Raw genomic sequence first — 72,089 nt, 5'->3', positions numbered from 1 at the left:
GTAGTACTTACACATATTAAAATTGTGCTTATCTGTTTATTGGATAGATCATTTTAGATATGTATTTTTGGTTAACATTTTATTTAATATTTGGATGTTTACCCTTTTATACCTTTTATAAAAATATGTTATGATTTAGTAGTATGTGTGTAATATTTGATTGTGCCATGATTTCAAGTCTGATAAGGTTAGCATGAACATGTTTGTATTTCTTAAAAGAATACATAATTTTGTAAACTTGATGTATGTATTTCTAATATTTGCAGACTGAAACCTTTTTGTTGGTCTAGCCTAAACTGTTTTGTAAATTGTTTGAAATTGTTCTCAAATTTTAATTTTAGTTACTTGAATTCCTATGCAGTGTGCTTATGTTTTTTTTTTTTTTGAGTATTTATATTGTGCTGGTAATGGACTAAACCGTATAGCGACACAGCTGGAAATTAGAGGTTGAACCCAGCACACTGTAGCTGGAAACAAATTCGATAGCAGAGGTTCTCATCAACCCATAAATTACCTAAACAGGAATCTTTTTAGTGCCCTACGGAATAGTTGAAGAGTCTCCAAGGCCGTGATCTCTCTAGGAATACTATTCCACAGTTTTGGGCCAAAGACAGCAAATCTTCTATCACCCCTTTAGATGAAGGCAGAAGAGGGGGTACTCAGTAGCAGCTGGTCTTTTGATCGTAAACCCCTTGACGGATGGTAGCGATTCATCTTATCCCTCAAATAGACTGGTGTATGGACTGGACTTATGCATATGAATATGAAGTTGTGGACAATGTGAATGTGGCAAGTGTATCTTTCTTAAATGTAATAAATATGTTACGTATTAAACGTAGACATGACATGTAATATATATGATAGCCTTCATGTCTCCCCTTATGACCATCCCTTACCTCCAATATCAATAAGAGCACTTCAAAATTAGTCTGATTGAAAGAGCCACATTTAAAATTGCAAAAATCTCTAGTGCACAATTTCCAGGTACAAGAAATTTGCAAAAGTAACCAATTAACTGTTCTATGATTCAACTGGTAAGAATATGAATACCATTACATGCTTGTTCATGACTGCTCGTGGTATCATACCGAATTGATGCAGAGATTTAGGAAGTATGTAAAAGTATAGAATGACGTATAAATTACCCTTGAAGTATATGCATACTTTGGGTGTAAAATGTTATAATGTAACCATGCAAAATTGTGTTTGCTGTTGTCATTTTTAATAAAATAATGAGTGTTTCAAGTAAATTCCTTCTTTTATGGTAATGTGTTCATTATTCTGTTCAAACCATAACAAATGCTGTCTTTTATAGGTTATGAAGTGCCCAGTATTTGTGGACTTTCCATTTTGACAAATAATAGTTTCAGTTGTGCAATGTATTCCACAAATAGACACTTGAGAATGGGTATAATTAGTCATACTTTTACATCATGTGCTATGTGTCTTAGTAATATAAGCAAAAGATAGTCTAAATGATCTGTAACGTGTATACTTTGTTTAATTGGTGCACAGGTATCTTATGTAACACTGTTTGAAATAGGTATGTAAATGGGATTGTCAGACCTATGGGAATATGTACAACTAGAACATGCCCAGTATTACTACTTTGGAGTTGAGAAACATGTTAAGAGATGTAGTAGTTTATTATATACATAATTCACACCAATTCTTTAGTAAACGTGTATTGCTGCTGCAATTAATAAGAGAAATATTGACAACAATATTTCATAAGGATCGTGTTGCTCATTGTAGGTGAAATATATTTGATGCAATGTTGTATCTACTTGTCTAAATATTAAAGTAAAACTATGCACTTTAGCTGGGTTTTTGGACTATATTTAATTACTGATTGTTCAGATAAAATGATGAAATAAAATTATGGTGCCTTTCATTTTGAATTTGTCGTATTAAAGGAACCATCTTTAATATGATATGTATTTTGAGTTTGGGGTGACTTCTACAATTCCTATTTGTTTAAGTATTTTGTCATATTCAACATCTTAACTATGTGTCATACATTTAAGGGGTAATTCATAGAATTCAGCGCACAAGTGGCGCATGCGGCTGGCGCACAGTGTGCACGTGCGGCAGTCTGTGCGAGCCGCATGCGCCACAATCCATCTCCGCGCACAGCGTATTCATGGATTTTAACATCCAAAACCAGCCGTGGCGCAGAGTGGCGCAGCGACCCAGCAGCAGCGGCAGTTACGCCCCCAACCGTTCCCCATGCACCATGAACAGCGCACAAATCCCGTACATGGCGCACAGGCCAGTGGACCAGCATACAGCCCTCCAACCATGAAAAAGTCAGTAAAAATCCCAGCGCACCCCTCCGAATACACGTACCGCGCTGCGTGGGAAGTTTTACATGCGATTGGCCCTGTGCAAGTAGGGTACGTGTATTTTGGGGGTGCGCAGGAAGATTCACATGCGATTGGCCCTGTGCGAGTGGGGTAGGTGTATTTCGGAGGTGCGCGGGAACTTTCACACACGATTGGCCCTGTGCGAGCGGGGTACGTGTATTTTGGGGGTGCGTGGGAACTTTCACACGCGATTGGCCCTCTGTGAGTGGGGTACGTGTTTTCACACAGGATTGGCCCTGTGCGAGCGGGGTACGTGTATTTCTGTGGTGCATGGGAAGTTTCACACGCGATTGGCCCTGTGCGAGTGGGGTACGTGTATTTCGGTGGTGTGTGGGAAGTTTCACACGCGATTGGCCCTGTGCGAGCGGGGTACGTGTATTTCGGGGGTGCGCGGGAACTCTCACACATGATTGGCCCTCTGCGAGCGGGGGACGTGTATTTCTGGGGTGCGCAGGAAGTTTCACACGCGATTGGCCCTGTGCGATCGGGGTACGTGTATTTTGGGGGTGCGCGGGAAGTTTCACACGCGATTGGCCCTGTGCGAGCGAGGTACGTGTATTTCCGGGGTGCGCGGGAAGTTTCACACGTGATTGGCCCTGTGTGAGCGGGGTACGTGTATTTCTGGGGTGCGTGGGAAGTTTCACACGCGATTGGCCCTCTGCGAGCGGGGTACGTGTATTTCGGGGGTGCGCGGGAAGTTTCAAACGCGATTGGCCCTGTACGAGCGGGGTACGTGTATTTAGGGGGTGCCCCAACGAATTGGCAGTGTGTGTCCTCCCACGTGTGCCCTCTCCCCCCTCCCCAGGGCCTGCAGTCAGATCCCCAACACAGGGGTACACACTGCACCCCTGGCCATGTCCCACAGGCAGCCCATCCACCCTGCTGAAGCCCCCCAGCCAGCCCACATGTCACCATGCACAAGTGAGCACTGACTTATGTCCCCCAGCACCCCCATCCACCCAGCATTGAGGGGCACCTGCCAGCAGGCCCCAACTCATGTCCCCCAGCACCCTCATCCACCCAGCATTGAGGGGCACCTGCCAGCAGGCCCCGACTCATGTCCCCCAGCACCCCCATCCACCCAGCATTGAGGGGCACCTGCCAGCAGTCCCCGACTCATGTCCCCCAGCACCCCATCCACCCAGCATTGAGGGGCACCTGCCAGTAGGCCCCGACCCATGTCCCCCTGCAACACGAAAGGAAGCTGCACAATCATGGCCCTCATGTGCACTGCACCACAATTCCACAGCACGACACCCCACTCTTGACATGCAATGATTTCACCAATCCACCATACACCGACATGCCTATGTCACGACACAAATCAAAAGCCAACCATGTACATCAACACATGTCGGTCACACACACACTGTTTGCCATAGATTGTGCAAAACCACAATTTGACATGCATGAACCCAATGAGCGAATCCCACACATGGAATTAAAATATCAAAATGTATTATTGACAAAATCAATGTAATGAAATGAAAGTCAAAAAAATAATACAAAAATGAAATGAAATGCATGTCCAAAAATATGAAAAATGAAATGTAGATGCAATCCAAATAAATCCAGAAGAAAAATGGTCCAAACTCATTGTCCACCAAAACAAATCCAAAGGAAATGTAAAAATGAAAATCCATTGCCCCATGGTGAAATTCAAAGAAAATGCACACATAAATCCAAAGTCCAACTATGTACAATCAATTTTGAAAGAGTCCATGAGCTCAACGAAAGAAATGAAACCTATCTAAAAAACTATACGCTCCGCATCTATACGCCGGCCAAACCGCAGCCACACGGAAGACACACCCATTCCAGGGTCCTCCTGCCCTTTGGCCGATGCCTGCCCTTCTAGTGTCGATGACCCCGAGCCATCATTGCTCCCACCTAGAGCCTGCTGCTGCTGCTGCTGTCCATGTGCCCTGTCCGATGATCAAAAATCAAAAATGGTCTGCCACTCAAAGATTGCGCCACACATAGGTTTTTTCAAAAAACACAAAAAGCCCTTTATTCCTTGTTTACACGTGTTTCGGCTGCTCAAGAGCCTTTCTCAAAACAAATAGGGCATTAACAAAAGACAAGTCATATTCTGTGTACAATATTGTTTGGTACGAGTATCACGCTATTTTCTTGTATGTGCTTTTTGTGGAGAGAGAGCGGGTGATTCTTGTACTTCTTGTCGGTTCACATGTGATTACTTCACAACGTTTCCTGTTCGTACTCCCTGTTTCCTCAGACTGCGTTCTTTTCTTCTTTTGGCGGGGGTGTTTCCAACGCGCACACGCACATCTTTTTCACGTTCTTTTTCAAGGCAGACGGTGAGTCGTGCACGTATTTTCCAACTGTGGTTGCCCCCGTGTGTTGCGTCCCCCTTCAGAGGTCATTGTAGGCTGCGTGTAACACGTGTACACTTATTTTTGTGTTTCTGGGTACAACAGCATAGTGCGGGTTCATTTTTCCATGCACGTGGTCTACCAGGGGTTGCATGCATGTGTACCTTTGTTTTTGGGGTGCCTGTGCATTGCGTGACCCGTCATCTTCCCCCAGGGGTCACAGACAGCCTTGCTAGAGCACTTGGGTACAAATTCCATCAAGTACCCTACTCCTTTCACCCCAATTGCCCAGGACAATTGTTTACTGCAACTCCCATACGCACAACATCAGTGCCATGGTTGGGAGGCGACCAAGCAGTAAGGGAGGCAAAGGTGGCCGATCTCAAAGAGGTGGGTGCAGTAGGGGACATGGCCAGGATTTGCAGGGTGCCCCTAGAGCCCCATGTGTGGAGGACCTATCGGGCCACCTATGCCCCCCCCATTGGTTGTGGGAAACATAGCTGACAACATCCCAGCTCAGCCCTTGTTGGACCGGCCCATTTTGTCAACTGAACTGGCACAGATGACTCTCAGGCTGACTTCCAGGTCACCAAGTCTAAGCCACGTGTGGCGGTGAAAGTTGCTGTCACCAGGCCACGTGGATCTGGGGTAGCAATGTTATCTGCTTCCCCAAGTAGCCAGGGTAGGGAGGCTGCAGGGGCAGCTGCAGCTCAATCCACCCCAGCTGCGAGTCTCCCAGCCGGGACAGTGTCGGTCCAGGTCCATCACACCCACGTTGGCCCTGCCAACATCACCCTGCAGCCAATGCCTGCACCAAGACCTTTGGTCTTTGTGCCTTTACAGGCTTCAAGTACCCAGTACACCTCCGCTTCTGCCCCTACAGTCCAGAGCAGCATAAGCCACTCAAGATCTGCACCACCTTCCAAGAAGAAGAAGAAGGGTGCTCTAGCTCTACAGGCAGAGACCACAGACACGGCTACACACTCCTGAACGTCAAGGAAGCCTAGCTTTAATGACGCAGAACTTGATGCACTTGTGGCCTATGTGTTGGCACATATCCGCGAAATGGTGGTGACTGCAGGGTGCAAGACTACGCCTGGTCAACGTAGGGCCCACTGGCAGACCATCACAGACCACATTAGTGGCCTTGGATTTGTGAGGCGCACAGCTGATGATTGCTACAAGCGGTGGAATGACCTGAAACACAGAGCAAAGGACAAGCTGGCTTCATATCATGCCTCTACTCTGGTGACTGGCGGTGGGTCTCCACCAGAGGACGACCAACTCACTGAACATGTGTCTGTTGCAGGAACCTTCGTCACAGAGGAACAGATCCAAGGTGTGGGAGACCTAACAGATTACGAAGCATTGTCTGGTGAGTGCCCATGCATGTGTGTGTAATCCATGTGTATGTTGCTTTGGTGACGTGTTCTGATTGAGTGCCAGGCGAGGGTGTGTAGTCCTGAGTGGCATGGGTCACCCATGTGCTTCCTCCAAATCATTCACCACCCTTGGATTTGGGTATGATAGTATCCCTTCTGACCACAGTAGCCACTTAGTACCACATTACTGCAGTTGCCCTTGAACTGTCATCTTGCAACAACATTGTTCAGAATTGTCAGTGTTCATTCAGCCTGATTGTTTCAATCCTCCCATTTTTGCAATGCATTTTCCAGCCCTAATGCCACATATGTGACATGCTTCTGTCATATATTACACCCCACAATGGCCAACATTTATTACCTTGTTATGGGAATGATTTGATGACCATTCAGGCTGTTTGAGTAAGGGCCTGCTCACATTACTTTTTGTGGCCTGTTTGAATGTGGAACATGATTGTCGTTTCCTGTCATGTTGAAGTGACCAACCATTGAAGTATCCATCTGCCTGCCATCACTGTATAATTGTACACTGGATGTGTTGCAGTATGTGGCACATGCGTATTTTGTCACACTATTTGGAATTTTTCATCTCATCATGTCCATCTCATATGGATGGGTGACAGTACTCATTCACTAACATATGGTTGTACTTGTCAAATGTACCATGCCTATGCTACATGCCATCTGTGTGCTGGCATGTGTCATGTATGTGGATTGGCCATGCCACTCACAGGCTAATGTGTGATGCCAGTGCTATCCAGCATGCAGTACATGTGTTGCTTTTCCATCTTGGAGTCCTCAGTGTCTGCTTTTTGCCTCCCCTTCCAACTCATTGACAGTGCATGCATGCCAGGGTAATAGTCATGTGGGACATGTGTAATTCATGTACCGGATCTATGGCTTGTCAGGCCTATGTGTGTGCTATGGTGCTCATGCCTGTTTCCATTTGTTGTCTTTCATGTTTTTGCAGGTGATGACGCACTTGATGCTGTTGAGGTGGAGGAGATGGTGCAGACCCAGGAGGAATCACAGCCACAACCGGGCAGCAGTGGAGGATGTGGGGTGGTGGTGGGTGAAAACCCAATCCTCCTGCAGACCATACTGTCCACGGGTGTCTCTGGGTGCACCTCCCCAGACCTCTATGATTCAGGTGTTGAATCGGAGAGTGAGACATATGTGGCGTTGCAGGTGAGTGTTACTGGGAGGGATGCTGTTCTGACCAACTCACCTGCACCAGGGGGAGACCCCTCTATGGGGATGTCAGTGTTGGTAACTCCGCCTTTGGCGGTTACGGATGCAGGGTCACACTCAACAACATCTGTTCCTGTTCCTGGGCCAGCAGATCAGAGGGGGAATGCAGTCCTGCAGCCTCAGGCAGTGCCAGCACAGCAAGGTGCAGATCGCCTTGCCCCAAACAGGTGTGGTGCCCACCGACGCGGTGGCCGTACGCCACCAGGCAATACTGTATGGGAAAACTCCATGTACAGTATAGCAGCACAACAGGGAGTATCGGTGGAAATGATGGCTCAGTCAATGGAGAGGGTGGCCACTTCCATTCTCCCCCCTGAAAGGCAGATGGAGCAACAAAAGCAGGCAACAGACTCCATTTGCCAATCACACAGGGAAGACATGTTGGCATCCAACATGGACCAACGGGCGGCACTGGAGACTCTGCGCAAAGCCATATCTATAGAGTCACAGGGCCACAGGGAAGCCTTAAGGTTAGAATTCCATTTCCTCAGGGAGACTCTTGGTGAACTTGAGGCTTCCTGAAATTTTAGGTCACAACAGCAGCTGGAGCAGCTCACACATTCACTCTCAGCAGAGCTCCAGACAACACGTGCGGAGATCCGGGCATCAAGCGAGGCTATGCGGGTCGAAATGCAGGCTACCCGTGAGGTGCTGCATGGGGATCTCCGCACCATCATCCTCCAGAACAAAACCTTCCACGCCCGCATGCTTGCTGCCATGGAGGACCATACCAGGGCTTTACGTGGGCTGCCTCCCATTGCACAGCCACTTCCTGATGTAGCAGCAGAGGGTGAAGAGAGCGACAGCAGTTCTCCCACAATAGCGAAGCCGTGCAGACCATGAGCCCATGGAGGTATCTTTTTTTTCCGCAAGATCCACGCCCCCCCCGGTCCACACAAGGCCATTTTCTTTTTTTTTTTTTTTTTTTCCTACCGTGTGTTGCCTTGTGTGGCTCCCGTGGGCATCCACTGTGTATTCCAGCTGGGCACATGCAGGCTTGTCCTGTCTTTGGGTTAGATGCTTGGGTTCCTGACACACACACCTCTCCTGCTTCCCCTTTCCATGGGCTTGCAAAGGGTGTGACCAAGTGACAGTAACGTACACAGTGACATTGGGCTCCCATGAGCTGTGTGGGCAGTCTGTAGTCAAAACTGTGTGGACATCCCTAGTGGGGATTGTTGTTGGATTGAACACTTCATGGTGTATTGATATGTACTTGTGCATCCATGACTTTCTCCTTATTCACATGTACCTTCTTCATGTCTTCACAAGGCCGTCTCCTTTGCAGATGCAGTTCATGTTGTATGCAGTACACTGACACATTTGCCTGACAGCAACAATCTGTAGTTGGAAGGGGTCAATGTGCTGCCTTAGTCAGGTTGTGAGACTTGCACTACTTAGATTTTGTACTGTCGTATTTTGACACTGTTTCATCCTGTGTTGCTGTTCTGTGTTGCTGGTAAGTATTTGTTCATGTGTGCTGTTTCTTATTGATTACTGGGAGCATATTGTCTGTGGCCTGTTTACATTTGGAACAATGCACTTTGTGATACTGCTGTCATGTGTTGTGCATTAATTTTGTTGCTTTCACATTGTATGACATGCCATGGTGTGTTTGGTAGCTGAGATGGCAAGGGGTTGGGTGACATGGCAATATTTTCATGTAATATTTTTCAAGGGGGTAGTCATTCATGCAGCATGAATGTGTTTTTTTTTCACACAGCATTGGTTGTCTTTAAGTAGGTAGGGATGCACACAATGTAACCCTTGCAGGTGACCAATCTCAGGCTGGTATGGTTGTGACAGTTGACTGTCCCTTATGTCATCATCATTCATTGTCAGCTGGTATGTGCCAGGGCTGTGTGCACTCCACAGGGGTAGGATTTTAGGTGAAGTAATTAGCCACCAGCTGGGTACGGGCTGCCACGCCACATGCCCTTTTAGCTCCCATGCGCAGCGCCGTGCATGTGGTTGGGGATGTGGGGGCACCACCATGTCCACCGGCAGGCCCCAGCGGGTTGCCACATTGTGCAGGACACATGCTGCCACTATGATCCTGCACACTACTGGGTACGTGTATAGCAGCTGCCCAGCAGGCGGTCAAGGGAGCGAAAGCGTGACTTGAGCACTCCGAATGTGCACTCCACTATGCCCTGGGTTGCAATGTGGAGTCCCCGCTTTGCCGCTTCACTCTGCTTCTGTCTGCTCTGCTCCTGCTATTTGGACACACAAAACTTTTGTGGACGTGACTACAACTACCAGCAGGCTTTGCGCTGGTCCCTGTTGGAGGCGGGCCTATATAAGGTTGGAGCCGCGTGCACCGCGCGTGCGCACCCGAGCAAGTCCCCCTGGAGTCCCCGCTTTGCCGCTTCACTCTGCTTCAGTCTGCTCTGCTCCTGCTATTTGGACACACAAAACTTTTGTGGACTTGACTACAACTACCAGCAGGTGAAACCAACTCTCAAGAAAGCTCTCTTTACCTTACATATAAGGTGAACTATAGTAACTATAGTTTGTTTATATTTATCTAGGCTTTGCACTGGTCCCTTTTGGAGGCGGGCCTATATAAGGTTGGAGCCGTGGCGTCTGGGGCTCCATGGGACTTTTAAATCTGCTCTCAAGCGGCAGAGCGTTTTTATTGCATAGTCTGTTTTGCCCACTAAACTTGTGGCCCATAGTGTTATTTTTAAAACATGTCTACTAAAAGAAACAAAATTTATCGTCTTACAACTGGTATGCCCACGAACACACGGCTACGAATTATGTCAGAAACGCAGTCTATGCTGATCCCGACGGCGGACAAAAGACTTCCATCAAGTCCTGCAGTAAATACCTGCTCAACGCCTGTTCAACACTCTGCTCGATCCAAATGCAAAACAAAGGATAAAACGAAAAGGCCGCCGATGGACAATGTTGACATTCGGAAATATGGTTTTGGGGCGCAGAGCGGCACGAGCATTCCAGCTCTCCTTACTAATCAGACGGTAGCAGCTGCTCTTGTTAGTGATATTATTGATATTGTGCCGGCTAACTCTGAAATAGGCAGTAGGGGTGAGCCGGTGCTTATATCAGATGACAACCTAAACTTAAAAGAGAATCTGGAAACTTCTAAATCGCCTGCCTCCATGTCAGACAGTATGCTTTTGAAAAATGCTTTGTCTGGCGTTGTGCAGCCTGGAGCTGCTGCGGCTGTAGAAAAAACAAGTGAAATAACAAATGTTCTAGAGACTAAAAAATCGTATTGCTCGGCCAGAGCAGAAGGCTCCAAACTATCACAATCCCCAGATATGTTCCATCGTCCTGATTGCGACATATCGACTTTGGAGGTATCATATATACCACCAACTCCACGAAGAGCGAATAATATTTTTACGAGCCTTGAAAGATCTTCTGGCAATCCCAAATCTCAAAATTTGACTTTGGAAGTCATGAATATAGCATTAATGGCCCTTGCGAAGCTCTTTGAATCAGTGGACAGCACCTTAAAGTGCCTTACTGCAAATGTTAAAACTCTTGAAAATAATCAAATTAAATTGTCACCAGAGGTGTCCTTTTTACATGATGACATTAATGCAAAAATAAATAATGTTACTCATTTACAACAAAAATTAGCCGAGTCTCTGGCCCAGAAGCCGAGTTGTACATTAAAAGAAAGTGTGACTAAGACCTGCACAAGCACTCAAACCATCGAAGATCCAGACTGTCAAATTGTAGAAATCATTATGGACTCTCAAATTTGTCTTGAATCACATAGGTCCAGTGTCTCACACATTTCCAAGACAGCGGTTCCCTTTGTGGCAGGTATCATAGTAGAAAAAATTGCACCCCAAGAGCCCGTTATATTGTCCCCTATTGAACGTTCTTTAGTACAAACAGAAAATTAAAAAAAATTGGAGTGTGCTCAAACACATAAATCGATCTACCCTGTTTTTGACAAAAAAGCTACCAATGAAGTGAGTGAGAATGCTTCAAAAAAGAAGGGCTCCAAACAAACGGCTGTAAAAAAAACTAAAAATATGAAAACTGTAAAAGTGACAGCCTCTCCATCTATTAAACAATTTGTCAATAATATTACAAGGGCAAATTCTAGATCTGCAACAGCAGCGAGCCTCATAACTAAAAAATATGTTGCTCTAGTAAAATCTAAGAAGTTAAAAGACATCACCAGCACTCAATAAGTGGGAATGATTATGGATCATCCTCCATTGAATGATTTGATCAAACTGGCTGAGGGACAACAGACCTCAGTCAAAAATAAAGATCATAGTGCACTATCCTCTGTCCCGCTCATTAACTCTAGCGATGAAAGCCTGTCTTTTAGAACTCCAAATAAACACGCTTGTGTGCCTCTGAGAACCACTGCTGAAAAAGTAAACGCAGTGAGTGACCTAATTACAAAAGTGACAGAAGATGTCGCATCATCAAGAAAAGCACTAAGGGAGGAAATTGATTTATATCTGGAGACGCGTAGATTTGAACCTCCAGTTTTTCCGATCATAACTAATGGTCCAGCAAAATTTTCGACTGTCAATTCACCTGATCTTGTATCACACGTGATGCCTAGTGAACTAATAAAGCCATCAGTAAAACGAGTATCGTTTGCTGACTCATTGTCATACGCCGATGAGAAAACAACAAGGGAGGGGTTTGTTAATAATAACATGTCACAAACAGATTTAAATGAAATTAAAGAGTCCATCGCACGCCTATGGATGGTAAATTCCAAAGCGCAAATTCAAAACCATCCGAAAGATGAAAGACTCAAAAAACATTCAAGCTCACATCAATTTGATAACCAAGCAGTGGCAGACCCAAAGCCTTCTTCTGATAAATCAACGAAGTCTGGTAGAAAACAGCAAATAAAAGTAGAAAACAGACACTCCTTGCTTTTAACAGCACAAGAAGATTTAGCTACATCATACAACATGAATCGACAGAGTATTCTCAGACTCTTCTCGGATGTGAAATCCTTGCGGGAGATTGATTCTAATGATATTGATCAGATTGAATTCCCTAGCAATGAGGATCAAACAACAGTCCTTATATGGTGTCGGTCTTTAATTATTCATAACATTATTCGGGCTGCCCGGGACGAGCTGTTTGAATTGGGATTTGTACTCTCACGTAACAACAAGGACGAAGGTCCTATTAAGTCCTACTTAAAATCTACCCATAGATTCCAACCGTATATCCCTAAACACAGAAATGAAACAAATACACCTATGTACAAGAGTCAAAATGTCATTACTAGAGTATAACTAGATCGAAATAGGGAGCAGGTGGGTTTGACGGTGCTAAATTGGAACACTCGAGGTTTCTCTCATTTTATTCATAACTCTGAAAGCATACTGGGCGATTATGATTTGGTTTTTCTTCAAGAGACTTGGCTGTCCATGGCACCAAATTGGAATAATTACGATATATTACTTGAACCAGCATTGCATGCTTTGAGAAGTAGACCTATGTCAGGTCTGCTTATGGCATCTAATTCTCTAGCAAATATCCATTTCTCTCTCTTGCCTTTCAGCAATCCGTTTATCCAATGCTCCTATATTTCTGTCAGTTCTCTTAAAATTGCTTGCATTAATGTATATTGGAATCCAATGGGCATTACAACTTCCAAATTTTTGAAAGATCTAACAGCTGTTCTGGAAAATATTATGCTTGTGCGGGAAATTGTACATTTTGTTATTGCGGGTCACTTGAATTTGCATCTTCTCAACAAAGAAACCTCAAAAGATTTTGAGCGTATAAGATTATGGAACAAATTCATGAAGTCATGGAATCTAATTATGCTGAATGGCACAAGTGCAGCGGACTCTCCTCCATTACCAACATGGCATAGCCAAAAACAGTCAGCAATTATTGATTTTATTTTTGTTTCCAGAAATCTCTTTGCACATACCACCGATTTTGCCATCAAGTCATCACAATATAGTGATCACTGCCCATTAACATTTAAGATCATGTTGTCCCCAGTACCAAATGTAGAAAGTCAATCTCTTATGGGCCAATATGAAACCAATAACTCTTTAAACCGATTAAAATGGTCTCAAAAGTCCTTAATATGCTATTGTGACCATATAAGATCTTATGCAGAAATTTCGCAAATGTCAGTAGAATCATACAGAATCGTCCCTTTTGATCTTATGCAATTATATGCCACAAACCAAAACATCAAATTAAAGTCAGCTCAACCATATGATACTGCAATTTGCACTAGGAAAGCTCTGTTTAAAACACAAAAGAGACAAGCTCTCAAATTATCTCCACTTTTAAAGATTCAAACATTAAGAGCTATTAGAACTGCATATAGAAACTGGATAAAATAATACAAAATAACAAAACAACAAAAAGAAGGAGAAGCTATGTTAGACCAAATTAAGACAAAAATACAGCACAAATTTGGCAATTTCTAAATTCAGTTACTAATGCATCGCAAGTATCATCTCACATAAATGGAGTGTCGGAAAACGATTGGTGCAACCATTTTTCATCCATATATGTTGCTCCAACCTTGAGTGAGACCTCGGATATGATATTGTCACCCTGTACTTTAAAATTTGATCAAGATGACATTTTTTATTATATTAATAAAACAAGCATGTCGCAAGCTCCAGGTCCTGATGGACTCTCGAACGCGGTCTTAAAGAAACACATCGACATGTGGGCACCAATTTTGTACTCACTTTTTCAATTGATCATTTACCTTAAAAAAATTCCAAGCTCCTGGACACACTCTATCATCGTCCCTATTTATAAAAAGGGAGATAGGCAAAATCCCTTGAGCTATCGACCTATAGCCTTATTAGATGTTCCGGGAAAAATGTTCTGCAGGTTGGTATTACGTGATCTAAATAATTGGTCTCTCCATTGCAAGCGAAGAAACCCGTTTCAATCCGGTTTTGTAGCAGGACTCGGGACAGCTATTAATCTGACCATTCTTAATGCAATTAAACTATCTTATGCCATTCGAAAGCAACCCTTATATGTCGCATTTGTGGACTTTCGTATGGCTTTTGACTCTGTTGACCGAGTGCGACTTTTGAGGAAACTGGCGTATTATGGTTGCCCAGGGAGAATGTTAAAAATTGTGAGTTTGCTACACTCTAACACTTCCGCCCAGGTAATTTAGAAACAATCCCAACTGAGAGGGGACTCAAGCAAGGATGCATACTCACCTCTACTCTCTTCGATCTATTTTTGCTTGATTTGGCGGATGACCTTGCTGTGGCTCAATCTGATCCCCCAAAGTTGGGAAATCAAGCTGTTGCCTGGCTTCTAAATGCTGACGATTTAGTCCTTATTTCTCAAACTCCTAGTGGGCTCCAACATTTACTGAATGTCCTTGATCTTTATGTAGCAAAAAATAATCTCACAGTGAATGAACATAAGACGCAAATTATTACTCTTGGGAAACCAAAATCGTCTCTACGGACTAAACATACATGGTTGATATGCAATAAAAAACTACAGATCGTGGACGAATACAAATATCTAGGAGTATATTTTAACAACTTTGCCTCAGAAAAGGCACTTGAGACAACAATTCAAATCAAATTAGCAGGATTAATTTCGCAGGCCAGAATAATTCATGCAAGATTTGGTAAGTTCACTTGCATTCCGATCATGAAATTTTACCAACTAAAGGTAATACCTGTTCTCATATATGGTTTGGAATCTCTGCTCCCAAGAACCTTTAAGTTCTGGAATGGCATTGAAGCAAAATTTTGGAAACGTATACTTGGACTGCCTAAGTGCACATCTAACATGTTACTGAGATTTGAACTTGGCTTGCTGTCCATTCATGCTTATGTTACATGGAAAATGTGCAGTCTTCTAAGAAAATGTCTTATGGGGATAAGTAAGCGAGATAGCCTCGCCATCTTAGCAAACTACCTCTTATTCTCCACTCATTCATTTCCACAAAAATGGAGAACACATGTTATGAATGCCCTTGCTGACGCACACATATCAATTGATCTTTTGATTACAAATCCGAATCGAGCCAAGACTAAAATGTATCAGACCGATTGGCTAGCCACTCAAGAAAATTGCCTAAGAATAAAAGATTTTAATAGACTTCTTTTTGGTCACAAAGAATTTGGTAGTATGGCTGACTATCTCATTAAATGTCCGTCTGTAAATTTAAGATGGAAAATTTTGCGTTTGCGTTTTAATCTATGGCCAGTCAATGAAATCTTGTTAAGACGTGGTATGGTCACAAAGAAGCAGAGCTATTGTCGGTTTTGTAATGATAAATCTCAAACAGAAACACTTGCTCATATCATTATTCAATGTAATGCTTTTGCTCCACATCGATCCAAACTGATAAAAGAAATGACATGGCAACATGTTAGTCGATCCTATGATGAAATATGGTGTGAAATTTTCAGCGCAAGAAAAATATCGATCAGCATTGCTGATATACAATTGCTTGACATAGCATTTCCTTGTGCAAAAAGAATTTCCTAAAAGATGTACCTTAGTGTACTGGAATGCCGGGGAAAAAATATATGTCTATATTTTTACATAGTTCTTTTTATATGTTGAAAGTAAATGTTTTTTTTTGTTTGTTTATTTGTAAAAAAGAAAATGTGTAAAGTTGTACTAACAACTAAACCAAAAAATAAATAAATAAATAAATAATGGGCTGTGTTGTATCTTACCTCAGGTGGTGTGGTTGGGTTCCGAATTGGCGTCATCATGTGGGTGCTCAGAGGGTAGGCACTGTCCCCTGGGGAGGTGATGATGGTTATCATTAGTGAGGTTGTGACATTACTCAGTATCTGACATGCATGCATGTGCAGAGGCATTTATACTCACCAAGCAGCCATGTATCTCCATGCCGCCCAGCTTCTAGGTCCCGGTTTAGGGGTCACATTCTGAAAATGAAACTATCATGGGTGGACCCTGGATAGTTGGCATATACTGAGGTGATGATTCCCTTGGCATCACATACTAACTGCACGTTGATGGAATGCCAGTGCTTGCGGTTTCTAAAGATGTGCTCAGTGTCCCTCGGTGGACGTAGAGCCACATGGGTGCAATCAATGGCACCTAGCACTTTGGGGAAGTGTGCCACCCTTTAAAAGTCCTGGACAGCAGCCAGCCTTTCTGCAGGTGTTCTGGGCATGTACATGTGCCTGCGGACTGAGGGGCGTGCAGTCATGATGGCCAACACCTGGTGTAGGCAGCGTGACTGCATGGCCTGTGACACCCCCCCACTATGGCACTTGGCCGCTGAAATGAACCAGTGGCCAAGAAGTGCAGTACATTGCGATTTTCGGCGCACATTAATTCCATGAATCGGCGTGTTAGTTTGTTCACAGTATGGGAAATAACTCCCTAAAGGATATTGCTAATATTTCCAATTGTGTTACCACTGTGTTTAGTTTCAATGGTTTTAAAACAGGTTCTCTGTTATTAAATATTATGTTTTCAACCAGATATGTAATTATCACATTTATAAATGCCCTGCATATGATGAAAGATACATACAAGCATGATGTGTGAAACCATGCTAACCTCATCAATTATTAATACTTTAATGATGTTTTTAAAAATGTAGAAACTTCTTGAGCTGATTTAAAATAATGTTTTTGACATTTCAATTATTTTTTATAGTCTACTGGTAAAATAATTAGTTTTTGTAGTGTTATACCACCGATGATATAAGCAACACAAACAATAGGAGTTGTTAAAACACACGCTAAAGGATTATTAAATGATTTGAACATTACTTTGATTAATAAAAAACACCTTTTCCTGTAGTGCTTCTCATTAAAATATAACAGTGTAGGTTTAAAGTTGACACACTCAAACAGATGGGTTTCATGTCAAAGTTAGTTGTCAATATTGCTAACACATTCACTAGATACTTTTTTGTTGGGAATTTAATTTGATAACTAGTTATTCTAAAGTATATATTTGTTATCTTGTTGCATTGCAAAAATTGCATTTTGCTTTGCTAATTGTGCTTTATTCCTTTGTAGCAGTTGTCCAAGCAGCTCATGTTAGTCTTTGATGATTAACTAAATTAAGGTTTGCATGTTTAATTAGGCAACCATCATTAGTTCTACTTTTAAAGTATCCTTTTTCCATGTTTTTTTCTATAGCTTCAAAGTAATTGTACTATTTCAACATTTCATAAAACACAAGTGTTTTAATGGTTTGGTCTTCCTGAATAGTGGTTATCAAGCAGTTTTTTTTTTTAATGTCTCAACTGGTACGGGGAAGGTGTCCCCATAGACCCTTCTTCTTGTTCTTCCGCAGGAGGAGCGGAAGGTGAGACGTCCCCCTGTGGCTTGGTTACTACCTGTTTCTTAACTTGTTTATTGCGCTCTTTGACTGCAAGTCCTCTTTTTTTGTATAATTAATACATTACTCTGGTTTCAATGCCATCAATTTCTTCTCGTGGCACACCATCTTTTAACAAAGCCAGAAACATGTCCTTTCGGGACACTCGGCAGTCTCTACTATCTTGCCTCCTGCCTTCAGTTCTTCTCTCACTACGCCCCTCTCTTTCCCGTGGCTTGTCATCACTCTTGTCCCACTCCCCTAAATCTGCCACTTGCCAAATGGCATCCACTACCTCATCAGTGGGTTTGCCCGTCATACCTACAAGCAAAGTCATAATGACACTTTTGTATGCGGGTGGCGCAGTTCCAATCACCATATTTCGAGTTGAAACTGAGAGCGGCACGGCCCCCATGTGTCCTGGAGCATCTACGTGAATTACCTCTTTCATAGCATGCTCTCTGACTTTTTGAATTGCCTCTCTCAAAGTATACCACTTTATTCTTCACTAGGCCAATCTGTGGTAATGGGGTATTTACAGTTACATGCTTGGGCTGCTAGGTGCAACAAAGACACCTGTGCATCTTGACCATTGTCATCAGGGGGCGGCCCTGCCCTTAAGACCTCCTGTACATTGGTATCAGTTGACAAGGGTAGAAAACGTGGTGAATCCGTGGAATCTACCAACAACCCTGCAGCGCCCCCATCTAGCAATCTCACCATCCATGTCAATAAAGGTTCCCCTGATTTTTGCCTCAAACGGGTAATAATTTCCCCAAACTCCGGCTGGGTGTAATCCTCCAGCGTGGTTAAATCCACCACTCTGCCTGCCGGATTCTGCAGGTGGGGTCCGGCTCGTCATCTTCTACCGGGCTTAGCCGCCACTGTTTTCTGCTTAATTTCCATCGTGGGGTCGGCCTCATTTGCGGAACTACTCTCTGGACTGGTGGAGTCAAAAATATCACCATCCCACATATCCGTGTCCCAGTCCACACTGGCGGTAGCGATTACAGCTGCCACCTTTCTTTTGTGGACCCCTCCCCGTCTTTTCCTATACTTATACCGGGTTATTCTGACTGCTGCCCTCTCGGCCACAGCCTGATATGTGTCAGCCTTATCTTTAAAAGGTTTCATTTGAATCTGCTGCATTAACGCAGTCTGCCTTTCTGCAGCCAGCTCTCTTTCTAATCGCAAAACCTCATTTTCATTTCCAAATTCTTTTGATGTATTTTCCTATAAGCATGCAAAAGAACCCAACCTCGCCTACCTAATGCAGCGCATTCTCTGCTACGTTCCACTGGAACTTGTTGCAAGCACACCATTACATCAGACGGATCAGCATCTCCCAATCCCTGATCCCATGTTTCACTTAGCCCTGCGCCGCATGCCCACGCCTGGGCCAATTTATCATATGGACTTTTAGTCCAGCCTGGAATGATAACATCAGAACATTCACTGGCAGCGGTAACACTCTTTTTCCTGAACAAACTACTCATTACTGCAAACAAAACAAAACCTCTTTATATCTATATTTTTTTATCTTTCCACACTGCAATCACTCCCACAAGCACGCACACACCGGCAAAGGGAAAAAAACAGCTTAACACAGTTCAACACTCACTGCCAAATTACTTTTGCTTGCAAGGTAACCGAAGCCTATCTACGTTCAAACAGATTCTTGAATATTTCGAACAATTCATCACAAATATCCTGTTTGTGACGCCAAAAATGTATTGCTCTCCCAAAATGCACAGACAGTCATAAATCACCAGTACAATTACGGAGCCAATACTTTGAACGCAGGAAGACGGAATAACTTGCAACCACACACTCTTAGAAAATAATGAGCACTTATACGGCTATTTATTCAAAGCTTAGAAGCAACCAGTGATAACATAGAAATAAATCAAAGAAGAAGCAAATAATTCAAAAGGAAATACATCACCATGAGCGTAACTGGATTCCTCCTCTCACCAGAAGCGGCTGGAAGACCCCGATAACAGCCAGGCCGAGAGCACAACAGCCCACAGGTATGCCGGACAGAAGCGTCCCCCCTCCGGCTGAAGTCTCACCTGACCGCTCAGGGGTTCCGCATATATGCACCCTTCAAAAAGGGGTGGCGATTTCTCGAACCTTCTGGCAATGCACTTGCGCATTGATGAGCAGCCATTGGTTGCCAGCTGGGTCAACCGACAATACCCTCAAGGAGCAAAGTGCCTCCCTCCTCTAAAAACAAGCACCACGGAAAACAGTCCCATAGCCCATAACAAGACATAACAAAGTTAGTTTTCTAAGCACAAATGTCCTTGACTGCACACCATGTTTGGAAAGCATGTTTTCTTAAGCATCGTGAATCTAGCTCTCAGCAAAATGAATGCAGCTTTTCACTGCGGCATGAAGTAAATATCCATCATGGCTCCGAGCGCTCCCAGAATGCACTGCGCACCAGCGCCATGTTTTAGCTCAAGCATAACACTGGGTTAGTCAGGATTATTTCATAACCACTTGCTCTCTGAGTGGTGAGAGCTGATTTGTTCCTCTCTATGATGGAAAAGACTGTAGGGAGTATGGCGTCTGCTTTGAGTTTGATTTTAACTGCCCCTATGCTGGTCAATAGTCCTATGCCATGCTGGTTGATCATCCAAAGCTGTGTAGATGTGCAGGTGCTCAGGTGCTGCTGTGGCTGTCAATATTGTATGTGGTGGTTCACTGTGTTGTACTATCATGTGGCAGGATATATTGATTTCAACTAATATTTGCCCATCTGTTTCCATGTTCAAAAATAGCTGTTCATCTGTAATCTCTCTTAGTGGTAGTGTTGGGTCTATGTATAGTACTGTTCTGCACTCCATCCCTTCCTCAAATGTGCCTGTTATAATATGTACATCTTTCCTCACGATCACTGCCTCAATGGGTAATGTGAAAATTGTTCCTGGGACTTCCTTGTGTGGCACTGCTGGTCTGAATACAAATTCTGTTTGATGGGCAAAATATTACATTTTGTACACTTGGTAGCCAACCAATCAAAATGGTCTCTGCATATAGAATCACTATGATTGTAACAAAAATGAAATAACAAAAACATTTTTAACAATCCCTAAATACTGAAAACATATAAAAGTTTTATTTATTTTTCATTTTGGGAGGGTCCACCCCAAACCATCTGTTTCCCTCGATTTATAGCTTCACCCCAAACCCCTCTCCACCCATTTTAAGCCTTTACCCAACCCCCTTACATATGTTTTACTTTAAAAAAATATATATGTTTCAGAATTCAGAGCTTGTTTAAAATGTATTTCATTATTGTCAATTTGTTAATATCACTGGATACAATGTAAATAGAGCCTCATGCAATGGTATTGCTTGAATTGTGTTGGTGCTGCAAAGTGCCTATATTACTGTGGCTATTCTGTTGTAATGCATGCCTGGTGTGGAACACACAATTCCTTTGTCAGTGAATTAAATGGTCATATTCAGTTTCTGAAGGAGATCCCTCCCTAGTAAGCGCATTGGTTTCTCTGCACTGTAAAGTAAAGGTGCAATTATCTCTTGAGTTCCTCTAGTGAGGGGTAATTCGTCTTTTAAAGGAACCCTTATGATTGCCACAGAAACTCCCTGAGTGTCCATACTGTTGTTAGTGGAATCCCTTCTTTCCTTATGCAAGATTGGGTCGCTCCAGTGTCTACCATGAAGGTAAACATTCTATTCCCTATCTTCACCCCCATTTGATTCCATATCTGTGTCTGTGGTGAATGACAGACTGGGCATGCCAGAGATTTCTGATGGCTGTCCTATTGTGTATATGTATTGGATCCTGGAAGTTGGAAAGCATTGCTCCAGTGTAGTGAGTCACTGTTCCTAGTTGAAGGGCATTCGGCTCCCATGGTACTGTAGTTGCTTGTGCTGTAGCCTGTTGAGTGACATTGTGCATAACATTTTGGGTTGGGTATTGTATGGGTTGTCCCTGTGTGGGTGCAGTAATTTCTACTAAGCCTACATTCAGGGGTTGTGTGGATCCTGGGGCATACATTGGTACTGGGCTGTGGCTTGGTTTGGGACCTAACATCCCTGCATTGGCCCTTTTCCGTTATACAGAGTTGGGGGTGCATCTGGGTGTTATTGCACAGGGGGTCTGCTTCGACAATCCTTAGACATATGTCCCATCTACCAGCATGTGCAACATGCTCCTCCAAATCAAGATCATAATCCCCTAAACCCTCCCCTCGTCCTTATAGCAAATACACAGAAAAAATAGCCAGTTGAAACTTCCCACAGCAAGACGAGATGTTCCACAGTGATTGCCACATTACCCTGAAGGATGATTAATTATGAGTTAGTGATTTTTATTGGAACTCATGAACAACTCTCACAGCACATACATAATAGTAGCAAGAGCAAACTTATAAAAATCACGTTACACAAGCATACTCATTGTAAGAGAATGAAGTTTTGCAAGCAGCTAAGCCCCCAGCGCACAAGGTCAGTGGTAGGGCAAATGAATCATGATAAAGGAAGAGGAAGCAAGTAATGTTTCCAATGATGAGTTGCAAAGTTGAAATGATGATTAACAGTTCACAATGGTGAGAGCGGTAAGACGGAGCCAACAAATTAGGACAATGTGAAGGGGGTGTAAATGTTATAATGCTATTATCACACTGTCACATCTCACACAGGGATTGGTTGAAATTTACTCAATCACTCACTCCACTCATACTCCACCTGTAATAGCCAATCAAATGTCATGTTCAGCTTTTACAAGTTTAAATGAGTGTTATCCAATCAGCACCATGGGAAAGGAGATGATCTCAATTCTAATTAACTAACAAACTGGCATCTTAATCCGGTCACACGGATAGAATAAATGAATAAGATTAGGAAATATATGGATGCACCTAAAGTGCAAATTACGATATCCAATCAGAGGCCTGGAAAATGTGAACAAACTTTTACACCTTTTGTCATTTCACTTCTGTAATTTACTATAAAACCAGCCATTTGTTGATGTATTGCTGAATGTCTTTTAGATAATTCCTGGTCCAGGCTTTGTTGGGTTGATTTGTATTACTTGGAGTGGGACTTTCCTTACACTACCATAGTAGCAAGGCCTGCTTAGATGATTACATGGGGTCAGTTTCTACAAACAAGCCCTTATGGTCACCTTCTGAAGGGTAATGCTAGGCCTTTCTGCTGAAAAGGCGCATTCGTTGAACTGATTCACCTGACAATCACTGAACACTGCTGTTGCATAATTTGAACTTGCATCAAAGTTGTAGTCATGTCATTAGAGGTAACAATGTGCCTTTTTGTGTTGAATAAGCGCACCCAAAAAGAAAAACAGTATCACCTGGTCATTGTTGCAGTGTTGAAGTTTTTAACTGGTCCCTTTTTCCTGGCTCTAATTTGCTTAGTTTATAGTTCCTAGTTCCTTATTTCTTGTTTCTGTATCCATGGGTTTCAAATTTAGTGTGTTTATTAGTATTTTGAGCAGAGTGCCCCCAAGACGAGTGCAGTTAATGGCAGCCCACTGTGAACTTGTATTTGTTGCTGGAGGGAATCGTTCAGAGGAGCACCATCTTGTGTCTTAAACTGCAGCCCAGGCACAGAATGTGGTGAGCAGATTGCCTCTGAGGCGAGTGAAGTTAATGCTAGCCCGCTGTGGACTTATGCTTTTTACTGGAAGGAATCCTTTTGGAGGAGCACCGTCTCTTATCGTAAACTGCTGCCCAGGCGCAGACTGCCGTGAGTGGAGTGCCTGTGAGACGAGTGCAGTTGATGGCTAGGGAGGCACCCTGTGGTAGAGAGGTGGGGACTTTACTTTTGTGTGTGCTATACAGGCTTCAATGTAGCATCTGCTTAGCAAAAATATGAATGTTGCTCACGACAATCCACAACCAGTTATAGTGTCCTTCCCCAACTAGTGTATGCCTGTAGATAGGTTTGACATATATATAATTGCCATTTCCGCTTTGGCTAAAATGCCTAGGTGTTTCAGAAAAAAACATCTCAGATTATTTTGTTAAAAAATTCATAATTTAAGTGTAACTAAATACATGAATTTGCCTGAAAAGAATATCGAAGGATTAAAGGAAACTCCTTGTGATAGTGCAGAAACTCGTATTTATAATAGTGTGCTGGTACTTGAGCCAAACCTGCATAACATAAGCCAACGATCCTAAAGGATGCTGGAGGGTGACCTTAGGGAACTTAATGGCTCACACGTCTCACCTTCAAATACATGGGTCATCTTGAAAGGATATTTCCGTGACTTGGTTTTGGACATATAGTCTACTCCATCTGTTACTTCCTCGCGGCAAAACTTGATGGGTGTAAGGGCATCCGGTCATATTACAAATCTAGGTCTGTCTCCATTTCCGTCCTTAGCTTAGTCCTGACCTCAATCGACATTTTGGAAAGCCAAGATGGTACATGCATACAAAAAGTTGGAGGACCAGGAGCTGGCGGATAATATAGCCAGTGTAACTGATGAAAATGAATCACTCATGGGTCTTGACCCTGTGGCTAATCAATTGGTCAAGCTGAAGCCTTCGAACAGAATAGATGATTATTTGACATTGGACAAAAGAAACTTTGGTTCAACTGAGAAGCCTGTCAGCCTTAACTTACCAAAAGAAAAATATTACTCCCTCTCTGGTGAGTACAAGAAATTAAGAGGTCTTGTTTCATTGTCCAGGTCAGCCAAGAGTCTCATCTTGGAAGATCTAATTAAAGAGGGAGTTTTATCTTTAAACAAAGCTCAACATTGTTTTTCAGAGAATGTAAACATTTAGGTTAGTAGCCAAGATGGATGGATTAAAAAAAACAGAACTCTGTAGATAGATTGGATGCAACAGAAAAAATCTTCAGCACCCAGGCTGATGGTTGAATATTTCCTGCCGGATCACAATAAGCCCTTGCTCAACACTTGGCTCTATTCTACGACATCCCCAGACTAAGACTCATTACTTAATTACTAGATATTGCTCTAGTGGATTTTTTGGAATGGGATCGTGCAGTCCTTGTGTCCCTTGAAATACCATTGAGGCTGATCAGGGAGATGCTACTCTCCAGAATGAATGTTTTAGGCAAATGGATTGTGACATTGCACCTTTCCTGGAGCAAGAATGATGCTAGTACCTCTCCCAACTAAAGCTACAAAGAGAAACCACAATCCCTAATGGAGGGGAGGAACTTACCATCACTTGTATTTACACAGTGACAGAGGGATAATAATGATAGATCAATTAAAGTCTGTAACAAGGGCCTAGAAAAATGCTGTGAATGGTCTTGGCTCCCAGGTGCATTGATGAATTTCAAGAAACAGCCATGGATTGACAGGAGAAGCCTTTAACCTTGAACAGAATTGTTTCCTGGAACACAACAGGGGCACAGGCAGATCTGTACTATTGAAAGCCTTTTTGTTACCCTCTAAGAATATTATAAAATACTTTTTCAACAAATGTGACTCTAGCATAATAATTATCTGGATGTTTTCTAGGTCCTCTCCCAATCTGCCACACAAGGAACTTTGTGCAGGATATCTGGGGATCTCCTTATCACAACCAGCCATTCTCTTGGCCTCAAAGTGGGAAGAATATGGGACTTCTATTGAAGATTTATTGGCAACAGAATACAGCCTGGGAGCTGATTGTTACATTCCATGTATCTAAGTGATTAATGTTTACTGAAATCCCTGCAGATATAATTTCGAGTAAGATAGCTCAGTGGGTTGCGTGCCCGCTGCTGAAATTTATGCGTGATCTGCAGGTCGCAGGTTTGAATCCCAGCAATGCCAACTCAGCCTTTCATCATTCTGAGGTCAATACATGAGTACCAGCTTTGGTTGGGCTGACGATGTTGTATGTAAATATTTTCTATGAGCAGCACTTAAGCATATGCGCTACATAAATAACACATCATCATCAAGATCTTTTTGAAGGAACTGTCCAACATTTTAGAAAATTGGACCCGAAATACCAAGCTTGGGTATGTTTAATTGGGCAGATATTTTAACTCTGAAATTGAATGAAATTCAAATTGACCTTTATACGGGATGTGTAAATACTGAAAACATAGTGAAGGGTAGACACTGTGGTTTGGTATTGTCGGCTTTCCTGATGTTGATGGGGATTGTCAAGGGGCAACAATGTAGCATTGAGGTGCCTTTTCCTCCTGAATCAATTACATGTGTGTCAGTGCAAACATATTCCAAAAGTGTCATAATTTTGAAATCCATCAGTCTGAGTTAAATGATCATAACATGAGTATAGCGAAGTTGACATTTGACACAAGCAAGAGACACCAGATGGTTAATTCTGCTGGTAATGTTATCTCATGGTCAACAAACAATGTCTGTAAGTTTTATAGCCTCCTAGGGGATGCATTCTTGCAAAATAATGAGGTGGAGAGAACTTTCATCATCTCACTGTCAGGTATGAACGTATTTTTGAAAAATGTATGGGCTGGTAAACAAGAAAAAAACATGAGTGGAAGGCACAGTCATCCCCAGCCCATGATCTAAAGGTAGTAACCAGGAAAACAGAGCTTAGGAAACTGACACTAATTAAATCGAGTGTGAATAACAAATGAGTGAAATATGAACTGTCGAAACATTAGAAACAGAAATATAAATTTGATAATCTAGCATTAACATGTAATGCAACAACATGACACAGAGTTAATGCTATCAATGATTAGGGTAAAAAGTGAGAAAAATCTTTGGGTGCTTATGAAAAACATGGAGGAGAGTCAGCTAGAACTGCAATTAGTCAAGGAATAAGTACTTTTGAAAGCTTATTTTGGGAGGTATTCATTCTTGCAGTGCCATGTGCGCTGCCCGGTCCCGGTGGATGATTGGGCCCTAAAAATTGATTTTGACGATATCATTAAGAAGGCTAGTATCGAGTATCTCACGTGCAATGGGCCCTAATGGATTATCCAATTGTACTATGATGAATGGCCTGGTCTGTATGCACCGATCCTCTTCATATTATTCTCCAGTATTATTAATTTGAAGAAAAGCCTGGAGTCATGGACGTTCTCATAAATAGTTCCAAACTACAAAAAGGGGAATTGTTTAGATTTTTTTTAAATAGTAAGATATTTTCAGCATTGATTATAAAAGAGCTCAAAATTTGGGCTGTTCATTCGGGCTGCCTAAGTATATATCAGTCTGGCATTCGGAAAAGGATTGGTACCACACTAAATACAACAATTGTGAACATGTTAGAGGTCTTGTGTGGTAGGCCCAACTCACCAAACGTCTACCTAGGCTACATTGATTTCCCCAAAGTCTTTGATCTGGTCAACTGTGGTAAGTTGTTGTTTAAATGATCCAACTGGTGTCTCCCCCAAGAATTGCTCAATATTCTGGTTTACTTACATACTGAGACATGCTCTGGGGTATGGCTAAATGTAGAAGGGAACCTATCAAATATGATTCCCAGAACTTGAGGTCTCAGGCAGATGTGTGTTCTGGCCCCCTTTCTGTGTAATACCTATATGTTGTTGAATCCATTGAAGAATTTTCCATGGGATCTCCTTGTTCAGGAGATGTTAAACTTAAATGATTAGCCTATGCCGAGGATAGCCTCTTAATGGATTATACCCAGAGCATCCTTCAGAGGATATTAAAGGTACTGTGTGGGTAGGCTAAGGAAAATGATTTTATGGTAAATAAGATATTTTGAAAACAAAATCATGTGACTTTCCGAAGCTAGAGGAAAACTTAGTTTTACTTGGACTCTGGAGTATAGAGTGATTACATCTAGAGATTGATTCATATATCTAGGTGTACATATCTGTAGCAGGGGCAATAAGACAGCGGTAAAAGCAGGTCTGAAGGTGGAGTGTTTCATTCCAATAGTGAGAAAAATAACAAATACAGGTGATTTTCCTTAATACGGCGGATCAAATATTTCACAATAAAAGTGATATTGAAAACTAATTTATGGCTTAGAAACAATGTTATCATTGCATTGGGGCTCATTCATTACTTTGAGGCAAAACTGTAGTGCAAGGTGCTACATCTTCCTACCTGTCTTCCTTTGGGAGTGACAAGGTTTGAGCTAGTCCTTTTATCCATGCAGAGCAGACTGGAGTGGAATGTGCTACTATTACTGAGTATAATCATACAAATACCTCCTGAATCCCTTTTTTCTAATATTAAAGTTGATCGATTGGATGAAAAGAAAAAGTGTTATTACTTGTCAGTTTGTTTTTTTTTTTTGTTTTTAAGTTGTTTTTGTTGTTTTTTGTATAAGTGATACCAACACCAAATCCCCCATCCCTAACCTCCAATACTCCCCCATGCATCCCCCGACCTCAATTCACCAGAGGAATACGATTACACCTTCACCGTGCACTAAAGGTAAGCCAATGCCATTCACAGTATGTCCAAAATGTTCAGGTGGTGTGGGCCTATTGTGTCTTAAAGTCACTTTGAAGGTATGATAGCACCAGTCTCTAATACGGTTGTAAAGCATCCCAATCCCCTTGCAGACTGTAGTGGACCCATTCCACAGCTACAAAGTTCCATATGTTTTGCAACCACTCAAACTGCTTTTGTTTACACTTCTGTGTGATGATAACTCACCCTGCTATGAGCAGAACCAAATATCCCCTCAGTTTCTTTTTGGTGAAGGTCCTAACATTGGCATCTCACAACCCACATGTCCACACTTCCACCTTCATATCCTTACCCTTGGGAACATTTCCCCCATCTGGGCCTGTACCCTCTCTCCCAGAATGGCTTTATAACTGGGCACTATCACCATATAATGGCTATCCCCCCCTTATGTTGCAGCCCCTTCAGCAGTCTGGCGCTATTGAAGGGTACATTGCATGCATTCTCGCCGGAGTATAACGCAATGGTACGATTACTGTATTCCACATTTCCCTAAAATGAACAGAGCACATCAGTTTAGGTATATTTCCCCATAAATAATCCCACTTTTCTTGTGAAACCTTAATGACCAATGAGTCCACCAATCTACTCATGTAAGGCCACTGCACAGGCACCAAGCTAACCGACAGTAATTTATACAGCGACGAGACAAGTTTCTTAGACCTTGACTATGTTGATATACATTTCTCAAATGGGCTCAGTTGCCTACAGCCACCGCCTTGATGTGTGGGACGGACAGCCAGTTCTTCAACTGACAGTATGGAAGCCTATCGCCCTCCCTCAACCCACCTGCTACTTACATGTTTAAAACAACATGATTTCCCGCCCGTGAATCATATCTCACAATTGTATGTATCCTGCCATCCGCCATTTCTTGAAAGATGCCTGCTCTATCCCTGGGCTGAATTCTGGTTTGTGAAATAAGGGCATACATGTGTCTGGGATAATAGATAATGCCCTTTTGTCACCAACACATCCTATGTATCTATTACCAGCCCCACTACTATACTGATGTGAATATTAGGTGGTCTTTGTGGCTTTCCCAGCCACAATAATCCTGAATTGAATATCCCTGGCCATATTTTCTGAGTATATACAAGACCCATTCTTTCACCACACATTATTGGTTCCATGTAATAATGCAAGGTTCCTGCAAAATGTCTCCTGACAAAAACGTCCCTGATTCTTTTTTTTTTTTTTGTACAAGGGGAGCAGGGGACATCCCTGCAAACCGTCCCCATACATAATGTCACCACATATAATGTCATCAATGGTTTTCCCGGTGACATGGGGATATTATGTATGGGTCCTCGAAAGAGGGTGAGGTGAGGGGCACTACAGATTAATTAGATACCAATTTTCTATATTCAATGGGTGACAATTTGACTCTCAAAGGTCACGTAGATCAAAGTAATTCAGAAATACTCCAGGTGCAAGAAAGTAGAAGGTCTGTAGGCCACAAAAAGACTTTCGCTAAAATAATGCTAGAAAGACAGTGAACCCGTTGTTGCCGATGGGGAAAGTTCCATTGCACTGTTTCAAATTGTCAAGGTGGCTGAGCCAACATTCAGCAACTCTTACAACAGGATGTCCTTGTTGTGAATACAATTAAGTAATATATAAGCAAATAATTAATTGATGCTAATTCCAAAGTCTACATTGGAGTATTTTCAATATCATTTGCAAAAAAAATGTTCAATTAGAATATTATTGGCCTTCACAATTAACCCATGTGATGTGAAGTCGACATACACATCAATTTGAAAGCCAGTGGGTCATATCCGCGAGGCCACCTTTCTGGGATACTGGCTATCGGCAACAACACACATCTGAAAGTGAAACACACATTTGACATGTGAATGGCCCTGTTACGTTGGCTGGTTATGCTTCCAAATTGGCTCTCTTGAATGAATGGTCAATTGTTTTTACATAATCACAGGTAGAGTGTACCTACCCAGATTATTCCATATGACTGTTGTACAATTTGAGGTTACACGTATGGCTCCAACACCGAAGACCCCATACCAGAAATAGCACGTTGTCTCTGTGGAGCACAAGGCTATTCTCTCACAATCAAAATACTGATAATAAGATTCTAAAAACATATAAGACACTATGACCAAGGGTGTGCCGGAGGGACCCGGGATATTTCCTGGAGTTCCCTCCCACTTTTCGCACTCCCGGTCGTATTAACCGCACATACGGTTGCAGTTGGCATCACATCAGGCATTCGATGGATGGATTCACCATCCATAGCAATTATTTTTTTTGCAATTATTCTTATCGATGGTAGGAACATCAGCATTTGTAAATAATGAGTGATACACCTTACAGTATTGGTTGCCTTGACTACCTCCACTAGCATTAGTTCCACATCAAGATGGAGACTAGACAAAACAGTGTTACCATGCAGGCGCGTGGTCTCCTACATTACTACAAAACGCTCTGAAGTCCGAGGAGACACGTTTACTCGCTCAGTGTCTTGAAGCTACACAGCGGTAAGTCTTTACAGCACGTAGCCTTGATCTCTGATAATGTGCGATTTAACATTTTTCCTTAGAGATTTCTTGGTAAGAGTCGAGCATTGCTCTCACTGATGTTACAGTACAGGCTCATGCACTGGTGCCACACACATCACTAGATTGAAGTAGCCTCATACATTACGGTTATGGAGTCAAACGAGAAGTCTTGGCCTTGTTGATATGATACCATTTTGGGCTCTTCTAAGTTATAGTGACACATGCATCACTAGTTTGATGCTGTATAACACATTACATTTATGCAGCTGAACGAGAAGTCATAGCCTTATAAATATTAACACTAGTATGGGCTCTTTTGAAACCGCACGCATCATGTTTCCTCAAATCCTCTCATTGAACTAATAGAATTCACTAATATAAACCTGTATATTTGAAACACTGCTATGTTGATGTTTCCTTCAAAGCACCACACTAGTCCTTGACGAGCATGCAGCATGTCTTGCAATACCAACAGATGCTAGATACCCACCCAAACTTTCGGGTGAATACACACTTCTTTTATCCTTCCCACAACTGCATCAATTGATGGTTTTGTGAAATGCACGGCTATGTAAATGATTTTGAAAATCTGCTCCAACACGTGAACAGGGAGCATGACTGACAAGGGCATACCTATGGTTTTCTCTCATTAGGTTCAGGCTCAAATCCCTGCACTGATATACAGATGAAGGTCAGTACACTTTTTTACATTACTAAGCCTTAGAGGGAAACAACACTTTAGAAATTCACACTAAACACACATACCTATTACCTTCACAGGAAGAACAATTGAATATGGAACACTTTTCTCAAACGCCCTGAGGATGAACATTGTGTTTGAAACGCATTGACATTAGGTGATGTTACAACATTTTGAGTTTATGTGGACAATTGACATGCTTTATCTATTTGAGCTCTCTTGTTATTCTTTTGAACAATTTTCACTGAGATGTGTAATGTTGTGATGAAGTCATTACCTACAAGTTAAATGTTATACTTCTAAAATGATGCTTCTCTGTACAAATTCATTTTTGTCTAAATAAGCCGGTGGCTTTCAAATTGATTTGTATGTTGACTTCACACCACATGGGTTAATTGTGAAGGCCAATAATATTCTAATTGAACACTTTTTTTGCAAATGATTTTAAAAATACTCCTATGTAGACTTCAGAATTAGCATCAATGAATTCTTTGCTTATATATTGCTTGATTGTATTCACAACCAGGACATCCTGTTGTAAGAGTTGTTGAATGTTTGCTCAACCACCTTGCAATTTTGAAATAGTGCAACTGTGCATTTATCACTATTGTATTTTGGGCAGTGTCCCAGGAGGAGTACAGGGAACTTTCCCCGTTGGCAACAACAGTTCACTGTCTTTCTGACATTATGTATGAGGACATTATTACCTGATACCACCTTATTGTGCCACCTCGTAGTACCTGTGGAGACGTGGTAGCTCTAGACCTACCTGTTTTTTGGTGCAATCAACGTGTTCATCACACACCGAGGGGGTTTGTTCTGCCAAAGAAACACAGATACCATCTTGTTTAGAGATCTAAAAATGACAGTGAGTGCAATAGGGAGCACCTGGAAATAGTACAGAATCCTCAGGAGCACCACCAGTTTCACTGTGTTTATTCTCCCCAGCCAAGATAAGGAGATGGGGACCATCTCAGCAGATTGGATTTAGCTTTCTGCAGCAGTTTAGGGTAGTTTGCACCATTGAGTCCCTATAAGGTTTTGGTTATAGTAACCCCTAGATAGGAAATCCCTTGCTGTGCCAGCTTTAACTGGGCTTGAGACCGGATGCGCTCCAACTGATCTGGGTGGATGGATAGATTTAATATTTATGATTTTTGCATATTCATTTTTAAACCACCCACCTCCCCAAATGCCTCACGCTCCTCTATTAGTGCCGGAAGTGAGTTGCCTGGTCTGCTATAGTCAACAACATGTAAAAGGAGAAAGCCATCATTTTGTCCTCCTCCCCTTCCATGGGTATCCGCTTGATCTGTGTTAACATGAAGAGCTTGGCCGAAAAGGCTCTAGAAATAGGGTATATAACTATGGTGACAGCAGGCACCCTTGCTTTGTGTCCCACTGAATGTGTACTTGTCCTCATAAGTTGTCGTTAATGGAGAGCGGAATTGAGGGGGTATGATCATTTCTGTGCATCATTAGGAGGAACCCCAGCGCAAACCTCATGGCTTCTAAGACACAGAACAGGAAAGACAACTCAAATGCTTTCTCCGCATCTAATGACACTAGGAGCACCGGCGTTTGCATCATAGCAGTTTTCTCAATTAGTTGGCAAACCCTACAGATGTTATCATGGGTCTGCCTCCCCAGTATAAACACAGATTGGCCTTGTCCTACGAGCCCTAGGCAGTACTGCCGATAGCCTTTTGGGTAATATATTAGTGTGTATCTTTGCATCAAGCTGTATAAATGTGAAAGGCCTCTAAGACCCCAGGTGTGTCAAATCTTTGTTTGGCTTAGGGAAGACCATTACCTTTGCCTCATCCATCATTGACGTAATCACCCCTTTGGTCCTGAATGAGTTTCCCTTTACTTTTTGACATTAGTCCCCATGTACCAGTATCTTGTGTTCCCTGTAACCTCTGTAGAGGTGTTAGGGCTCCTATATTATCTCCTGAGGTCTCTGATGCTCTTCCTTGTTTACTACCAGCCCAGGGTTCTTTAGTCAATGCCAAGGGGGAGGCTAATGTTCCCCCCAATAGTGAATGGGGTGCTCACCACACGGTCCTGATGCACAAACTAGCTAATGGTTTTCTCTTTGCTCCCCTTCTTGCTTCCTTTGTGGTCACACTCCTCCTCTGTGAGTGTCTTCTCTTGCTGAATTGGCAGAGGTGTGTGTCTCCAGTGTCTATGATATGGTAGCCCCTCTGGCCATCCACCAGTAGTGAAGCAGCCTATCTCTGCTCCTGCAGAGCTCCTCTCCAATGTAATGTGCCTTCTCCAAGCAGTTCCCTGAATCCACTTAGACAGCCTGTGATCCTTGTGGTTGCCCGGGCCTGCTCCGTGCCCACATCTTGACACTGAGACTTGCTGCAGCGAAGGCTATGGACACCTCTTGCTTCATCATATCCAGCGGCCGGGGTTGAAATGCAAATCTGTGGAGTCAGCCACCAATATGGTCTAGGGATGGCCTAGTCTGTTATGCTCTGTTTGCTGAGTTCCATGTTAATCTACTTCACTGTGATGAGTTCAGTGGATCATGCCTCTATAGAATTGGGATAGGTTCTGCTTTATAAGCAATCTTTATGTGCACAGTGGCACACTGTTTTTGCACTTCTACTGCTTAACTCTCTGAAGCTATGCATGCAAGGGATCTTGCCATATAGATGTCTCTGCTGCACTCCTCACCGCTGCCTGGTGCACCTTAAGACTGTGGCAAGCCTCCTATGGAGTCCTCATTCCGCTGTACTGATCACGCCTTCTTGTGGAGAAGGCTGTTCAGTGCTCTCACTCTATCACCACCGCTAAGTTTGCAGCCTGGCCCGTGTTGCTCTGCTTTTCTGATCTTGCCACGTGGGTCAGATTGACACTGCCCCTGTGTCCCCCCAGCTCTCTGCGGCAGCAGGGGCTCAGCTCACACTGACCTGGGAGTAGGCTGCTGTATCGGCCCACTTCTTATGGGGAACTGCCACATCCAGCACGGGTGCCGTGCAGCCTCTCCCGTTCAATTTCTTCAGTGCGGTCTGCACACCCGTTAATACTCCTCCACCAGCGTTTTCGTATGTCGGGAGTCAATGAGAGGATCCCACCAGGTTTTCCTACAATATTGTTTTTCACTTTATTATGAAATCTTTTTTTGGGCTGTTGAAGACAGAGCTTCCCCCTCACGCCTTCTCCATCCGGCGACCATCTTGAATCAGGGCCAGTTTGGGTTGCTAAGTGTAATTAGCAATTAGATTAATTAAGTTGTACTCACGCTGACCCCATCCATCATCCAGTAAAGAAACGGTTGTGACAACTGGACTGGATCAGATAATGATCTGAAGTAACAATGTACAAATTATACATAGATCTGACTATTGGCATGGATTCCAAATACAACTTTAGGAAAGTTGTTTATGTGAATTTAATTTAATTCGTTCTCCTTAGCCTACGCATGCCCCTCATGTTGATTCTGTAAATAGGTGTCAAAGGAAACCCCGAAACATCTGGTAATGACTTGTTTGACAATAACGTCTGCTCACACTCCCGTTTTGGGGGAACACTATACCACAACTTATCCATTACGTTTTGATCTTTTTTGGTATTGTTTTTTTTTCTGGTAACTCAGTCTTATTATCTATCTGGGTACTGATGATTGTAGCAATACTTGCATTTTTGGGATTGGTAAGGAGTCGAAAGTTTTATTGGCTGACCTTGATCAATTTTACTTGTACTATTAATTGTTTTAAAATTTAAAGTGTTATGAATTGTAATGAGGGAGGATGAAGTTAATGTTGTACTGTTTTAATTGTTATAAAACATGTACATGTTTTGTCTACATGTAATATTTGTGAAAGGTGTATTTATTGAAACAATTGCACAAAAAACTGTATCACCTAGGAAACGTTAAAAAAACGATGATTACTACTTTTGATGCTTATGGTCGGATGCAGTCTGTGCCACAAGGAACGCAAAGTGCAAGGCAAGAGATTGTATCAACCAAGAAACTACACCAAAGGACATATTGCCACAATTGGACAGTATGACATCCAGAAACCTTGATGAACTGTGAAAGCTAAACTGAGGTTAGCTTTGATTTTGATCATTCTCAGCTTGTTCTAGAACCTTTGTATCATTGAGTGCTTTGATCATAGTTATCCATGTTCAACTGCTCCCACGCACCTTCTGAATGTCTGACAGTGCATTCATGTTCCTGCTACTGTTCAATATGTTGCATACTTGTCTATAATACCTGATGTTGAGCCAAAGATATCTTTAAAGAGTTTTTAGTAAGTGCACTATGGCCAGAGCCAGGTGAAAACTCAGTCATGCCAGATATTAAAGTCTTTAATCTCCCACTCAGCCTGCCTAGTGGATTTCTAACATTAGCCATGTGCATTAACACTGAGACCATAACCTGGTCTCTGAATGGTGCCCTGACTGCACACAATCCTCATGAGTATAGTGTCACACTCATTTATTTTTTGCCATCACTTCCAAGAAAATAAGAGTAAAGTGGAATACTAAGGAGTAGACTTGAACAGTATTCCTGTTTGAGGAGCAACAAATTTGAGATAATAATTTTGCCGGAATGGTAGGATGGTGGGGGAAGAGTTGCTGTAATAAATTGCTGGAGTGGAAAGTGACTGTCAAAAAGGACCCTAAGGTTGTAAGCGATGTGCGAGGGATTGAGTAGGTCAGGAAGGAAGGGGGTGGGAGTTATGAGAGCAAGGTTATTATTTGAGGCAGGGAGAAAGACGCCTTCCATCTTTAAGGAATTTTCCATTACACATAATAGAGCCATCCATTGATGGACAACAGTTAGGCATTTTCTGACACTTTTCAATATGTTCGGGTTGCAAGAGGCAGAGGAGAAAATATGTGAATGTCATTGGCAAAGACGTGGTAGTGGAATTCAACTGGTGAGTGAGTTTATGCAGGGAGCAGGTGTAGAGCGGTAAGATGAGTGGCCCAAGGATGATACTTGGAGGCCAAAAACTGGAAGGAGTGAGGAACAGAGATAAAAGGCAATCCAGCTAAAGGGTGGTTCCTTTGAAAGCAAACATGAGATTGAGAGAAATAGTCAATTGTGTCAAAGGGGGAGGAGACATTAGTTAGGATGACAATAGAGGAGAGGTGGGAGAGGTGAAAAATACTTAGAGAGTTGGAGACATGGATGAGTGCGATCTCTGTGGAATGCTTTCTCCAAAGGTCTGATTTGAGGGGATTGCATAGTGAGAATCATATTGTTGAATAAAAAAATGGTTACTGAAAGTAGCTAAACTGGCTCCTTTAGATTGTTCATATGGACTCTCCATTCCCCTCTTAAGTAGTTACTAGTGGCAAATATGGCCAAAACATCAGTTGAGTCCAGGCATTTATCCATAGCTTCGCCAGTAGTCCTGCAGCCACGGTTTAAAAATATTGGCTTTATGAAGCGTTCCCTCAAAGGCTTAGTCCCAGGGCAAAATAATAAATAATGACAGAGTTCTTGAACTGCGTCTTCATATAAAATACATTTTGGGGAACGGGCATTATTCCATTTATGGAGGAGAGCAGCTGTGGGCAAAATCCCAAGACGAAACTTCAAGTCTGCCACCTTATCCCTCCTAGGGGTGATGTAGTTCAGGTACTCTTCGCAGCCGTCCCGTTTCTTGGACACAAGATACCAACCAGGGACTCTGAGCCCGTGGATTTCGTCAGGGTGTCACTCTCCACCATATCACCTGCAGCATTCTATCGGGCCTATTCATGGAATCAATGTGCACTGAAAAGGGTAGCGCAAGCGTGAAAGTCGCAGTGCAAGCGTGAAAATCGCAGCGCACTGCGTGCCAAAGCCGCACACATCGATTCATAGAATTCAGTGCGTGTGTAAATCCTGGGATGGGCGCTAAAATCGTGGGTGGCACACGCGGCCACACACGTCACTAAACGGGGTGCGCTACATGCACAGGGAAAACACACATAGCGCAGCGCACACAAGAAAAGTGGGCGGAACACGGGGCGTAACACGCGGAATGGGGAACAACGCATGAAAATGTGGGCGTTATGGGGGAAGTATAGGAGGTAAATGCTTGCAACGCCCACACGCGTGCTAACAACATGTATTCATGGAATCGAACAGGGGGAAGGCCTGCACCACAAAAGACACGCTAATCTGGAAACACGTACGCCAGCAGGAAGCAGGCGTAAGCGGCCCCGCGCAGCATTAAAGTGTGCGCAAACAACAAACAAGCTCAGACGCTACAATGAATATCCCGTTCCTCGCAGCAGTCGTCGTGGGACACCGCAGGAGGAGGAGGATAGCCAGGCCCTGCATTTTTTTACCCAGGACCAGCCTTATTGGGATGTCTGATGACCAGGTGTATGGGAGGTACAGGTTTCCACCACACATAATCCTAGACCTGGTGAGGGAGTGGAAGGATGAACTCACATCACCCACTCTTTGCTAGCAAGCATTGAGCCCCTTGGAAAAGGTGCTCAATGTACTGCACTTCTTGGCTACTGGTTCATTTCAGCAGACAAGTGCCATAGTGGGGGGTGTGTCACAGGCCATGCAGTCACGCTGCCTACACCAGGTGTTGGCCATCATGACTGCACGCCCCTTAGTCCGCAGGCACATGTACATGCCCGGAACACCTGCAGAAAGGCAAGCCGTGGTCCCGGACTTTTATAGGGTAGCACACTTCCCCAAAGTGCTAGGTGCCATTGATTGCACCCATGTGGCTCTACGTCCTCCCAGGGCCACTGAGCACATCTATCGAAACTGCAAGCACTGGCATTCAATCAACGTGCAGGTAGTATGTGATGCCAAGGGAATCATCACTTCAGTATACGCCAACTATCCAGGGTCAAGCCATGATAGTTTCATATTCAGAATGTCACCCCTAAACCGGGACCTGGAAGCTGGGCGGCATGGCGACACATGGCTGATTGGTGAGTATACATGCCTCTGCACCTGCATGCATGTCAGACACTGAGTAATGTGAAAACCCCATTATCACCTCCCCAGAGGACAGTGCCTACCCTCTGAGCACCTACATGATGACACCAATTCGGAAGCCCACCACACCACCCGAGGTAAGATACAACACAGTCCATATTGCAACCCGGGGCATAGTGGAGCGCACATTCGGAGTGCTCAAGTCATGCTTTCGCTCCCTTGACCGCTCTGGTGGGCAGCTGCTATATGCGCCCCCAGTAGTGTGCATAATCATAGTGGCAGCATGTGTCCTGCACAATGTTGCAACCCGGCAGGGCGTGCCGGTGGACATGGTGGTGCCCCCACATCCCCAACCACATGCACGCCCGCTGCGCATGGGAGGTGAAAGGGCATGTGGTGAGGCAGCCCGTACCCAGCTTGTGGCAAATTACTCCACCTAAAATCCCACCCCTGCGGAGTGCACACAGCCCTGGCACATACGAGCTGACAATCAATGATGATGACAAAAGGAACAGTCAACTGTCACAACCATACCAGACTGAGGTTGTTCACCTGGAAGTGTTACTTTGTGTGCATCCCTAGCTACTTAAAGACACCGAATGCTGTGTCACAAAAAGACACACATTCATGCAGCATGAACGACTACCCCCTTTCAAAATAACACATCAAAATAGTGCCATGTCACCCATGCAATGTGAAAGCAATCAAATGAATGCACAACACATGACACAAGTGTCACAACGTGCACTGTCCCTATTGGAAACAGGCCACAGATAATATGCTCTCAGTAATCAATAAGAAACAGCACACATGAACTAATACTTACCAGCAACACAAAACATCAGTGCACGATGAAACAGTGGCAATATATGACAGTAAAATATTAAAGTAGTGCAAGTGTCACAACCTGACTAAGGCAGCATATCGACCCCTTCCAACTGCAGAGTGTTGCTGTCAGGCAAATGTGTCAGTGTACTACATACATTAACTGCATCTGCAAAGGAGATGGGCTTGTTAAGACATGAAGAAGCTACATGTATATAAGGATAAAGACATGGGGCCTCATTACGACCCAGGCGTTAAGGGTTAACGCCGTCGTTAACCCTTAACACCTGATTCCAATTTGAACGGCTGCTTTTAGCAGCCGTTAAAACCCATGGAGCTAACACGCCTTGGTGCTAATTACGGCACCGTAATTTACGGTGCCGTAATTAGCGCCTTCCCCACTCCCATTATGCCCTATGGGGCAAAAATGGGAATGGGGAAGGGTAAATGGGAAATGTGGATTTACCGCCCCACTCACCTTGGAATGGGGTGGTAAATCCGCCATCCACCATGGTGTAAACGTAGTTTACACCATGGTGGTAAAGTTGGCGTACTTACCGCCTGGGTCGTAATGACCCCCATGGATTCACAAGCAAATATCAATCCACCATGCATTGGAGAATCAAACAACAATCCCCACTCGGGATGTACACACAGTTTTGACTACAGACTGCCCACACAACTCATGGGAGCCCAAAGTCACTGTGTAAGTTACTGTCACTTGGTCACACCCTTTGCAAGCCCATGGAAAGGGGAAGGAGGAGGGGTGTGTGTGTCAGGAACCCAAGCATGTAACCCAAAGACAGGACAAGTCTGCATGTGCCCAGCTGGAATACACAGTGGATACCCACGGGAGCTGCACAAAGCAACACACTGTAAAAAAAAAAGAAAAATCAAAAATGACCATGTGTGGACCAGGAGGGGCGAGGCCACCCAGGAGGGATGAGGTACAGGGTGCACCCCAACACCCACATGCGTGGATGTTGAGAGAAAAATAAACCTCCATGGGCTCATGGCCTGCACGGCTACGCTACAGTGGGAGAACTGTCGTCGCTGTCATCACCCTCTGCTGCTACATCAGGAGGTGGCCGTGACATGGGAGGCAGACCACGCAAAGCCCTGGTATGGTCCTGCATGGCATCAAGCATGCAGGTCTGGAAGGTTTGGTTCTGGAGGATAATGGTACGGAGATCCCCATGCAGCACCTCACGGGTAGCACGCATTTCTGCCTGCATGGCCTCTCGTGATGCCCGGATCTCCTGACGGGTTGCCTGGAGCTCAGCTGACAGTGTACGTGTCAGCTGCTCCAGCTGCTGTTCTGCCCTTGTACTCCAGGACACCTCAAGTTCACCCAGAGTATCTCTGAGGGACCTGTGTTCTAACCTGAGGGCTTCCCTGTGGGCCTTAGACTCTACAGATATGGCTATGTGCAGTCTTCAGTCCAGCCCGTCGGTCCCTGTTGGATGCTAACATGTCCTCCCTGTGTGAGTGGCAAATGGAGTCTGTTGCCTGCTGCTGGAGCTCCATCTGCTTTTCAGGGGGGAGAATGGAAGTGGCCACCCTATCCATTGCCTGAGCCATCATTTCACACAATGCTCCCTGTTGTGCTGCTATAGTGTAGATGGCGTTCTCCCACACAGTATTGCCTGGTGGCGCATGGCCACAGCATTGTCGGGCACCACACCTGTTTGGGGCAAGGCGATGTACACCTTGCTGTGCTGGCACTGCATGAGGCTGCAGGACTGCATTCCTCCTTTGATCTGCTGGCCCAGGAACAGGAGCACATATTGTGGAGTGTGACCCTGCATCCATAACCGCCACAGGTGGACTTTCCAACACTGAAATCCCCATAGAGGGGTCTACCCCCAGTGCAGGTGGGTTGGACAGAACAGCATCCATGCCAGAAACACTCACCTGCGACGGCACATATGTCTCAATGTCCTATTCAGCATCTGATTCATAGAGGTCTCTCGAGGTGTACCCAGAAGCACCCGTGGACAGCATGGTCTGTAAGAGAAATGGGTTTTCACCCACCGCCACCCCACATCCTCCACTGGTGCCCGGCTGTGGCTGTGATTCCTCCTGGGTCTGCACCATCTCCTCCTCCTCAACAGCATCAAGTGCCTCATCACCTCCAAAAACATGAAAGATAACAAATGGAAACAGGCATGAGCACCATAGCACACACACATAGACCTGACGAGGCAGAGATCCAGTACATAAATGACACATGTCCCACATGACAATAACCCTGGCATGCATGCACTGTCAATGAGTTGGAAGGAGAGGCAAAAAGCAGACACCGAGGACCCCAAGATGGAAAAGCAACACATGTGCTGCATGCTGGATAGCACTGGCATCACACATTAGCATGTCCAATACACATACATGACACATGCCAGCACACAGATGGCACGTAGCATAGCCATGGTACATTTGACAAGTACAGCCATATGGTAGGAAATAAGTACTGTCACCCATCCATGTGAGATGGACATCATGAGATAAAACATGCAAAATAATGTGACAAAACACGCATGTGCCACACGCTGCAACAAATCCAGTGTTCATTGATGCGGTGATGGCAGGCAGATGGATACATCAATGGTTGGTCACTTCAACATGACAGAAGACAACAGTCATGTTCAACATTCAAACAAAGCCGAAACATGATTGTGTGCAGGGCATGTGTAGGTTCACATTACTCAATCAGCCTGAATGGTTAAATCATTCCCATAACAAGGTAATAAATGTGGGCCATTGTGGGGTGTAATCTATGACAGAAGTATGTTACATTTGTGGCAGTGCGGCAAAAAAATGTGTGGTAAAAATGGCAAGGATTAAAACAATCAGGCTGAATGAACAGGAAAACATTTTGAACAATGTTGTTGCAAGATGACAGTTGAAGGGCAACTGCAGTAATCTGGTGCAAATTGGCAACTGTGGTCAGAAGGGATACTGTCATACCCAAACCCAAGGCCGGGGAATGGCTTGGAGGGACCAGATGGGTGACCCATACCAGTCATGACTACACAGCCTCACCTGGCACTCAATCAGAACACATCACCCAAGCAACATACACATGGATTGCACACACATGCATAGGCACTCACCGGACAATGCTTCAAGATCTGGTAGGTCTCCCACGCCTCGGATCTGATCCTCTGTGATGAAGCCTCCAGCGACAGACTCATGTTCAGTGAGTTGGTTGTCCTCTGGTGGAGACCCACCGCCAGTCACCAGAGTAGAGGCATGATTGGAAGCCAGCTTGTTCTTTGCTCTGCGTTTCAGGTCCTTCCACCGCTTAGAGCAATCATCAGCTGTGCGCTTTATGAATCCAAGGGAACTAATGTGGTCCGCGATGGTCTGCCAGTGCGCCCTACGTTGAGCAGGCGTAGTCTCGCATCCTGCAGTCACCATCATTTTGCGGCTATGTGCCAACACATAGGCCACAAGTGCATCTAGTTTGGCATCATTGAAACTAGGCTTCCTTGACGTGCCGGAGTGTCTAGCCGTGTCTGGGGTCCCAGCCTGTACTGCAAGAGCACCCTTTTTCTTCTTGGGAGGTGGTGCGGACCCTGAGTGGTTTACGCCGCTCTGGTTGCTAGGGGCAGAAGCACAGGTGGACTGGGCACTGGAAGTTTCCAAAGGCACAATAACCAAAGGTCTCACTGCAGGCATTGGCTGCAGGGTGATGTTGGCAAGACCAACCTCGGTGTGATGGACTTGGACCGACGCTGTCCCGGCTGGGAGACTCAGAGCTGGGGTGGATTGATCTGCAGCTGCCCCTGCAGCCTCCTTACCCTGGCTACTTGGGGCAGCAGATGACATTGCTGCCCCAGATCCACCTGGCCTGGTGACAGCAACTTTCACCGTCACATTTGGCTTAGACTTGGTGACAGGGAAGTCAGCCTTGGAGTCATCCTTTGCCGGTTCAGTTGACAATATGGGCCGGTTTAACAAGAGCTGAGCTGGGATGGTGTCAGCTACATTTTCCCCAACCACTGGGGGCTGGAGGAGGGGCATAAGTGTCCCCGATTGGTCCTCCACACACTGGCCTCTTGGGCCACCCTGCACATCCTGGCCACGTCCCCTACCATGCCCACCTCTTTGAGCTTGGCCACCTTTGCCTCCCTTACTGCTCGGTCGCCTCCCAACCATGGCACTGATGTTGTTGTGCGTATGGGAGTTGCAGTAAACAATTGTCCTGGGCAATTGGGGTGAAAGGTGTATGGTACTAGATGGAATTCATACCCTAGTGCTCTAGCAAGGCTGTCTGTGACCTCTGGGGGAAGATGATGGTTCACGCAATGCACAGGCACCCCAAAAACAATATTAAACGTGCACGCAGCCCCTGGTAGACCACGTGCATGGAAAGATGAACCCGCACTACGCTGTGGCACCCAGAAACACAAAAATAAGCGTACGTGTGATACACGCAGCCTACAATGGCCCTCATTACAAGTCAGGCGTTAAGGGTTAACGGCGCCGTCAGCGCCGTTAACCCTTAACGCCTGATTAAGAGGTCCCGGGTTTTAACGCCTGCTTTTTGCAGGCGTTAAAACCCATGCCGCAAAGTGACCTTGGTGCTAAGTACGGTGCCGCAATTTGCGGCACCGTACTTAGCGCCTTTCCCCATTACCATTATGCCCTATGGGGCAAAAATGGGAATGGGGAAGAGCAAATGGTGAATGGGGAATTACCGCCCCACTCACCTTGGAATGGGGCGGTAATTCCGCCATCCACCATGCCAGAGTCCGGCATGGACCATGGTGCTAATAGCACCATGGTCCACCGCCTGACTCGTAATGAGGGCCAATGACCTCTGAAGAGGTACGCGACACACAGGGGCAACCACAGTTGGAAAATACATGCACGACTCACCGTCTGCCTGGAAAAAGAACGTGAAAAATATGTACGTGTATGAGTTGGCAACACCCCCGCCAAAAGAAGAATTGAACGCTGTCTGAGTAAACAGGGAGTACAAACTGGAACTGTTGTGAAGTAATCGCGTGTGAACCGACAAGAAGTACAAGAATCACCCGCTCGCTTTCCACAAAAAGCACATACGAGAAAATGGCATCATACGCATGCCTTTTGAGCCAGCCCATACGTGCAACGTCACTTATGCGCGTACGCGCTAAGGCCCTTTCCTCCAATTGCACGCAGTGAAACCCAGACGTGCAGTCATTGCACATGTACAATCAACATGCACCCGTGTTGAGGGCAACGCCCTTGCATGTTACGTCACAGACGCGCTTATGCGCTAAGGTCCTTTCCTCGAATTACACGCTGACGTGCAGTTTTTTCATGTGCCAAATCATTCCGTATCAAGCTGGCCACGTGACAACACACGGAAGACCATGCTCCTGCCCAAAAGCCCACTTTCCTGCCCCCCAGATCTCCGAGCATGCTCCCACCTGCCATCTGCTGCTGCCTGCCTGCTGCCCACGTGCCCTGCTATTTGGTGCCTGCATGTCAGCCATCTGCAGGGGTCCAGTTGCTGTGTCCACCCCTGCTGGAACAGAAGACTCCTGACTGGGATACCATCGCTCCACAGCCCAGGACCCAGTTGCCCACCCACACCTGCCTCGGGGGTCGCCATGTTGGGGCAAACACCATCCGAGACCACTGGTGACCCCCAGCCAGATAGGCAGAGGGCTACCAGCTTCACCGATAACCAAGTTGGTAGAGCAAGTTCTGGGGCATTATGATGCCCTTTTCACACCATCGCGCGCCAACAAGGAAGGACGGGAGAGGATCTGAGAGGACGTAGTGGTTGTCATCAATGCAGAGGGGGTGGCAACCTGCCACATCAAACACGTCCGGAAGCGCTGGGAGGACTTCAGGTCCAGGACCCTCAACAAGGCCCGGTGCCTCTTGAAGGCAGAGGATGCAGAGGGGTGCCAGGTCAGCCTCATCAACATCCAAATGAGGGTCCTGGAACGCATCAGCCCAGCACACCACATCCAGATCCTTCAGAGGCAGACCCATCTGGAATTGAGCCGTAAGTGGCCATGCATTGCTGTGTCAAACAGGGCATGTTGCAGTGTGCTGGTAGTCAGCTTGGATGGTGGATGTCTTCCAATGCAACATGGGGAGAAGCATACGGAATGCACACATGAATGCATGCCTGTCTCTGTTCTTGGACATGGATGGTGTGTGAGAGATGGGTGCTGCTGTCATGGACATGTATGCTGTACGTGTCTGTGTGTCTGAGTAGCGTTTGTGTGACTTTGAAACACCATGGATGCATGACAGATGTCGGTGACGATGTGTTGATTCACTTATGCAGTAAAGTTATCCTTGTTTCCACTGTGTCTGTGATGTACAATCCTTGACGCATGTCTCTCCGGTGATGTGTGTGCATAGGATCAGTATGAGCCATGATGCATGTGAATTTGAAGCCAACATTAATGTCAATAGAGGCCCTTGTACATGGATGCTGATGTTGATTGCATGCAACGTGCCTTTTTCTGCATGTGTGTTGCCTGCATTGACCCATGTGTTGTGGAGGGACAGGATGGAAGTGACGTTTGACAGTGCCACTCATGTTCTATTGCTTCCTGTATAGGGGACTATTGTACAGTACCCTGATGCTTGTGTTCTATGTCTCCCTCTACGCAGTGTCGAATGAAGAAGAGGGCGGAGATGGCGCTGTGGAGCAAAGCGGCGGGGATGCCTCCACCGGGCAGCGACGCAAGGCCCAGCCACCCTCCCAGGAATTGCCATCATCAGGGAGCGAGGGGACTGGTTCCGCGTCTGCCACTACGGCTGCAGCGGAATGGCTGGGTGAGCCCCCTCAGGGGCTGGCAATGGCGGAAGACGGTGCAGAGCCATCCAGGTTGGTGGTCTACACAGAGGAGGAGGAGGCCGCTACTGAGCCGCACATGGGGCCTGGTGGGGTTAGTACCACTGGTGCAAGTGGTGCAGTCCAGGGCCAGGGACAGGAGGCATCACAGGTTGCCGCGGAGGGGCCTGTGCATGTCACTGTCCCTGACCCTGTGACTGCACCACCATGCACCAGCAGGGATGCCCCATCCCAGGCCCGTCCGCAGGTAGAGGGTAGTCCCATGTCATTTGGCACTCCACTATCTGCGGACGAGGAGACCCCTGACCGTATGGGTTCTGTCCTGATTGGTGTCACGTTGCGCACACGTGTCATTCGTGATGACGTGCGTGCTTCCTGGGGGGACCACGCAGGCCATCACGAAGAGCTGCGTGGCAATGTGGCACAGTTGGGAGGGGCCCTGGTCGGAGGGTTCCTACATGTGTCGAGCACTCTGGTGGCCCTCTCCTCCTCTGTGGAGACTATGCGCCAGTTGTTCTCCATTCCGTCTTCCGGCCCATATTCCACCAGGGCCACCTGTGGACCTGGCCCAACCAACGCACCCAGCTTGGTGGAGCTCCTATCCCTGCCACAGTCGGGAGTCTGAGGTCCAGCAGGGGTGGACACCCCACCAACTGGAGACCAGCAGATGGAGGATGTGCTGGCATCATCGGGCAGGGCACATGGACAGCAGCAGCAGCATCGGCCGGAGGCCAGGAGGTCCCTGGAATGGGAGTGTCTTCCGTGTGGCAGCAGTTGGGCCAGCGGATAGATGCGGAGCGGCGGCGGGCGGAAGAGGCATGGCTCACCATGGTCAGGGCAGAGTTCTCCATGCGCCGGGCGTCGAGGCGGGCTGATTGCCTCGATGCAATTCGCAGGGAGTTGGAACAGGCCATGACTGCATCCCTGCAAGACCTCGGGGCCAGGGCAGATGCCCGCCTCCGGGACATCGACATGGAGTTTGATGATGCCCTGGCCCGGGACATCACAGAGTGAGCCGTAGATCTTGCCCAACGCCATTGTATATAGTTAGTTAGTGTTAGGTTTCCTTTCTGTTTTTATTTATTTTGGGGTGCTTGGACAATGCCCCACGTTTTTGTACATAGTTCTTCATTAGGTTGGGTTTTTTATAGGTTTAATTTCAATGATTGGGCACATGGACCCTGGATTTGTACTTTGTAAATAGTTCGACAATGGATTTGGCTTCTTATTTCTTTTTTTCCATGGATCAATGGTTTTTTCTTGTTTTTACATTTTGGATTTGTTTTGCCGGACTGACACTTTGGACATGTGCTTTTGGATTGATTTGGATTTTGCTTTCATGCATTTTTTTTGGTTTTTTTTGGACATGCAACTTTTCATTATTTCCATTTTTGTGTGTTTCATTTAATTCCCTTGCTTTTGTGTTCAATACATTTTTATTTCCTACTTCAATGTCTGGTATTCTCTCTTTGGTCACAATGTGTGTTTTCTCAATCACATAGACCCATTGTGTGGGTGTGACGGAAATGTGTTGATGTGCATACTTTCCATTTGGGATGTATCATGTGATGGGGATTTCATTGTGGGCTGGATGTAATACCTGGTTGTGTGTTTGGACTGGGGTGGCGTGGGGTATGATTTGGGTGACCATAAGGCCCATGATTGTGGATCGTCATGACGTGTCAGGGGGGATATGAGTCGGGGCCTGCATGAAGGTGCCTGTCACTGCTGGGTGGTTCAATGGGTGGGGGGACAGCTGGGTGGGTGAGTGGGTGGGGGGCCATGAGTCAGGGCCTGCTGGCAGTTGCCTGTCACTGCTGGGTGGGTGAGAGGGTGGGGGGACATGTGTCGGGGCCTGCTGGCAGGTGCCTGTCACTGCTGGGTGGGTGGGAGTGCAGGGAGACGTGCCGGTGCTCACTTGTGCATGGTGACATGTAGGCTGGCTGGGGGGCATGGCCAGGGTGGATGGGCTGCCTGCGGGGCATTTCCAGGGTGGATGGACTGCCTGCGGGGCATGGCCAGGGGTGCAGGGTATTCCCCTGTGTTGTGGGCTGCCTTCAGGGCCTGGGGAGGTGGCAGAGGGCACACCTGGGAGGACACACACTGCCAATTCGCATTGGGGCACACCAGGAATACACGTACCCCGCTCGCACAGCAATATTGTGTGTAATACGTCCCACGCACCCCTCAGAATACACGTACCCCACTCGCACAAGGCTGAACGCGTGTGCTACTTCATGCTCACCACCGAAATACATGTACCCCACTCGCACAATGCCTATCGCGTGTAAAAGGTCCCGCGCTCCCCTCAGAATACATGTACCCTGCACGCACAGGGCCTATCACGTGTGCTACTTCACGCGCACCACTGAAATACACGTACCCCGCTCGCACAAGGCCTATCGCGTGTAAAGGGTCCCGTGCACCCCTCAGAATACACGTACCCCGCTCGCACAGGGCCTATCGCGTGTGCTACTTCACGCGCTCCCCCGAAATACATGTACCCTGCTTGCACAAGGCCTATTGCATGTAAAGGGTCCTGCGCACCCCTCAGAATACACATACCCTGCTCGCACAGGGCCTATCGCGTGTGCTACTTCATGAGCACCCCCGAAATACATGTACCCTGCTCGCACAAGGCCTATCGCGTGTAAAGGGTCCCACGCACCCCTCAGAATACACGTACCCCGCTCGCACAGACCCTATCGCGTGTGCTACTTCACGCGCACCCCTCAGAATACACGTATCCCGCTCGCCCAAGGCATGTCACGTGTGATTCTCCCCGCGCTCTCCTCAGAATACACGTACCCCGCTCGCCCAGCGAAATCACGTGTGATACATCCCGCGCACCCCTCAGAATACACGTACCCTGCTCCCACCAGGCCTATCACGTGTGATTCTCCCAGCGCACCCCTCAGAATACACGTACCCCGCTCGCCCAGCGAAATTGCATGTAATATGTCCCGCGCACCCCTCAGAATGAACGTACCCCGCTCGTACAAGGCCTAACGCGTGTGAAAAGTCCCGGGCACCCCCCAAATGCACTGTACCGGCCCTGTGGACTAGTGGGAGCATAACTGGTGCTGCGGGATGTTCTCTGCGCTAGCGTTCAAAATGCCTTTGATATTCCATTTGATATTCCATGAATACGCGGTGCGCCAGAATGCAGTTTGGTGCACACGGCTGGCGCACGCTGGCGCACGCTACCTATCTGCGCTGCTTGTGTGCACTGCCTCTGCGCTGAAATCTATTAATTACCCTGTATATCTTTTCCTTTGATGCAGATGTTAAAATCGCAAGGTTAGACCGGTACTCCCCAAGCACCAACTGTCTCAAGAAAACCCATTTTAGAGAAGTACTCCATTGCTGTGATGTAACGTTCAAAACTGCTTCTTTATATTTACAGAGATTTTCCATTGACCATAAGCGGGCCCAGTAAGGCACCGGTCTTAGTTTACGGATTGAATCGAACCCTTGCACGCCAGTTTTTAAGAATAAAAAGCAATTATGAGCTCATCTCTTTTACATTTTCCGGTTGCTTAGCCTTCTGTTTCATTGGAATAATTAAACACTTAAACAAGATTACATTTTGATATGAATGATTTCAAGTATTTTTAATGTTTGTGATTCCCTCAATTTTCAAATGTGTATACTTGCTCTTAAGATGTCTGCATAAGAGAATCACTGTTGTCACTAATCTTCATGCTGCATTACACACATTTATTTGCCTGATCTTTATTTCAGCCAATTAAGGGCTCATTTTTGCTGGAGCATTGTAACCGTGGGAATGAGCCTGACCGATTATCCATGTGAAAGTTCGGGTTATCTCCCATGATTATGACCTGTATGCATATGCTGGAGACAAACAATTGAATCTGGTAAATGGTGTTGTCACCCAGTGTCTACCTGGATTGCTGGACCACTGACAGCAATGATGAGGTGTCTCTCATGTTATCTTCATTGCCGATGGATGCACTGGCTGTTGCCTTTTGAAGTGCAAAATCTGTTAAAAGGTGCTGATTCTGGAGACTAGTGAATGCTGAAAGTGGCATAAGGATTGCCAGCATTAGTGCAGCAACATCGTGCCTGAGACATTTGTGAGTCAGAACGAGTCTTATTCTGCTGAGGATAGGAGTGTGGGCATAGAAAAATAAATACAGTGCCTGCTTTCCCCCCTGATTTTACTGTTCTCACGTCAAATTTGTGTCTCAAATGCATGCTATTCTTGTGGACTAATTCCTCAGCTGATTAATTTAAGGTTGTGCTTTGTGTGCCCAATCCTTCTTGCTTTTTGGAGAGGGCATTGGCCTCGCCACGTGATAGATCCTGGAAGAATATTCTGCAGCGTTAACATGTGCCCCAGAAGCTCAAGTCCTTTTTCTCTTGGCACTCTCAATGGGGATAGCACGCAGAGCGCTTCAGCAAACTGACACTGTCCATTCCCTTTGTGCCTAAACTCGGTGGCTCCTGCAGAAGGTGTCAGAATCACCTCTGAATCCTGTTTGTAAAGTGAGCGCTGTAACGATCATAGCCCATCCCCATAATTGCTGCTAGACCCCAACTCGTTCTTCGCACCCAGATACTCTGTTGTTCGGGCTATTTTCGAGAGTTTCTCTTCTGTACTGACCCATTCTGACTTTTCTATATATATTAACAGACAAAGAACGCTTAGCGGGTGACAAAAAGGCCACCAAAACGGCTGGGTTGTGCTGTACACTACCACTCTACCTCACATTATTCAATAGATTACATTGCATTACCTTTTGGAATGTTTGTTCACACTTAAGGTCCCTGTCCTTCTTTTTTCCTCTTTTCTTCTTGTTCTTTTTTCTATGAGTCAGCTCTTTGGGTTTCCACTTGCACTCATCCCTGACCTAACTTAGACTCCCTTGCAAGAGCTTGTTGTGTTGTTCAACCCTTTGTGCCTCTCCCTGCGGCCGTCTTACATATTTCGATTCCTCACCTTGCCATAGCCAGGAAATGAAAGGCGGCTCCATGGCGTTAGCTGTGAACAAAAATGACTAAAGCCCACACCCAAGTTTCATCTTCTTGGCCTCCCTCCTATCTGGTGTTCAGGCCTCTGAATATGGCCTTGTTCAGTTAGCTTTGAAGTGAAGTTGATAGCAGAAAACTGTCCTCAACACAGAGTTACTTCCATGGATTTGCTCATTGAGGTAATCTGGGAGCTGCACATGATGAATTATGAAACAACAGAGACACGGAGACGTCCCATATATGTCAAAAGTTGTATAATTACCCATTGTAGGAAACTTTAAAAAAGTAATAGTTCGACATGAGTTTCACATGACAGTGCTAAATATCCTATTAAGTGAATACCTTCACCTGCCAGCTGGACTGGAAATGATCTTCCTTGGAACTCATCAGAGCTAAAGGTAGACTGTCCACAGGTTCTGAGGATAACATTTGTTGAAGAATCAGAGACCAAGAGTTATTGATGGAAGGATGAGTAGTTGGATGCAGGAATTTGTTAAGGTTAGGCATTGATTGCAGACTAGTGGAATGCTCAAAATTCAAAGGAACACTGACTGAATGCTCCACAATTGAAAGCAGGCAAACTGGGGTTGTAGATGTTATGGTCTGGGAAACAGAAGACTCAAAAACGATTAATAGGTTTACTAATGTCGCTTGAAATTAAATTAGGCATACAGCAGTCCCTCTGGACTCAAGTGGTATACAAGATTGGGGTCTCTCTGGAGCAGATGACATACAAATCGAGCATCCCACTGGAGATGAAGTAAAGCAGGCTGCAGATCCCTCTAGAGCTGACGGCAGACAAGCTTGCGGTATGTTTAAAGTTAAAGGGAACCTGACTATAGGTCTCGGATTTGAGGAAAAGCAGGTAGCAGTGAAGTTTAGTGGATGCTTGAGGCTTATATGGTGCTGGAGACAAGCACCTTCAAGGCTTCACTGAAGTCCAAAACACACCGGCAACAGTCTTCGAGGATGAAGACTAAGATCCAGGCAGCTCTAGACAAGGAAGAAGGTGTTCTAGAGGCCCTGTAGCTGAAGAGAGGTATGACAGTGGTAGCAATGGTGCTGAAGAGAGGCATACAGTAGACAGCAATGCTGTACTGCCACAGACTAATGACAAATCAACGAGAGGCTTAGATGCCAAAGACATTCTCATTATAGGTTTGAACTCCCAGCTCTTTCTTCCTGACATGAACATTCTCCTTGCTTTGCTTCCTAGTGACATCCCCATTTTCATACTTCAGGACTTTAACCTTCCCAAATCCTCTGCAGCCATCTGACTTGAACTAACACCCTCCTATCTGAACACTCCCTCTACTCCCTCCATTACCATCCCACAGACACTGGTCGAAACTCTATTATACTTTTCTTTCTCTCTAATGCACTCTCCTCCACCAACCTCTCCATTGACCCATCTAATGCTGATCATTGCATTTTGTTCACTTAAACATCTTGGTCTCTCCACCTTCTATCACTCCTCTCCTGACTAAAGGGAAAGTCAGACAGGACTCTCTTTCTCTTTACCTTGATGATGTGAGGACCTGTTTCTTGTATCTCACCCCTATTCATTCCTCATACAATGATTGTGTTTTTTATGGCTTTCTCTATGAACGTATGACTCCATTTGACAAGCACTATCCTGTTCACACATTCACATCTTCCCACACTGGTCCTCAACCTTGGATTACCTTTGAAATTCAGCCCCAAAAAACAAACATGCACTGTGAACTACGATGCTGGCACAAAGTATGGATACTTACCCTACTTCAAGCATACCAATATTCCCTTGCCATCCTCTCTTCTGCACTGGACTCTGCCAAATCCTCCTTGTTATGACACTTTTTTCTGAACTCCAGCTAAGGGTTTAGCAAAACCATACAACTGAGACAGTAGAAAAGTCCACTCTTAGTATAAGGCTGTACAACCTGAGCATATGCTAGGATAGACAGAGCAGCAGGTTTATCTTAGGATATAGACAGTGCTGTAGCTTGGCACAAAGGAATTGTAGTAGACATATTGTCCAAAGAAACACTGAAACACTCTAGGTCCTCATTTACGAGGTTGGTGGTAACCTTCCGGTGCATCCAGTGGGTTGCCACCGACCCCTTAACAAAGAATCTGCCACATGATAGCCTGGTGGAACGCCAGTGCCACCGGGATATCACAAATTGCAGCGGACCGGTTACTCCCCATTCCCGTGGAGTTCCATAGGACTCCATGGGAATGAGGACACTGAAGCACCAGCACTGTTACAAATGGTGCCGGTGCTTCAGTGAAAATTCTGCCTGGAGGAGCCTGACTTTCCAGCAGTTTTGGCCTAACAGGAATTCCATGGCACCTAGAGGCAGACTCAGAGTTTGCCGGTCCGGAAAGGGTGTCGGTACGTTGCTACTGGCACCCTTATTTCCAGACCGGCAAACTTGTAATGAGGCCCTATTGTAAAAATGAAGGATTTATTTAAATACAAGTAGGCCAAGAGGAATCTTGGGAAAATAAGTACTATCACATTATATATAACCACACTTATAAAAAACACAACAGAATGCTTTAAAGTACACAGACGTGTACAGAAGCATAAACCCTGTTCAGAAAACTAACAGCATTTCTAGGGGATTTAGACCTTATCAATCACATTTAGTATAGGACACACCTATTCATGGGTAACAAAACTATCAGTTACCTAGATTACATTATAGTAGGTCAAGGGTAGTAGACCCTGTCAGTTATGCAGTAACGCTCATTTAATAAATCACTTATCAAACCAACCCGGTTCCCGGCCAAATGCAAAAGGCTGGAGCATTACACTGTTTAGAAAAATAGGCGGTGTCAAAAAACAAATAAAACAAAAACAAAGGCATTTCTTTCCCTTTATCAACATGTCAACTGTTACATAAGAAGACCATGAAACAATCTAGCTACCCTTTTTTTGCATCCATGCAAGGTCAGTATCAGACCGTTTATTTATACAATGAACAAAAAACAATAGAGGCCTAAGACATTTATTCATTTTTTTGCCACAGCCTAGATATTAATTCAAAAGAGGAAGAAACACAAGCACGAAAACAGCTTGCTTCCGATGTGTATAACGATACATTTCCCTGCGTTTACAAACAAAAAAGCTCCAATCCGACTAAAAGCATAAAGCAGGTCAGTTTTTCACAAAGAGACGGGTCGAAAGGACCGTCAATCATGTCCCTTCTTAAATATTTGGTTTTTAAAGCATTGTTTGTTTGTTCTATTGCAGTGACTTTGTGTGAAACAACCAAATGGGTGTATGAAAATATTCTGTTCACCGAAAGAAATACAATTTGTCCTGAAGATGGCTATAATGAAAAAGATAAAAGACACTAGGGATAGTGTCTAATTAGTACTTTTGCCGAAACATATGTAGGCATATCCAAGGGATACAAGAAACCTCCCAATATATAAGAGAGAATAGCAGTTAACTCTCCTTCTGAATACATTTTGCAAAGGAATAGCCTTTTAAGACAAAAACAGAAAAATGTGCGATAATACGGAAACTGTCAAAAATGTTGTACATACATGTTTATGTCACATACTAACCCCACTTTTATTGACAAAGAGATCATACTCAGGAAATTGCAGAAATTTGTTTTATGTAAGTGTGCCCTGTAGAAAGTGCAAAATTATTTCAAATAATTTTATATGTGAAATTGTTGTTGTATAAATAACATTTGTTTTAAAGGTATATTAAGTGTGGGACATGATCCATATGTCGGAACTTACCTATTAATCAACATTTTGTGAAATATTGCCTGGTGTAAAGCAGAGGGAAAGTCGTTCTTAGTCTTGTTCTGTTTTGCCCTGTTATCAGGAGACTTTTCTGAATAGTAAAAAATACATGAATGTAAAAGTATGAACCTTAAACTACATTCAGGAAAGCCTCAGTTATACCAGGTGAGTAAGACCTTATGGTGTAATTTACAATTACAGTTCATTTTCAGATCAGTGCAACACAGACTAAGGTAAGCAATAACATTTTACACTAATTTAGGTTTGCACCAGGCAGACCAAGGACATTTAAATCTACAGGACACTTTTTAAGAATGGCACACAGCTATGATAGGCAGGTAAAACCTGAGTATGTAATGTACTATTACAGTTGCTTTTCAGTCAGTGGAACACAGGCTAAGATAAGCAATAGCTCTTTAACTTAGTTTAGGATGGCACAAGGCAAACCAAGGTAAGCAAAACCTACAATACCCTTATTAAGAATCACATACAGCTATTCGAGGTAAGTAAAACCCAAGGCAGACTGATTCTAGACAGGCTATACAGCAGGCCATTGGAAGTCAACGACTTCCAATCCTAGGAGAATCACTGACTAGAGCAGTCCTCCATGGAAGGTACCAGATAAACACAGAACATGGAGATATTGAAGGGTGGGATAACATTCTCCACTGTGCTACTAATAGACTACTGTTTCTCCTTCAAAAAACGTGGAGAATTCAACATTCTAAGGCATGGCATGGAGAGCTTCTTATCATATAAATCCAAAGCCATGACACAACCAAATTAGCTGCATGTATAATAGGATTACACAAAAGGTATGAATAACCTACTGCCTGGAACAATTGCCAGCCCTGAAAACGTCCTCTGCTTGGCCCTGGACCAAAGGGCCTTGGATGCTATGGCCCCTCTAGCGGAGTGAGCCACAAAGGCAAAGACATCCACCCCACGAAGATCTCATATGCATTCAAGAATGGTATCACACAACGCAGGGATCTTGGAAAAAGTAGGGAATTCAACATTTCTGGAATTGGTCTAAGTATGATTATTAATTCCAAAACAAACACCAGAGGGAGAGAAATATCTGCATGACAGAGCCAAAACCCTGACATCTGCCACCCTGCTCAACTAAACCACCCCAGAGAGTAGGAGCCCAATATCTGATCATTCCCTGAACATTGAAAAATGTCTTTTACTATGCCAAAGTGAAGAGTAACGAGGATGGAAAAGGATGGCCACATGAACCCTGTTTGAGTAATCGGCACAGCAGAAGGTCATAAACTATGGGCCAACTGGCTACGACATGGTGGAAGGAACTACTAGCTGATCTGTTTAAATTAATAGTAGGCTAAGCAAAGAAGTCAGGGAAGCCAAAAACTTGGCTAACCCAATCAAAGGCACCCGAAGAGACCAAATTGGCCCACCGGGTGCTAGGCCATAGGCCTTGCATATGAATTCTGAAGCTGTTGATGACACACTCTTTGCGGCCAATCTGCTGATGCCATCTCATCAATTAAAGAAAAACTGTGTGTACTCATGGATGGTTCTTAAGTAGATTTTTCCGAGGCATGTCACTGACTACTGGCAACAGAACCGGACAATACTGAGTTAGTTCCAGCACAATGGAAAACCATGTCTGTGTCAACCAACACAGAAAGATAAGAACAACACCCGATTCCTACTTCTGGATGTACAGCATAGTTCTGAGAATCATTGCAAATGGATGTAGTGCTTAACGGGTCCCCGGAAACCAGATATGAAAAAAGGCATCTGTTGCAACAGCAGGCATATCCGGTCTACAGCTAAATAACTGTAGAAGCAGATTGGTAAGCTTGGTCTCACAATTATTATGTGTTTAAAGGACCCTACGTTCAGCATAGTACTAGGAAGATCATCAAATGCAATCTCCAACTGTTGGAGTAACTGCTGGAGTGCTCCAGATGTCCGGAGCACCAGACATGACTATGTGAGCAGTTCTAAACAATGACGCAGTCATTTTTGTCCACTCAATTCATCAGCCACCACAGGTGCTCTGGTCTTGCCTTGCTTGTGAGCATATTGCATAAGCACCTAACAAGTGACCAATAAAAAAATAAATTAATACTCAACCAGAGTAATCTAACCCTTTTCTGAAAGGCTGAACTGTTAGTGTCTGGAGGATCTTGTAACAAGGAATGGTGGGAAAAATGGCCTGAATCTATGGAGACAAGATAATGTAATTCTGACCAGGAATCTTAAGGAAGATACTGGAAGAGAAAAAGCCATGCACAGTTACCTGGACATCTGTCTCACCTTGGACTGAAGAAGCCACAAAGTGGAGGTCTTGCAATTGATAAGAAAGTTCAAAACGTCATGGTCTGGGGTGGAGAAATCTATGCCTTCTCCCGGTTGCATGCAAATCCTAGGCTTTAAAGAAGATGGACTATTAGTAGCAAGTGGCTCTGAGCCTCACCGCTGGACATCTGATGAAGAGAAAGTTATAGAGATAAGTAAAAATGCACACACCCCTTGTCAGGGGGTGCGATGCCACTGTTCAAAGTAACTTGGTGAAGCTCCAAAAGACTGATGCCAGACTGAAAGGAAGTGCCGAAAGCACCACCATCCCTATCAAAACAGTGGAGCTACTTCCTGCTCTCCTTGCAAACTGGTATGCTCAAGTAGGCATCCTTAAGATCCAACCTGATGAGCCAATCTTCCAGATGCTAGCTGTCTCTCAACTGTGAAATCAATTCCATCTTGAAATCGCAGTATATGGTAAACCTATTGAGGTATCTCAGGTTGATAACAAGCTAACATCTCTCGTCTTCTTAGATGCCAAGACCATTCAGCTGACCACTTCCCTGAGAGAAACAGATTCCTCTTCATGTCCCCGTCTGTAATAACTGCCATGCATTCTGGGAAATTAACTGCTGTCCCTCCAAAGAAACCACATACACCCCTGCTTTAGCTCCCAAAGACCTACCCTTTGAGAATGTCTCTCATCTTCCTTCACCTCTTGAAAGTCTTTTCCTTAAGCCCTGAACACTGTGAATAAAGAAAGTGGATTCAGGGGGGTTGAAAGTCCAGCTGTCCTCTTTGCTGTCTGAAAAAGATGCCTGGAGATCTAGTAAAGCAGCAGCCTCTACCTCGACTGGCCTGCACAGCGACGTGAGGTGAGAAAATATTTTTGCATAGATGACTGAGCATTGTCAATTGCCATAACGTTCATACCATATTTCCCTAGGCATTTTGCAAAATCATGCCTGAAGAGACTAAAACCTGTCATGACCACTGTGAGGGGGCACAAGTTGTACCACAAGCATACTCCCACCAGATCCCTGAGGGCCTTAAAACCACTGCAAAAGGGCTCCTGGAGCCAGTCCTGGCGCCTTTGGCACCAGGCTCATATGTAGGAAGGAAGGGCTGTTCAAACTAGGTCCCATTTATGTACATGGGCCTTTAAATCCAACATGAAGCACCAACACAGTCTAGTTCTAAGAACCAAGCTATGCAGTCTAGTGTTTTGTGTGTGGCAGGCCTGGAACTGCTTTCACTGGTACTACTTTACCTGGGCTATAAAAACCACACCCTGACTGCAGAACATGCTTTGTGGTATTCTGCAACCAGTAGCGTGACGCTCACTGTGTCCAGCTCCTGGTCTTCAGCATCTTCCTGTAATCCTGCAAGAATAAGAACAAGATTATTCTGTTTTATTGAGAAAACACAATCCAGCACTCAGCATCTCAACTGGGCTGCAATCTGTGGAAACCGAGAGAAGAAACATCACTCACATGTGAGTACTAGCTTAAGGACTTCCGGCGAACCGCTACCACAGCTGCTGTTCGAACATTGCGACTTGCAATAACGAGAAAGGGAAAAACAATATTAGAACGCGCGCTTCCAAAACATCAAATTCCATCAGCCTTATCTGAATTCCATCGCGCTACGCCACGCTTCCATCGGGAGCACCACAGTAACATCTGCAAAGGAAAAGAGACATATTCAGGTTTGCTTTCAATGTTAAAAAACCGCACAACGCTGTACTACCTTCACAGATTCCGGGGGCCTGTTTTTCATCGCGCTCTCATCCACTCGCAGCACCACAGTGGCCTGTGAGGAGAAGAAGAAGAAACACAGGTTAGCGTCAAAAGACAATAAAGGTGCTGTGCTTCGTAATTTCTCTTACCTAGAAACGTGCCTCTCCATCCAGCACGCCAGCATCAAGACCTCTGCACCCGAAAAGAAGGAGATAAAGACATTAACAAATTCCCACCATAAACAGAACAAAGACTTACAATTAACAAACCTAGCTGCCTACCAGCAGATTCGGGGTCACAGCAGGCCTGGGCCCAAGGAAGGTGTACTGCACCAGTGAAGCAACTCGGGCAGCTCGCCAACAAACATCAAGCACCCCTGCACAAGAAACGTAGGACAAATAGCTCACCCTACAAATAACTAAGATTCATTATTCAGCACTGGGCAACTACGCATCCAGCGTTCCAGATCTCAGAGCCTTCCAGATGCCCCCGGGGATATCAGGTGCGTAACAAAACCAGAAACCCCAGAATCAACAAAATAAGCCATGCCCCCAGCCCCTGGGTTAATCCTTAATAAAATGCCCTTGCACAGTCAGCCCTACAGATAAGGGGTGTATCAGCTACATGTACTCCCTAAAAATAGGATAATACTCACAAAAAATCAAATTAAGGCGTAAAAATGCTCCGAACAAATGCATAGGACTTTGTGCTACTGCTTTCACTCACACAGGTCCATGGATATGTTTGGGACAGTAGTGCACATAGTAACACAGGAAGAAACTGCTATTACTGCCTGATCGGAAGAAGTAAACAGGTATCTTTTAATTTGTATGAATGACTAGGTGCAAAGGAATAACTATTACAAAAACATTCCTGTTTTACAGTTAAGATATATTTGTAATTGCTTATAAAATACTCACATTGAGAATTGGACTTATATTTCTACTCTTTAAAAAATCAATTTACTCCCAACTTTAAAAAAATAGGGAGTAAAATACTCCTACTTGAAAATATTATCTGGGGCACTGCTTGTGCTGTTTCTGTGCCATTTGTTCTTTGGCATCTACAAGGAAGCAGCGAGCCTGCTGAGCCCAACTGCTAAAAACTGAAGGGGTACCCCCTATTTGTCTTCTGATGTATTAAGTCACCTAACCAAAAAGCAAAAAGTGCTCAGGTTTTGATCCTGTAAAGTATACCAGGCACAGCATATCCCTTTTGCAACATTGTTGCCATACTTGGAAAAAAACATATCCACTTTGTTATCGACTGGCTGAGTCTGCTCTTTACTCCCTGTAAGATTATCACTGGGACATTCTGCCTTCATTTTACTGCAGGGCCCGAATTCTAGTCTAGAACAAAAGACTGATTTAACATATTGAGATGAGAGTCAAAAGGCATATGGGTGCTAACAGCAGAAGCCAGAAAAACTGCAAACTATTTGCAATGGGGCACACTCCCTAGAGTTGAGATGAGAGAGCGAGAGCTAGGGTCAAACATAGCCCCCCCTTGGTATCCTGGAACCCAGAAGGTCCCACCCGTGGTCCAAATCCTCATCATTAGTGCCCTCAAATATTACCAAAGGGGAATCACTCCCATTATCCATCCCTTGTTCACCACTGAGCAGAGGTGAGGGGAATTTCACAAAAGGTCTGCAGGTGACAACTCGAAGGACAATTGGCTCATTTGCCCGTTTCATAGTTTTCTCCTGGTCTGATGGCCAATGAAGGGCACTGCACACAACCCCCTTTTGGGTTATTACTTTGTGTGGTCTCTTAGAACTTGACAGCATCTAAACCACATTGCCAGATAATACCCTGTCCTCTGGGAGTTTACCCCAGGGTGGCCTCATGAAGGCAGATCACCACCTTATGCATACATGAGTCAAAAGATGTTGAGGGATGTTAGGGAGAATTCTACAGAATTGCTAATTTCCCTTACCTACTGCGTCCCTCAGCAGGTTTGCTGGATTTCTGGGATTTAATTTTTCACCTGGTAAGAGTGTGAGCCTTTTTTTCCCACTCTTACATGTGTTTTTGGCTATGTGTTGTACATGTGTATGTGTTAATGGACTGTGGAGCCTCGCCTACTCCATAGGCATCATCTTTTTACGGTGTGTCACACAGCACCTTTAGTGCAGTGACACAGGGTTGTCTTTTTCAGACTTCCTACCCTAAACTCAATTTTCTGGGGCTGACTACTGTGCCCCAGAACATGTAAAGTTGCCATTTACTTTATTAGTCTTTTTAAATCCACAGACCGAGTACAAACTATCTTCCATAGAGTACTGGAAAGGGTTAATAGTTATCCCTTTTTGTCTGTTTCTCATGGAACATTATTTTGTTCCCCTATCTTTAAGATTTGGCTGGTGGCAGTGGTATCTATCATTTTTACCCTACCGCGGCCTATGAAAATAACCCTGTTACTGTTTTAGGCTAAATTAGTATCCTCAAACTTTAAACTCATTGGACCCCTTTTATTTTATTTTGGTTCCGGCTGGGTTTATTCACCATTTCTTTTTGTAAAGGTCTTTCTCGTGTTTTAGTCTGCATGCCAAACCAGGTTTGGTTCTGTTGGTCGCCGTCCTTTGGCGGGCTTCTACACAGAAGCCCTCCTTAGGCGCCTGAATGTCTGAGGGGGACAGGATGTGAGGGAGGGTTTTGAGACTCCCTGCACAGAGTCACCTTGGAGACCCATGTCGCACTCTGTATGATTGGCTGTGGTGACTGTCCTGCCAGGACAGCCACCCTGATGTGTGATTGACAGCCAGGCTGTGTGAATGGGGGAAAACTGCATAAAAAGCAGGTCTCTGCGACTTGGAAGGCAGAGTTGCTACTGGATCGAGAGAACCAAAGAGAAGCTGAAAGAAGAGGACCACTACCACAAATGAACCTCCCGGTGAAGCTCTGTTGTGGGTCTGAATCTCCAAACTTCGACGACAGGGAAGATCTGCAAGGAATCTTCTCCCCTTGAGCTGGTGGGACCAACCAGTTTGCCAAACTCCAAGCCAGGCCTCCCTTCTCTGGTTGAATTTGCTGGGCACAGCTACAGGGAAACGGATAGCCAGGAGGACTGGACCCTGCTTGGGTATTAAGGAGCGCACCTTTTATTCATCGCTTTGCTCCGCTGCTGGTTTCTTCCCTGGACAGTGCAAGACCCTCCAGTCTTCCTCCTTCATGTAAGTCCGACAGTCGCTTCAGGAACCATGAGCTTGCAGGATCTGCCAGGAACATCTGCCTCAGCTACAGCATTCTTCTGCTCTAAAGGTACTGTGCAAACCCAGTTGTTTGTTCTTTCCGACCGCAGTGAAAGTGTTTGAAATCTTTCGTCATTCTGCTGGCTTGTCCTTCTCTATTCTTTAAAGTAACTTTTCTTCCAACCAACTTCGTTCCGAACTCTTGGCAAAGACTTAACCGCAAACTACTCTGAACTGTGTGATCCTCTGCAAAGACTCTGGTCCATTGACTTTGTCTCAGGCCTCTTGATTTGATTTCCTCACCGTAGTAGCCTTTTCTAGATTGCCCTACTTACCTACTTGTTGGTGCTGCTTAATTTTTGTCTAACCTTGTTTTTCCCTCCCTTTTAAATTGCTGGAGTGCCATTTTGCTCACACTTCATTTTGAGCTTAATTTGTCCAGAATCTATTGGGTGCTGTGTACTATATCAAGAGTGTGATTTACCTGCTGCTTTACTTTGGTGAATTGTTTTACAAATGATGTGTAAATAAATGTATATTCTTTTACTCAGAAACCTTGAGTCAGTGTTTGTTCGAACCACAGTAATTGCTGTCCTTTGTGTACCTTCTGATACTGCTCACTTTACTCTTGAGATATGTCTGGCTGCTCAGCCATCGCTACCACTTTACTCTGTAGTACAGGCGTGTACCAAAGGTGAACTTGTACTGTCACTTGTAGTCTTAATTGTGTGTGGTGTTCCCAAAGGGTACTGCCTATGATTCGGCCTAACAAGGGATCCTCAAGTTTTGTTTTCTTATCAAAAACATTATACTTGACCATGGACAAAAACCTGCAGGGTCAGGAAGTGGGCTGGGCCTAGCTGGGGCAGATCCCTGGCAGGCTCACAAATATGTTTCTGAGACAGGGCCCTGCCAGGGCTCGCTCTTGTCCCCTGGCAGCCCGCCCCCCACCCAGTAGAGCCAAAGGTTTTTTTTTTCTAAAGCCTGACGTTCTCGCTCATGTGCGAGAGCTTCAGGCTTTGGAAGAAAATTGCTTTTTTCCCATAATTGTGGCAATGGCACCAGAGATGCCCATGTGCTGGTGCCACCATTATGAAGAAAAAGTGAGGCCGCTGGAAGCCAAGGCCTTTTTTTTCTAAAGCCTGAAGCTCCCTCTCAACAGTGGCCTCACCTTTTCAGCTTTAATTAGCTAAAGAAATGTCTGGTGTGGGACAGCGCCACGATCAAGGCTGAAAAGGTGAGGTGCTGTCCCCTGCTAGGCATCCCTTTTGTTAATAGAGGGAAAGATCAGCACCCTCTCCCCAGGGGGGAAGGGTACTGGTCTCTGCAAAGCGCTGCCTGGTGGGTGGGGGGGGAGCCTGTGTAACCCATTGAGCCGAGGCTTAAGTGGGCGTGGTCTAATGGGGGCAGGTGACCCGTGCTTTGGCCGCGCACCCTTGATGAGCCCAGGCTCGTTTTCTTTTGTCACTTAAGTTACTGATCAGGGTCCTTTTTAGGATAGTTGACAACAGCTCCAGTAAGGGGCATAGCCCATTTTCCATTGCTTGCAGCAGAGTCCATAGTGCAGTCACACAGCCCTCAGTAAGACCAAATGGAAGGTAATACTTAGACAAGAGGAACTGGACTCTCTCCTACACACGCTTTAAATTGTGAAGATTAATGTAACGCCCAAGCTGCTTGCTCGTAGCATCTGATGGCACCAATCACAATGCCTCTGGCTTTCGCATCCTTTCCTCTAACACGAAAGTACCTGCAAGCATCAGGACGGTCACGCAGCTAGCCACAGCTGTAGGAGGAGAAGACAAGAAACATCTACCCACTAAAGCATGCCTATTAGGAATGTGTGGACAAATGCCACGTCTCCTTTAGTAAGCAAACACCCAAATGACACAACATTGGTGCAACGCAAAGATAAACCACCTTCGATAAACAAATGCCCATGCAACAGCACACCAGTGAAGACTACTAATCGGAAATGCTGCACGCTCAGCAATAAGAAAAAAAAGAAAGACTATAGAAGGAAGATTGCCTTCATGGTGCCACCAGCGTAGGGATTGGTGCAGATGATCACATGGACATTGCACAAGTGTATGGAACTGGTATCCTTGGAGTGAAATTGATAAGACTCGCCTCCTGCCATGAATAGAATTCCGACTCTAATTCATAAAATATTTTCAAGCAGTAATTCATAGTTACTGCTACGAAAATCCCAGTTTTTACGGTAAAACCGATTTAGCTGTTTTATTAATGACACAAACCTAGCAGCAATTGTCGCATATCAAAATAATAATTTATTTAAAAACTGTTTGGGTATGTTCTACTAATTGACACTAACCTGGCTCTTTGTTGAGGCGCCCATGCTTTTTCTAAATTGTGGAGACGTTTTAATGTGGTTTGTGCGAGTCCAGACTTATTTTTACTACATTTGAAAAACGTCCGACAATAATGAACTCAAACTTAAGAGTGGATGTGAGAAATTCACTTTTTACCGACATTTTCATAAATGAAGGCTTTAGTAGCTCATGTGCTTATAATTCACCTTTAGAAATGCATATTAAAAGATTAACCTACATCACGTGATCAGTTAATTAAAATAAAATGCCTGCTTTTGATTCTGGAGGCAACAGGGCGAGAAAGGAATGGTAATTATGTTCACAATTCACATATGTATTGTAGATGTGAAAGCAAAATGTGCACTATGTGACCTATTTTTGCTGCACATTTCAAATACGCATTCTGTGATCCTGTAATCCGTCGCCACACTGATGACAGGGCAGCCCAGGATTAACCTAGAAACCGTGTTAGCAAACTGCGCATGCTGTTAAAATGATTGCAACACGCTCTGGAATATCTCTGACAGCAAAAAAGTACATTGCATACAAGAACACCGTGCTTTAGTTTCTAACCAAAAGCACTATTTCATCAACATCGTGTGTACTTTATAATTAATTATCAACGTATGCATCACGCCATAAGAGCACTCCAAAATGGCGGGTGTTATGCTATTTAAGAAGATGTTATATTACATGTTACATTTCATCTAATTATTTTGCTATTATCTCCTATCTGAATTCTTTGCAAAAAGGGTGAACACATATCTCAACACCATACGTTTTCAGCACAGTGTAAAATGAGCTGCAAGTTGGAAGATGCACTGGTATAGAGGAATATGGACGTGCATAATGGTCACTATAGGGACTATTTATTTTGAAAATATAACAGGGCATGGTTGTAGTTAAGGGACGGCCACCCCTACCACTTCAAATCTGCCATCAGAATCACGTGGTCCTGATGAACCACAACTCACACAAGAGACTTCACGTAATGGACACACAGCTGTATTCCTGAGCGAAGTGGCTAAAAAATGTGTATACGAATAAGAGAAATGTTATGAAGCCGCAACCAAAGTGACATGTGCATCCTCATTATGAATAGTGGGAGAGGTGCAAACCCAGTAAAAGACAATGTGCAATGCCACAAATTGTTTCAGAATATTTTGAAAATCAGGTAAACATGCGAAATCAGTGCATGCAAAAGAAAGCAAAATCATTTCATGTACTAATGCAAGACAATACTAGGCTCATCTTGAACATCTGCTGTCCAGAAATGAATGCAAACATTTACTCAGCATGTAGCACGGTGGATAGGTAAGTGGTTAAGCGTCCGTGCCAGTCATGGTTCCGCCCGCACCTGCCAAGATTGAATCCTTGGCATGGCGAATCAGCCCTTAATCCTTTTGTCATTCATAAAGTGAGAAACATGAAATTGTTTAATGATAAACCCTATCATTGCAGTTCTTAGAATTGGAGGAATCCAGCCTGAAGTGCAAACCAAAAATCTGGTATTATCATTACTATTATTGGTAGTAATACCAAATACCTTTTTCTAACCCAACGATGGCCAATCAAAGTGACAACTAAATGGTCAGCTGCAATGCCATCATCCTTGAAGACGTTGACATAAAATACATTGCAAGTGCACCTATACTATACTGAAGCTGCTGACTGCCGTCAATTGTTGTGCAAAACCATCCTTTAAGCACTTTAGTAATATGTTGGTTCCCATTTTCAGATCCCAAATTATCGAAAATGCTTGCTTGGATGTTGCAACTGCACCACATCATGTGGATAAATGCACCAAATCAAATAATGATGAACAGACCACTGATGAGGTGAATGCTAAATTGTACGGTATAGCTGACTTGCAAATTTGGCTGGGGATATGGATCACATGCACACCCACACCCCCACACACACACACACACGTTTTACCTACCTTGATATGATATGATTTGATATATGTCATTTATAACAAGCCTGTACACAAGTGTTTCAAGGCGTGACAAGACAAGGGAGGGAAGACAGAGGGAGGACAAGACAGACAATCTTACTAGGCATTGTGTAATTCAGATTGTGTAAGTGTGCCAAAGTAAAATGCAGGGGGAAGAGAGAGGGGAAATGCCAGGGAGAGGGAGGGGGAAGTGCAAGCAGGCCAGCAATGCTCTGAGTAAGTGCAGCCAGGGCAGCGCAGATCTAGGTACGTGCAAGGAGGTAGGGGACTGTAGGGGTTACAGTTGCATCTCCTAAGTGCACGGTAGGCCCAGAGGCAGTGCAGTGGAGACTGATCAAGGTGGAGCCTGGGACCCAGTGAGACTCTGAGGGTATACCAAGCAACCAGGCAGCGTAGCAGACAGGTAGGTCAGCAGGAGAGGGAGAGAGGGAATGCAGAGGAGAAAAGGGAGATCTTTAGCTGCTTAGGAAACTTCAGGTGCTCCCGCTCAAGTTTGAGAGGGGCAGGGAGGCCATTCCGGAGGAAAACATCTGCAGAGGAGAGAGATCTATGCCCCATTCTCTGCCTGGAGAAAAGTCTGACCCTCAGTGAGTTGGAAGTGGCTGAGCAAAGGGCACGAGAAGGAAAATAATTTGGATGAGAAAGTTGGATGTAGTAAAGCCCCCGGCCCCAGAAAGACTTGTGGACAATCAGAGGGTCTTGAACTTGATCCTTGCAGCCACTGGGAGCCAGTGGAGAGATTGCAGGGTTGGAGAAATACAGTCACTGGGCTTGATGCCAAGGCTAAGTCTCACAGTCCTGTTCTGGATTAGTTGCAGAGGGCAGAGAGTAGAGGAAGGCAGATTGAGAAAGAGGCTGTTGCAGTGGGCCAGCCTAGAATGAACCAGGGCTCTGGAGCCATTGAGCTTCTGGGGGAAAGAGAAAAAAGGAAACATACCTCTGAGGAGGTGCAGCTGGTAGTGGGCTGTCTTGTCAAAGTCTGTGATGTGAGGAGAGAAGGAGTCGAAAGTTGACACCAAGATTATTTGCCTCACAAGAAGTCGAAGGAAGAGGGCCCAAGGAGGGTGGCCAGAGTGAGAGAGGGAAAGTGGGAGCATGGGTCCCAATGAGAAGGATCTCCGTGTTACTGACATTAAGCCAGAAAACGTCGGAGGCGCTCCATTCCTGAATCGTGGTTAGACGGTTAGGAATGGGTGAAATGGGAGTGGAGGCTGAGGGGAGCCTGGAAGAGAGCTGGATGTCATCTGCATAACACTTAAAGTTAGAGGAGAAGGTAGAGATCAGGTGGGCCGAATGAGCCAAGTAGAAATTGAAGGGCCAAGGTGAGAGTATAGAGCCTGAGGAACACCACATGTGGAGAGAGAGGTTGTGGAGAGAAATTACCCAAGTTGTAACTGGGAGGGTCGGTCCAGGAAACAGGAGATCAACCACTGCAGGGCCTGATCCATGATGCCCAGGTTCTCACAGAGTTGATTGATCAGGATGGCGCGATTGACCATGTTAAAAGCAGCGGAAAGGTCAAGGAGGATGAGGACAGAAGGAAGGCTGGAGTCAAGATTAGAGAGCAGATCTTCCCAGGTGTTCAGGAGAGCAGTTTCTGTGCCTCTGGCTGCTCTGAAGCCAGACTGATGATCATGGAGACAACCAAGAGATTCAGCGTGGAGAGTAAGCTGGGTGATGACGAGCTTTTCCAGCAGTTTTCCCAGGAAAGGAGGGATAGAGATCAAGGCAATAGTCCCCTGCTTCCTCAGCTTTGTTCTTCGTTCCAAAAAAAGAAGGGGACCTTAGAACTTGTATAGATTATCGCGCCCTGAACCAGATCACTGTTAAGAATAGATATCTGTTACCTTTGATCCCTGAACTCCTGGACCAAGTCAGAAAAGCATGCATATATACAAAGCTGGATCTTAGAGGAGCCTACCACTTGGTACGAGTAAAAGAGGGCGATGAATGGAAGACGGCCTTCCGCACCAAGTATGGGCTATTTGAATATCAGGTCATGCCCTTCGGACTTTGCAATGCCCCGGCCGCCTTTCAATATTTTATGAACGATGTCCTCAGAGAGCTCATAGATGTGTGTGTTGTTGTTTACATTGACGACATCCTCGTTTATTCTTCATCGGAAACTGAACATCGGAAACACGTGAAAATGGTCTTCGAGAGATTGCGTCAACACAAACTTTTCGCTAAGTTGAAAAAATGTGTTTTCAACGTGACTGAAGTTGAATTCTTGGGATTCATATTATCACCTAGCGGAGTGCGTATGGATTCAAAGAAGGTCGATGCAATTCTCAAATGGCCATCGCCATCCTCCGTAAAAGGTGTTCAAAGCATGTTAGGCTTCGCTAACTTTTACCGCAGGTTTATCCCCGAATTCTCTCGAATAGTCCAGCCCATCACCGCCTTGTTAAAGAAAAACAAACGTTTTGAATGGTCTACCGAGGCGGAACAAGCTTTCCAGAATTTGAAGACTAGATTTATCTCTGCACCGATCTTAAAACACCCTCGCCCAGAACTCCCCTACATCGTTGAAACTGATGCTTCGAGCCTTGCTATGGGGGCAGTTCTATCACAAAAGGACCCAGTAACCAATCAGTTGCATCCCGTGGCATTTTGGTCCCGCAAATTCTCGCCTCCTGAAATCAATTACACTATTACTGATAAGGAACTTCTAGCTATCAAGTCCGCCTTTAAGGCTTGGCGGCATTATCTTCTGGGGGCCCGACACACCGTTACTGTGATTACAGATCACCGAAACCTGCAATATTTGAAAACCGCAAAAGCTCAATCCTCTAGGCAACTCCGTTGGGCACTATTCTTTGCCGAGTTTGACTTCATAATTACCTATCGACCTGGTACAAAAAACGGTAAAGCTGATGCCCTTTCTCGGATGGGAGTGGAAGAATCCTAAACCTGTACCTATCATTCCCGAACAAAGAATTCTAGGTGTAATCGCCACACAATCCATAGAAGAAGTTAAGGATAAAGCCAGGCTACTGGTAACTCCAGCAGACATACAGAATTGGCATCTGCAGGGAAAGGACTTTACGGTGAAGGACAACCTATTATATTTCCAAGAACGGTTATACCTGCCCAGCACAGATTTACAGAAAAAGGTAATCTCTTGTTATCACGATTCTTTAATGGAAGGACATCCCGGTATGACCAAGACCTCGGAAAAGATCAAGCGCTACTTCTGGTGGCCGTCTTGGAAAAAAGATATCAGAGACTTTATAATGTCCTGTGGAGTATGCGCCCAAAACAAGAGTCAAAAGGAAAAACCAGCCGGCCTCTTACGCCCTATTGACATCCCGCCTCGCCCTTGGCATACACTTTCTATGGACTTCATCACCGATCTACCTCCATGCTCCGGATACAATACGATCCTAGTAATCGTGGACCTATTCTCCAAGATGGCGCATTTCATTCCACTCAAAGGCTTACCAACAGCAGCAACTCTGGCCCGAGAATTTCTCGAAAACATCGTCCGACTGCACGGTTTTCCTTCAGTTCTAATTTCAGATCGAGGTAGTCAATTTATTTCTCATTTTTGGCGAAGTTGCTGTCGGTCGGCTCAAATTGATGTGAGACTTTCGACCAGCCACCACCCTCAAACCGACAGACAAACCGAGAGGACCAATCAAACTCTGGAACAGTATTTGCGCTGCATGCTACAACAAACTGAAAAAACTTGGAAAGATATCCTTTGGATAGCCGAATATGCCTACAATAACTCTGTCCACTCGGGAACTGGGAAGACCCCGTTTTTTCTTTTATACGGTAGTCACCCTCGAACCTCGGAGTTGGATCCACTCCAAGATCTTGGAACACCAGCAGTAGACCACCTGCATTCTACAATCACCCAAGCCTTTGAGGAAGCCGTTTCTCACCTTCAAAGGGCTAAAGAACAATACAAGAAAGGAGCAGACCAACATCGGAAGGAAGCCCCCCAATATCAAGTAGGAGATCAAGTCTGGTTATCCACCAAATATCTACCTCTAAAAGGACCACGCACATTCAACCCAAGATACCTTGGTCCCTATTCCATCACTACCATAGTAAATCCAGTAGCGGTCAAGTTGGACTTGCCCCCTCACATGAAGATACATCCGGTCTTCCACGTCTCTCTATTAAAACCCGTGTAACCTCAAACCCGACTAACTACATCTCCAAAACCTATTCTAGTTGATGGAGAACTCGAGTTTGAAGTCAAAAGCATCCTGGATTCCAAGATCTCCAAATCTAAACTATTTTACCTGATTGACTGGAAAGGCTACGGTCCCCAAGAAAGATCCTGGGAACCTGCAGAATATGTCCACACGCCTCGTCTAATCAAAAGATTTCATCGAACATTTCCTAACAAGCCCAAACCCCCGGAGAAGCCCGGTTTGGGAGGGGTCTTGAGGGGGGGGTGCTGTCATGATCTCTGCTTCCAAAAGATCAGGACTTGCCCGACTCCCTTGGAAGCAGACCCATAACCCCGGTTCCGAGTGCCAGCCAGTCCCAATTGGGACCTTTTGGACCCTGTCCTGGCGCCAGTGGCACCAGGCTCATAAAGATGCCCAGTCCCAGCGCTGGAAGCACCGGGCTCATAATGCTTGGGTGGACTTACCTGCAGCAGACCATGCTGCTTACTTACCTGCCAGTTGAGCCCCTGATCCTCTTCTGTTTGGGACTACTTTTCCTGTTGGGTGGGGCAGGAGCCACTCCCTAGGTTCAGAACACTGGAACTCTTCTGGAAAGCAGGAACTCTTTTCTTACCTAGGCGTGGCTGTGGAAGGAGACACCTAAGCACTACAGGAGGCTATTTAAACCACACCCGATGGATGAATCTTGCTTTGCGTTATTCTGCATTCTCTGCAGCAGAACGCTCATCGTGTCTTCTGCTTCTGATTCTGGGCCTAAGGAAACAAAGGCTTACCATCCTGGAAACCAGTCTTCAGCAGCACCTGTAAAGACAAAGAAAGAACAGGTTAGCACTACGGTCTTCAGTGGCAAAGCATCTCTTACCTGGTCCATCGGCTGTCACCAATGCCTCACGCTGCATTCCGGCATCTGAAAGACAAAGGCTTACCTACTCTTCGCATTTTCCGGAGGTCTTCGCACTGCATTCCGGCATCTGAAAGACAAAAGCTTACCAGCTCTTCGCACGCTCCGGAGGCCTTCGGCACTGCATCCCGCATCTGAAAGACAAAAGAAGGTGCGTTTAAAGACATTGGGCAACTTTATTACTCACGTGCCATCACTCCTTCCCACACCGAATCCAGTGGGTATTCCAGCACCCTTCAGCTTCTCTAAAGCTCCGAACTTGCACCTGCAAGATAAAAGGGACAGTTAGTGCGCATCGTGAAGCAGGCTACAAGCGCTTACCTACGTGCTTCCAGGCGCTTCTATTCCTCACGCGGGTTCGATCCTCAACTCTCATCAGCCCGCCATCCGCCATCGCCGGAACTCTGCAAAACAAGAGATATCATTACAAAAGACTTTTAAGACCTTTGAAGCGCCCAGAACTTACCGTTCGTGCAGTTAACGACGGACAGCAGTCCTTTGAGGTCAAGAGGCCTGCACCCTTATCCAGTGAAGGAACTGGTTACGGCACCCTGCCCCGAGGCAGATGGAGAGCTCGGCGTTCACTTACCTAAGATGAGGGCGTTAACCTTTGGGGTTCTACAGGAGAAGAGAAAGGGAAGAGGAGAGAGGCACCCAATAACCCCAGTTCATTAATCCCATATTTTCTATCTGCAGACATCTTACTCTTCGAGTCAGACATACAGTGCACAGAGGTCCAGCCCAAAGAGCCAACCGTGTGTTACACATCACCTTTGAAGATACGGCATTCACCCAGTCAAGACCGGCGCCTCTGCGGGAATCAGGTGAGCGTTACACAACATGGGTATTTTTCAGGGCTTTGGTAAGAGAACCGAATGTGTTTTACAATGAACGTTGAAAGCAAGCACCTGAGTGGTGTGAACCAGAGCAAGCGTGTGTTAAGCGTACAGTATTGAAAGTGCGAGTTGTGGTAGTTTGGTGAT

The sequence above is a fragment of the Ambystoma mexicanum genome, chromosome 12 (assembly GCF_040938575.1).
Source record: "Ambystoma mexicanum isolate Mex_15411 chromosome 12, UKY_AmexF1_1, whole genome shotgun sequence".
Taxonomy (NCBI): domain Eukaryota; kingdom Metazoa; phylum Chordata; class Amphibia; order Caudata; family Ambystomatidae; genus Ambystoma; species Ambystoma mexicanum.
This window is presented reverse-complemented; position numbering follows the sequence as displayed.